Genomic DNA, 72,089 nt, shown 5'->3' on the forward strand with positions numbered 1-72,089 from the left:
CATTTTTTTTTATAATGACTTCGTTTAATCGCGATTGATCTCGTCAATTTTTGCTCTATCGATATGCTTGCCGATGAAGTTAGTATAAAAAGCTAAAAGATTATAAATCTAATTATTGTATGCATGAATCCATGCAATCATGGGTATATTTTGATTATAACAACACAATATATTAAAAAAAAAAAATGACCCATTGATACATAAATGATTCTTGTTATGCAATGGCGTTTTCAGGAATGGATTTTATCGAGTTAAGTTTCTGTTAACAGGTGTTTTAGTTAAGCGAACTAATCGGATTAAAGGAATGATATTTCAATGGACGTAATGAAATGGAACAAAGACGTATTATCATAATTATATTAATGAGGAAGTTTTCTTTAAACATGCTACAGTACAAAAAAAGTAAATATCTTATTACCATTGGCATATGTATAGTTGACGTTTAAATACAAATATAAATATAAGTATTCAAGTCTCAGAAAAGGCTTAGAGTTTAAATTCCCAAAGGCGAAGGTGACATAAACTGTAAGCCGGGAATGTCACATTATATACCCTGTCTGCAGCCTGAATTATCTCTGCCTAAATGTTTTTTTTTCAGTACCAGATATTTGTTTAATTAGTTATCAAAGGTTCCAGGATTATAATTTAGGACGCCAGACGCGCGTTTCGTCTACATAAGACTCATCAGTGAGACTCATATCGAGTATTTATAAAGCCAAACAAGTAAAAAGTTAAAAAGCAATGAGGATCCAAAATTCGAAAAAGGTGTGCCAAATACTGATAGGGTATTCTTTACCTGGGTTAAGAAAATCCTTAGTTTTTCGAAAAATTCAAAGTTTTGTAAACGGAAAATTTATTAAAATTCACCATGCAGTAAACACATTTTTCCAAACCTGAAGGATCTTGTAATTAGCTAGTAAAATCATTATATGGTGTATGCAATAATTTGTTATGAAACTGAAAGATATTAATTAATTATCTGATGTGTAAATCGGTTGATTTTATATCAAAACCGTGTTAGTGACGGGTACACGTCATGATTTTTACTATGTGACCCTCTGATGTTCTAAAAGTGTTCTGTGTCGCTTAGGACTACGTAACATAGTAATGTTCGTTATGTTAACGTTGTTGATGATCCAATAGTGGAACAAAACGTCTTTATACCCCGGAAGTTTTCTGAATATAAACTGACATCTCCGTGTTGTTATCCAATTACAAAACTCCACACATTTGTAATGCGTAATATATGTTATTCTTCCTAGGTAAATCTTACTATAATATTAAAGAATACTCTTTGCACATACCATACGATTTCTAATGAACGATTCCACCATTGTCTCTTTTGCGTGCCTACACTGAAAACTATCAACGGTCATCCAAATTTCTGATATTGCATAGACAATTTATAGAACATCAATTATTTTAAGCGCAGTGTGTTGACAGTAGAGATTTTATTGAGTGATTGCTCAGCTAAAAGAATCAGTTACGATACAATTGATGACATAACGCTATAATCAGACTGTTCATGAAGATAGATGCGCCAAGTATGTGATATTCTCAAGAAAATGTTGTGATTTATGCATTTAAAAAATGTATTATCAATACAGGTGTTTCTGTTGCCCGTAAATAGTACAATTGAAATAGAAAACACCGGAAAATAGGGTGTATTTTTCGATTTTTATTACCTCATACAATAAGCAAAAGTCTGCAATTCAGTGCAAATTAAAGACGCTTCCGACTATTGCTTTGATCGGAATAAGGTCGTACGCGAAAACGTGGGAAAATCATTGATTTTCAAAAAAACATAGAAAAATAGAAAAAGACTATCAATCCTTAAACGGCGATCAATATCTGATACATGTTAATACCATTAAAATATTTAACCAGTGTTTCAGTATCAAACAAGATACACACACTTTCATTATATTCTGCAAAAAAGTCACTGTTTTTTTAAGAATATTAAATAATTGAAATCGGATTGATAAGTTTGGTCTCTATGGAATTCATTTATACTTTTTTAATTTGTATTTATTAATAATGACTACTTTCTGATCGATTTTAACGAGATTCACATCTAAGTATTTGCCAAAACAGGAGAAAAAATATAAGTTACACAACAACCATACTTTGTTACACACACATGTCTTTAAAAGTATTACTTATGAGTAAATGTAAGAGGCCGGGAGAAGTTAAAGATTGACATCTTTTTTTAATATTAACATTTTTTTATTAATAATCACCTGTTACATCAACCCTCAGTTGCCCTGGGAAGCAACTAAGGGGGCCCCGATTTTTACAGTCTCATTTGTCGGGAGAAAAGCAAATGAGAAAAAAAACTCCCATTATAAATTATTAACATCTACCTTTATAAATATTATCTATCCTTGTACAAGTGTACATGTACATGCAATCATGATCGACCTATACATCTATGCCACACACCATATATAATTATTTGAATAAAGTATTTGTTTTATCTCTATTTATTTCTCACAAAGGCTGCCTGTATTTGTTAAGCAGTTTCAATTTTATCGTTCTTTTGTTATTTTAATTTCAATTACATAGAACATATTAGTTCATTGACTTGACATACCAACGATGCAAGGATGAGGCTTAGAAACGGGGAAATGCGAGGCTTTGCCTAGCTTTCTCCCCGTTACGAGTCGAATCCCTACATCGTTGTAATGTCAAGTCAATGCACTATCATTGTCTTTATACTGCAATCTAAAAAAAAAAGTAATGTGTTAATGTTGTTAATGTTGTTTATATTGATTTATTTTTTGATAACTCTTCCTTTGAGCGTATTCTTCAGGTAATTGTTACAACAACAAAAAAAGCTCAGAAGTTAAAGATGGAAAAGCAAAAGCTCGTACAATAAATAAGTTCTCTCTTCGATTAGTCTTCCTATAAAAATATTCGTAAGGGAAAGAAAAGCAAATAATCTACTAATATACTCAACAACCCTTTCATTTTAGGTTAATCTATAACCGATTGAAAAAGTTAAGTACATCAATCATGAGTGTTCACATGGAAGATTTCCCAAATGTCAAAATATTGTGATTTTTAAAATCCCCTCTAATTACCCTTGGCTACATCTTTAGAAATGTGCACCACTTCAGCACTGTACCACTGCCCGTTATCAAAGAACATTACAGCTAGCCTCCTAATTATATTAGAATTAACCGTAACATATTTCGGACTACATATTTATCTTATGTATCCTACTCATCACCGTAATGATTAGAGTAGAGACAACGGACAAAATTGGACTGTATCAAGATATCAAATCGTACACAATTTTCCCTCTTTTTATTTTTCAATGGTATCTACCCTGGGTCAGGATATAGACATTTATCTTTTTAATTCAGTTTGTAATAGCATACAAACGAAATCGTTAAAAGCAAATATCCCGTTTGAGGAACCTTTTTACAAATCATTGTGACAGTCCCCTATGTAAACAAAGTAATATGTAGATGAATACAAACTTTACAGATTGAAGTTGATAAACGTATCCAGTATCCTAACAATTACAACAAAGAGGATGTTTCTTTGTAAATGAACCATTGAACACAGTCATTATAGTACTGCAACTAGAGTTCATTTTTAACTTTAATGGTCCGGAAGAACACACACCTAAATTATATATCGATGGAAAGAGGAAAACGTTTACAATACGAAAAGTTGGGTCTTAAAAACATGAATAACTGTGTCATTAGAAATTAGAAAAGAAAACAAGTCGAAAAACAAAATTAAGCAGATGCATACACATCTGAACTTTTTGTTCTTTATCATTATGCATGTTAAGTGTGCAGACAGATTGCTATTGGCTATTCGATATATTTAACCTTCAACATTTAATATATTATTAGCAGAAAGTTCGATAATCAGATTTTTTAACAAAACATATTACAAATTCGAATATTGATTACCACGAGAATTGCATTGATATAATTAATAGTAAAAAAAATATCATTTGTAGCTTTTATACGTTATAGTTATTTTCGATGTTCTTACATATTAACACAAGTGTAAATCAAAATTTGTTTTTTATAGTATATACGATTATATGATGAATCAAACACATCGTATATAAACTTTGAAATGTTGAATATTGAAAAGAAATGTGCAAAGATAAAAATTGTCACGGCCTAAAGAAGTTTCCCCTTTTGTTAACTTACAAGAAAACTCTTCAAGGAAACACAGATTGATTAGCGTCCACATGTTTCTTAAACATTAATTTAAATTAAAGGCGTTATGTTCCGAAAAAAATATTTGGCAACCAAATCGGTTTTAATCATTCAATCTACATAGTCGGTATTATTTTTTTTACCAAAACACCTAAGTCGTTCGGGCCATGTTAGGTCCCCCGAGCCATAAAAACAAATGACAAATTAGAGTTACATGTTGATAAACTTTAAAATATACCAAATTTGGCAGCATAAATGCTTCAAACGTATTTACTTTTAATATTGAGATGCAGTTTAACTCTCTCTCTCTCTCTCTCTCTCTCTCTCTCTCTCTCTCTCTCTCTCTCTCTCTCTCGAATATCGAAAATAAACTATAACGTGTAAAGGCAACAAATGATTTCCGGTATGTCATTTTTCTTTTTCTTTACTATTAATTATAGATATGCAATTCTCGTGGTAATCTCTCTTCTTTGTAATGATTCCAAAATATAAATGTATCCTATTAGATGATATTTCTTTACACAAGCTGGGTTTACTTTCTAAACCTCGTTTCTTGTAGTTCTCTCCAACTTATGTTCTCGTCATATACATAATGTATAATGGAAGACAATACATATTTTGATAGAGTCCATGGACAGTTTGCTAAATTATATTGAGTGTTTACTGAAAAGTTTCCAATATGTATAATATTGTAAGGTTTAGAATCCCCCTAAAGATCTTTGACCACTTCTTTAGAAATGTGGACCACTCTAGCACTCTACGACCGGTCGTTATCAAAAACCATGATATCAATATCCATAGAATTATGCTTAGGTTAGCCGTGAAGTATGACATATTATTAATCTGTTTGATTTACTCTGCCTGGCATCGTACTGACAGAAGTATAGATAAATGTCGACTTTTAATTGTTTAAAGATATCAAATTGTACACAAATTTCCTCATTCTAATTTTCTATAGTCTATAAGTCAACAGTTAGATATACAAATATACTATAATATATCAGTTCGTAATTGCATAAAAAATGACAATTTTTAAAGCACATATCGTGTTTGAGGAACTATTTACCCATCATTGTGACTGTCCTTCATTTAAACAAAGTAATATTTAGATGCATACAAACTTTACAGATCGGAGTTGATAATCATATCCAGTATCTTTACAATTACAATAAAGATGATGCCTTTTGAAATCGAACAATGGAACCCAGACTTGTTGTGCCGTTAAAGATGCAGATGTATTAGTTAGTTTATTCTGTCAGACAGCAAACATCAAACATTCTAATGTAATCACAGAAATTAAGATATTACACAATTTTTCTATTTTGTCTTGCCTGTCATTGAAAGACAATTGACAACTGTCATTACCTGTAACAAGTCAGGAATATGACAGTTGTTGTCCATTCGTTTGATGTGTTTAATCATTTGATTTTGCCATTGGATAAAGGACTTTCCGTTCTGAATTTTTTATCGGAGTTCATTATTTTGTTGATTTTACTTATGAAGGACCCATGTTATATGAATTTAAGGCGTATTCACTACACAAGTAAGCCGCGTACCAAAACCAATAGCAGAAAGAGCTCTGTCTTCATCATTGTGAGAGTTTCAAATTAAATAATTAGTTTTTTCTCTCAAATGAATGTAAGTTTTACAGATTCAAGTTGATACACATAGTCGGTTTGAACACTATTTTGTTTAAAATAGATCCTTTTTAACTGCAATAATACAACACAAACTTTTCTACGCCTCGTATGATGCGGACGTATTAGTAACTTCTTTCTGTTTAAATTTTTTTTTTTTCAGTTCTTCTTAATAATTTTACGGGAGAAATTGTGAATAGTGTTATGATAATAATAATTACACAGAAAATATTAATACGAGACAATACATTCGTGTAGAGTTCATTTTAATGAGGAATTCATCAACACGTTTACGAGAGCTCATTGTGCTTTTATCAAGAACTCAAATTATATCATATATTAGAATGCGCAATGTTTTACCTCTGTATTGGCCTTATTTGCTAGGTTAAACAAATGGTGAAGTTGAAATCACAACTTCGTGAATTTTACGGACGCCATCACCAGTTGGTTGACCGTTATGGAACAATCGTTTCACAAATGATATCATATATGTTCCTTACGTCGTAACTACAATCTCCTGCCCTTTCATGAATGTGACATACCGGATTTGTTATCACATAGGCAACACGACGGAGGCCACATTTGGAGCAGGTTCTGCTTACCCTTCCGGAGTACCTGAGATCACCCCTAGCTTTTGGTGGGGTTCGTGTTGCTTATTCTTCATTTTTCTATGTTGTGTCATGTGTTTTATTGCTTGTCTGTTCGTCTTTTTCGTTTTTAGCAATGGTGTTGTCAGTTTATTTTCGATTTATGAGTTTGACTGCCCTCTGGTATCTTTCGTCCCTCTTTTAAAACGTACTGAATACAAAACATTCCTGTACTAGATTATATTCCTTGACATATCACTGAAAACATTTAAACTATGTCTGTATTGTTAAATCGTTGAAAAGCAAATATGGTTTCGAAACACTTAGTACCCATTATCTAGTCTGTCATCTATGTAAGCAAGTATTGTTTGAAAGAAACCATTACAATTACGTTGAACCGGATGCCTTTGGAATGGGAACAATAAACAAAATTCCTCGTGTGCGTGTAATGACGGGGAAGTATTTCTTAATTCTCTCTGTTAAACAAAATGACTTTAAATAAGAAGATGATGAATAGTATAATATGCGGGATATTGTAACAACACTTGTATTTCTAAGTTTTAAATTTTCGAATTGCTTCAAACCAAAACATAGGCTTGCAAATAAATGCACACTCGTATCAGTAAAACACAAACTGCAATAAATCTTGTGGAAACATAAAACTAATTTTACCAAAGACATGAGACAATACCCAGCTTTTTGAGTGTAAAATGCATAATTTTGTTGAAACCAACTAACACAGCACGTAGTAATTTCCTTATGTTCAATCATTAAGTATGCCATAACATGTGAATATCGTGCTTTAAAAAAAGAAATTTGATATACACTGAATTAAGTATGTACGTTCAAATGAAATAATATTCATATGCATGGATTTGAGATATAGAATAACTTAGTTTGACGTAAATTTTGTTTAAGTTTGTTTTATCTCTCAAAGATGTAAATTACGCTTTCGCCTTGAAAAAACTAAATAAAATCACTTAATATGTAAAAAAAAATATGTTTCATTTATAAATTAATTTATTTTACACCAATAAAACACAACCAGTTAATTTCAATGATAATTGAGACAATAGACGAAATTGAATAGTATCTAGATATTAAGTTGTCCACATTTTTCTTATTTCAAGATTTTATAGATCTTGGGTCAAAAGTAATGATACATATATTAACCTTATTAGAAATATGTTTTTACATACAACTAAAATTCAAGTGCATTTCGCGTTAAAAGGTTCATGTATACATCGTTGTTAAAATTCCCTATACAAAAGTATGTGTTTCAGCTAATACTTAAAAAGATTAAATGGATAAACATATTTGGTATCATTGAAATATGTTTGAAAGGATGCCTTTTGAAGAGGAACAATTGAACACCGACTTGTTTGTGACTTCGATGACGCGGACGTATTACTTAGTAAATTATGTTAAAAAACAAACATGAAAGACATTTGTTTAATTTAATTTAAAAAATGCATCGGTCGTTAATGATTTAAACAAGACTATATTTAACAATTTTAAACTAATCGCGTCATGTGTTGAAATAGTTTTTGGCAACTGAATCAATTGATATTAATTAATCTGCACGTTCGGGTTGATCTTTGTACCGAAATACACACGTTGTTCAGGTCAAGTAGGGTCACTCTAGTCGCTAATTTTAAATGACCCATTCGAGTTACTTGTTGAACAACTTTAAGCTTATACCGAATTTGGAAGATTAAAGGATTCAATCTATTTACAGACAAAATTAATTTAGTTTTATTAAAGAGTTCAGTTTAAATTGCTAAAATTCAAACTGTTATTTAGAAACCTTTTATTATAAATATTGAATCGGGTGACTTTTTCTAAGAATGCCATTTTTTTCATATCCTTTCAGAATGCGACTTTTACATGTTTTATCAATTTTACCTATAACATGATATATCTTTTTGTTACTAAATCTGGATTTACTTTCCTCAATTCATTTTCTTTCGTTTCCCTCAAGATATTGTCATCGAGTTATGTATAATGTATAATGAAAGAGAACATGGACAGTTTGGTAAGTTATAATGAGTGTTCACTGAGAAATTAAAAAAAATTCAAAATATTGTAATTTTTAGATTTGCCCCTAGCGATCTTTGACCACACCCTTAGAAATGTGCATCACTTTAGCACTCTACAACCAGCCTCGATCAAAAAGTTTTATATTAATATCTTTAACATTATGCAACAGTTAGCCATGCGGTATTTATGACTATTAATTTACGTAATTTACACTACTTGTCCACTTAATGATAGTAATAGAGACAAAATTAGATTGTATCAAGCTTTCAAATCGTTCACAATTTTGCTCATTTTTTATGTCTATAGTCTCTGGGTTAAAAGTTAGATATTAATCTATACCTTAATAAATCAGTTTGTAATAGCATACAAATGATTTTTTTAAAGTACATATTGTGTTTGAAGAAGTTTTTTACCCATCATTGTGACTGTCCCCCGTTTAAACAAAGTAATATTTAGATGAATACAAACTTTTTAGATCGGAGTTGATAAACATATCAAGTGTTCCTACAATAACAATTCAGAGGATGTCTTTAGAAAATGAACAATGGAACAAAGACTAGTTGTGCCTTTAAAGATGCGGACGTATTGGTTAGTGTATCCTGTTAAACAGCCAATCTTAAAAATTCTTATATTCACTGTCATGACTGTCAAGCAATGCTCTTCAACTTCGTACTTTTTTTTGTCCTTTTATTCGAGTGTCACTAATGAATATTTGTAGACGCAATGCTGGTGCCACATGTGGAATACAAAATTTGGATCCTGGTATTTATGATGATTTTAATTAAAACAAACAATTACGTTAAACTATGCCTTTTGGAGGGGCAATAAAACAAAACCTTGTTTGTATGTTTCATCATGCATAAGTATTAGTTTGTTCTACCTGTTTGAACAGTTATGATATATCTACAAAAAATTACTTAATTAAACTTATGTTTGTATGAAATACACTTGAAATTAAACAAACTAGATATTACGTTTGTATAACTTTATATGGATCATTGTGACAGTCCCTTTAACATTATGAGTTATTTTCAAACTAGTGCAAATTGTAAAGATAAAAGTTGATAACATATTCGGTTTAAAAAATATTTGGTATAAAATAGTTCCTTATGTTTACTGTTCAGCTGAATAATTTGACGTGATAAATTGTTTATTGTATTTACGAAGGATAGTGTTATGAATATGACGAATACACAAAAACTATTCATACAAGACATTAGACTGTTTTCCGCGAATAAATAAATGAAATCATTTTTGTAGAGTTATTCATCAATACGTTCACGAGAGCTCATCATGTTTTTTCAAAAACTCAAATTATATTTAATATTAGAATGCGTGACGTTTTACCTCTGTATTTGCCATATCTGCTAGGTTACAACGTACTGAATACAAAATATTCCAGTACTAGAGAAGATTTCGTGACATACCACTGAAAATCATTTAAACTATTTCTGTACTGGTGAATCGTTGAAAAGCAAATATTGTTCCGAAACACTTGGTACCCATTATCTAGTCTGTCATCTATCAAAGCAAGTAATGTTTGCATGAAACCAATTGTCAAAGCTTAACATTGATAGGCATATTCGATGTCGTTACAATACCGTTGAAACGGATGCCTTTGGAATGGGAATAATATAACACAAATCTTTATGTGCGTGTAATGATAGGGAAGTATTTGTAAACTCTATATAAATAAGAAGATGATGCATAGTATGATTTGTTGAGCTGTATAATTGATAACAATCATTGTTATGAAGGATAATGTAACAAAACTTGTGTTTCTAAGTTGTAAATTGGTGCTGTTTCATTTTGAATGTCCCCCTGCAGAGTATATGATTTTTTCATACAAGAAAAATAGACTTGCAAAAATCAGTGCATACCCGTATCAGTAAAACACAAACTGCAATAAATCTGGTGAAAACACAATACTAATTGTATGAGACAATACCCAGCTTTTTTTTTGCGTGTAAAATGCATAATATTGTTGAAACCAAATAACACAAGACGTAATAATTTCCTTATTTTCAATCATTCAGTATGCCATAACATTTGAATACCGTGCTTTGAAACAGAACTTTAAAATACACTGAATTAAGTGTATACGTTCAGATGAAATGATATTCATATGTATGGATATGGGAACTAGAATAACCTAGTCTGACGTAAAAAAATACGTTTATAAATCATTTATTTCTCTTTGTCTTGGGCAGATAGGAAGATTATTTCAGTCCTCACAAGTTTGTTCTATCTATCAAAGATTAAAATAACGGTTGAATATCATACTATCAATATGTACAAAATATCTTAACTGTTCACTTCAGTACACAAATCAATGTAAACAAATCCTACATTATTTATCATTGTGGGTTGTTTTGTTTTACTGATTTTTAAGATATTTTCAGATTTATATGGCAAATAACACAGTTTTTCTGTTTCTTAGACAAACATTTTTACAATGTTCAGTGTTATTTATTCTAAATATGTAAGGAACACATTCAGGCATATGCAAATTCACTAATATATATTACTAATCTTGATTAAAAGACATGGACAAAGTAAAATCACAAAAAAACTGAACTCCGAGGAAATATCAATCGGAAGTCCCTAATCACATGTCAAAATCAAATGACAAAACATATCAAACGAATGGACAACAACTTATCAAAATACGAACTGGTGCAACATAAGTATTTTAAATCCGCTCTAACCTTGGCAAACGATTTTAAACATATTTTTTAGGTTACACCAGTATTCCTTTTGTATATCCCATTGAAAAGACCAACATTTAATTGTTTTTAAATATATTATCGTATACCATTTACGTCATATACTTTTTTTCTAGTCCCATGGTCGAAAGTTATGATAAAGAAAAATACCCACATTAACATTCTTTTAAATGACATAAAGATCTCGGGAATAAATATAAATGAGCATAGCGATGCAAAACACAAATTTGAAGATTTTACGCTAACAATTGCAATTACAACAAATTTTATCAATTAACACCTTCGTAGAAACATAAGAAATAGAATGGGTATATCAATCATCAAGTTAAACCCGTGTTTCAGAATCAAACAAGATAAACGAAGTTTTATTTTTTTTCTCCAAAAAAGTCAATGTTTTTTAAAATTTTAAATAATTCCTATTTGACTATTTTAGAATGCATATAAGTGCCAAAAAAAAAGAAAAAAAGATATATAAGTTACAATTTAGCCAAACTTAGTTTAGATGCGACATGATTTTGAAACTATTTCAGCTAAACAAAGTGAGAGGAGGTGAGAAGTTAAAGATTGAAAAGTTAAAAGTTCGTACAATAAATATATATGTTTCTCGTTTCTCGTTTTCTTATTTTATATGGATTAGACCGTTGGTTTTCCCGTTTGGTTTTACACTAGTAATTTTGGGGCCCTTTATAGTTTGTTCTTCGGTGTGAGCCAAGGCTCCGTGTTGAAGGCCGTGCATTGACCTATAATGGTTTACTTTTTTTTTTATTGTTATTCGGATGGAGAGTTGTCTCATTGGCACTCACACCACATCTTCCTATATCTATATATCTTCGATTAATCTTCCTTAGAGAATCTTCATCAGGGAAAGAAAAGCAAAAAATCTACTAGAATACCCAATAACCCGTTCAGTCATGAAATGTCTATAACCGATTCGGGTATTATAATTCATCAAACGGAACTTAAACTGTATAATGTGTGGGTTATATGTCAGTAATACAGCAAAACACTGAAAATGATAAATATTAAAAACGATATAAAGGTTTATATCAACCTGGATTAGAAGAATTAAAAGACCTGTGAAACAAAACCTCTTTTAAGTTTGTTTTTAATGATTCTTTTTTTTTAAATTTAGAAGCAATCTATCATTTGAACAAACCAATATGATAGCGCTAATATTTATTTTATAGAAAAGTTATTGATAGAAAAACAAATATTTCATACAAATAAAACACCCAGAAGGCCATAGATCTATTTGGACTCCTAGAATTCAGTTTTCATGAGTGTGCACCGAGAAATCTTCCAAAATGTCAAAATACTATAATGTTCAACCCCCCTCCCCAATGACATTTGGCCACAACTTTAGAAATATGCACCACTTTAGCACTCTACAAACGTCTGATATCAAAGATCATTATAAGTATCTCTAAAAGTATACTGAAATTAGTCGTGAGGTATTTCGGACTATTGATTTATTAAAGATACCGTACTTGTACTTTTGATGGTGAATGACATAGTTTCCCGTTTCTTTAACCTAATAGAAAACTTGAACAGGAGTCATAGACATGATAGACAGAATATGGTCTGCATAGTTCGAAACGTTCATTTAGATTAATGGCGTCATGTATTAAAATAGTTATTCATGTTATTGGTCGACCAAATATATTATTCAATCTGCACGGTCAGGATGATATTTTTACCGAAACACCCACGTAGTTCGGGTCAAAATATAGCACTCAAGGTAATGTCAACGTTATATAAAATTGAGAATGGAAATGGGAATGTGTCAAAGAGACAACAACCTGACCATAAAGCAGACAACAGCCGAAGGCCAGCAATGGATCTTCAATGCAGCGAGAAACGCACGAACCAGGAGGCGTCCTTCAGCTGGCCCCTAAACAAATATGTATACTAGTTCAGTGATAATGGACGTCAACTCCGAATTATACACAAGAAACTAAAATTTAAAATCCATTAGGCCAAACCAATTCAATTCCTTGTTCGACGGACCCGCCCGCACGCATGTTTTTCAAAACGTCTAAAAAATAAAAATGGATCGCAAGAGCGTTTTATTCAACGTAAAATGCGGTCAACAAATAATGCCGTCGGATGTGATGTTCGTTATTAGAATAAAGTATGCAGAAGGATGTATTTCTCCGTTTGTATATATAACAGGTCGTTGGTTTTTCTGTTTGAATTGTTTAACATTATAGCTTGCTGTTTGGTGTGAGCAAAAGCCCCGTGTTGAAGTATTACGTTAAACTAGAATGTACACACATTAACGACCCCCCCCCCCCCCAAAAAAAAAAGGAAGACATGACCGATTTGCTAGGTATAGGTCATGTCCTGGCCTGAGAAGGAGCAAATATATCTATCACCTATCACATGGTAATTTAAAGACCAATTAAAGCATTTGAAATAATCATTCAGTTATTCAGTTCAAGATATGTTGCATCAAAAACTATATAAGAACAACCATTTCACTTCGAAATGGGAAGGGGTTATGTTTTTTTTCTAGAAAAATATTCTGATCACCAAATTGATGAAATAAAAATTCTGAATCCAGATCTTCCCTTACCTTATATTGTTAGATATTGAAAAATACAATTTGAGTGAAGAAAGCATTGAAAAACTTTGTAAAATTTACCGCGCTTGGCATGAAAAAAATCAGTCTCAGACAAAAGACCATAACCCCCAACCACCCACCACAGTTTTATACTATCTTGTTTTGATTAATATTGTCAGAACCTATGATTTTATGTTTACACAAAAAATAAATCACGTGCCTTTACTTTTCAAGTTTCACCTCAAAGATTTGTAAATTTATTCTTTTTTTTATTAAAATTTTCAACTCGCAAGCTCGCCCCTTTTTTTTTGGAAAAGTTCGTAGAACAAAAAATTAAATTGGTGTGGCCTTATATGTATATTTAAAGACACTTAGCATTTTCATATATTGCATGGACAGTTTGCTTAGTAAGAATGAGTGTTCACCGAGAAATTTTCCAAGATGTAAAAATATTGTAATTTTTAGAATTCCCACTAACGATTTTTGACAACAACTTTAAAAATGTGCACCACGTAAGCACACTTCGACCGGTCGTTATCAAAGACCGTGATATAAATATCTTTAGAATTATAATAAAGTAAGCCGTGATGTATTCCAGACTATAAATGTATTTATTTACCCTACTTGGAACCGTATTGACAGTAATATAGATAACTGTCGAAATTTGATTGTTTAAAGATATCAACCCTACTTGGTACCGTACTGACAGTAATATATTAGATAACTGTCGAAATTTGATTGTTTAAAGTTATCAAATAGTTATTTTTATAGTCTCTGGGTCAAAAGTTGGATATAGAAATACACCTTATTAAATCATTTAGTAATAGCATACAATGTATTTTTGAAGGTACATATCGCGTTTTAGAAACTGTTTACCCATCATAGTGATTGTCCCCCATTTAAACAAAGTAATATTTTGATGAATCCAAAGTTTACAGATCGGAGTTGATAAACATATCCAGTATCTTTACAATTACAATTAAGATGATGCCTTTTGAAAATGAACAATAGAATACTTGTTGTGCCTTTAACAGACGCTGACGTATTAGTTAGTATATCATGTTAAACAGCCAATCTTAAAAACTCTTATATTAACTGTCAAGCAATGCTCTTCAACTTCGTACTTTTTTTGTCTTTTTATTCGAGTGTCACTAATGCATGTTTGTAGACAAAACGCACGGCTGGTGCAACATGTGCAATACAAAATTTGAATCCGGGTATTTATGTAATTTCAATTAAAACAAACCCTTACGTTAATATATGCCTTTTGAAGGGGCAATAGAACAAAACCTTGTTTGCATGTTTAATCATGCATAAGTACTAGTTTATTTTACTATTTCTACAGAAAAATACCTTAATAAAACTTATGTTTGTACGAAATACACTTGAAATTAAACAAAATACATATCACGTTTGTATAATTCAATATGGATCATTGTGACAGTCCGCATAACATAATAAGTTATTTTCAAACTTATGCAAATTTTACAGCTTTAAGTTGATAATATATTTGGTTTCAAAAATCTTTTGTTTAAAATAGTTCCTTTTCAATTGCGACCATACAAAAACAATGTTTAAGCCTCGTATAATGCGGACGTATAAGTAAGTTCCTTTTGTTTAAAAACATTAGTTTTTACTATTCGTCTGAATAATTTGACGGGAGAAATTATATATGGAATTTACAAAGGATAGTCTTATGAATATGATGAATACACAAACAAAATTATACAAGACATTACACTGTTTTCCGCTAATATATAAATGAAATCATTCGTGTACAGTTTCTCATTTTAATTATGAATTCATCAACAAGTTCACGAGAGCTGATTATGCTTTTTTTCAAAAAAGTCAAATTATATTAAATATTAGAATGCGCGATGTGTTACTTAAGAAATAATTCATGGGGGCTTGAATATATCGTGATTTTACCACGGGTTGGCCCTTTATGACAAATATTTTAAAATATCGGCATAAAGGGACAACCCGTGGTAAAATCTAGATATATTCAAGCCCCCATGAATTATTTCGATTCTGATAGGACACATACGGCAATTCTTTTGGATCGAAGCGCTCTAGGTGTAGGCAAATATTTGCCGTTCCCATAAATAAACGCACTAATAAACTAGCGTAAAAGAACGGAGCAAACTGCATTAGTAATATGCTTAAACTATTTAAAATAATGTATTTAGACAGTTTTGGATGAATTTGAATGATAATTTATTTATATGTCTTATATGATGTACAATAAAGGGCTTTTGCCACATTTTAGCATCATTTGTGTATGTTTCCTTGTGATGATTTTCGGATTCACAAGCGTGTATTTTCCCGTAAAATGCTTACATTCTAACGTCATTGTTCTATGACGTCGGGTATCTCATTCATAAAAAAGCATATGACGTGGGAGTACAATCGGAACAGCACTGGCAATATATTCATATTTTACCACGGGTGTGTACTCAAAGCGTTTGAAGGACGTCATGTTAGAACTATGTATTTGCCATATCTGCTAGATTAAAACGGACTGAATACAAATCATTCCTTTCAGATTAGACTTCGTGACTCACCACTGAAAATCATTTAAACTATTTCTGTATTCTGAAATCGTGTGAGAAGCAAACATTGTTTCGAAAGACTTAATACCCATAATATTGTCTGTCATCTGTTTAAGCAAGTAATGTTTGAATGAAACCAATTGTCAAAGTTTATCATTGATACGCATATTCTATGTCATTGCAAGTACGTCGAAACAGATGCCTTTGGAATGGGAATATAAGAAAAAATCCTCGTGTGCATGTAATGACGGGGAAGCATTACTTAATTTTCTCTGACAAACAAAATGACTGTTAAGCTCTATATAGATAAGAAGCTAATGAATAGTGTGATTTGTTTAGCTGTATACTCAATAACAAACATAGATATGAAGGATAATATAACCATTATCATCCACTGACCTTCGAAAGCAACTTGTTTTACATTGTCTTATCGGGGCCTATTATAGCTGACTATGCGGTATGGGCTTTGCTCATTGTTGAAGGCCGTACGGTGACCTATAGATGTTAATGTTTGTGTCATTTTGGTTTTTTGTGGATAGTTGTCTCGTTGGCAATCATACCACATCTTCTTTTTTATATTGGTTGATAAATTAACATTTTTTATAAAACATACGAAATAGAAAAAGACTACCAATCCTTAAACTGCGATCAATATCTGATACATGTCTTTACCATTCAAATATCAAAACAGTGTTTCAGTATCAGACCAGATAAACATATTTTATTTATTTCTGAAAAAAAGTTTTTTTAAGAATACTTAATAATTGAAATTGAACTGATAAGTTTGTTCTCAATGGAATTCATTTAGACTTTTTTAATGTGTATTCATTATTAATGACTTCTTTGTTATCGAATTGAACGAGGTTCACATCTAAATGCTTGCAAAAACAGGAAAACAAATAGATAAGTTACAAATCAACCGGAATTTGTTTAAATGCGACATGTCTTTTGAAAAGTTAAAAATTGACGTCTTTTCCTTTAAGGATATTCTTCAGGTATTTGTTGCAGCTGAAACAAAAATCTGATAGGAGTTCAGAAGTTAGAGATTGAAAAGTAAAAGCTTGTACAATATAAAAGATATCTATTTAATTAGTCTTCCTCTGAGAATATTCGTAAGGGAAAGGAAAGAAATTAATCTTATAGTATACTCAACAACCCTTTCATTTTAGATCAGTTTATAGCCGATTCAATTATTTAAGTACATCAGCCATAAACGTTCACAGGGAAATTTTCCAAAAATGTTTAAACATTGTAATATCTAAAATCCCGTCTAATTGCCTTTGATCACATCTTTAGAATATTGCAAAACTTCAAAACACTACGACCGACCGTTATCAAAATTATATTAAAATTAATCGTAAGGTATTTCGGACTATACATTTATCTTTTATATTCTTCTTGTAACCGTAGTGGTAGGAATAGAGACAACATACGAAATTGGACTGTATTAAGATATCAAATCGTACACAACTCTCTCTTTCATTTCTTTTAATGGTCCCTGCCCTGGGACAAGATAAACACATATACCTTCATAAAACTAGTTCGTAATAGCATACACATGACACATGAAATTTTAAAAAGCAGTTGTCACGTTTGATGATTTTTTCACATATCATTGTAACAGTCCTCCATTTAGACAAAATGATATTTAGATAATTAATAACTTTACAGATCGGAGTTGATAAACATATCCAGTATCTTTACAATTACTATAAAGATGGTGTTATTTGAAAAGGAACAACGGAACAAAGACTATTTGTGCCTTTAAAGACGTGGACGTTTTAGTTTGTTGTATCATTGTATACGTGCCAAAGTTGTAGTAGACTATTGCTGCCTCATTCCAAATGTATCTATAACGAATCTATCTTTAATTGTTACAGAAACAAGATGAAAAAAGGTTTTCAAACAAAATATACATTACCGTATCAAAAGAAAAACAAAACTGAATGTGTGCAAAAAATTATACGTATTTATACAAGACAATACACGATATACATATATCTAAATAAACAGGATCACTATAACACAGTATGCTAGTTTGAAATGTGTGTTATGATGTTACAAGACAAACGGCTGTGTATTTAGTTATACATATCATAAAAAAAATAAAACAAGTCAAGCGACAAAATATAGCATATGCATACACATTATGTAAAGTTCGAAATATGCATGTTACGAGTGCAGGCAGATGCTAATTTGCTAATCGGTATATTTAACCTTCAACATTCACCATATTGCTAGCAATTGGTTCGATATGCAAATTTTCTAACTAAACACAATATAAATTCGATTATTGATTACCATGAAAAAAGTGTTTCTTTTAAAAATTATAGTACAAATGGGGAAAATACATGAATTATCCATGAGATATTTCGGACTCTCTCTTTCTCTCCCCCATTTTTCTAATTGTTTGACATTATCCAAGAATGCCATTATTTTTATATATTTTTAGGATGCGACCTTTATAAATGTTTACCTATTAAATTGTCTTTTTTTTTAAATGTTTCACCAAAATATATTTTTAATTTCGATAACTTGTTCTCCTTCATTCCCCTTAAAGGGGCACTAGCTGTCAGATCGATGGCCACCGATTTTCCTCAAATTCTCATATTTTATTTATAACAATATAAAACATTCAAAAGTCTAAAGTAAACAATTTACAGAGCATATGGTCGATTATATGTAGCCTCGCGTCGTCTGTATTTTAGACCAGACGTCATCTCAGTAACTATCGAGCTGAACTCAGATGACCATATAAGCGATGTAAACATAAATATAGATATAAATAGATTAAACCAACTCGTGCAATTGAATTGCTATACATGTAGGTATGTTTAATTTTTTTCATAGATTAAAAATATATGTTTCTCATCGTTTTTACTTGTATAACATGTATAAGAAAGGTGTTTTGTGGATTGAATCAGTCTTCTTATGATTAATCTTTGTTTCACTTTCAATTTTGACATTCTTTTCATTTAAATAACCAGTTCACGTACAATGCACGCGTTGTCTATCCCAAGCTAAGGGTTTAAATTGAAGCTCACGTGAATACGGATTTAATGAGGTCGAATTATGCACTTTATTATAAATGTTATTTAAGCTAATTTGACAAAATTTAACCAATTTGGCTGCTAAAAGCGAATTATTATTTCACTATTTCACTCTCATTATTAATTGAACAAAACAAATCATACTTTAGATTTTTTTTTATATATTTCGTAGCTAGTGCCCCTTTAAGCATATGTTATCGAACTATGTATATTGTTTAACGAATAACAATTAGCCATTTTCGTAGACAATTTGCTCAGTTATAATGAGTGTTAATCGATAATTTTCCAAAATGATGAAAACAAATATTTTAATTTTCAAATTCCCCCTAATTACCGTTCAACATCATTTTAAAACTTTGCAATACTTTTAAGAACACAACGAAAGGCCGTTATCAAGGCATTTTTTTTAAATATCTTTAAGATTGTGCTAAAGTTAGTTTAACCATGTTAACTATTCATTTATTAAATTTACCCTAATTGGCAGCATACTAATAGTAAAAGAGACAACAGTCGACATTAGATTGATCAAGCTATCAAATCGTGCATATTTTTTCTTATATTATTTATTAAAGTCATTTGGTCAAAATGTAGGCACATATATACCTAAATAAAGCAAGTGCATAATAGCATACAAATGCAAATTTCAAAAAGTACATATCACGTATGAGGAATTTTTTACCCATCATTGTGACCGTCCCCCATTTAAACAAAGTAATATTTAGATGAATACAAACTTTTAGATCGGTGTTGATAAACATATCAAGTGTTCCTACATTTACAATTCAGAGGATGCCTTTTGAAAATGAACAATGGAACAAAGACTTGTTGTGCCTTGAAAGACGCGGACGTATTGGTTAGTGTATCCTATTAAACAGCCAATCTTAAAAACTCGTATATTCACTGTCAAGCTAGATAATTTAAAAAAAGACATTCCATATTGTATTTACGATGGATGGTGTTTCTATGTATGCGTGCGAAAGTTTTAAACTATTGTGGTCTTATTTTGAATGTCTCGTCTGTTTAACGAAGTAAATATTATTGAAACACACATTATATTAAAACTATGTTTTCGAACAAAATTTGCAATACCGTATCACTAGAAAATACAACCGAATTCGTTGTAAAAATAATACGTATTTATACAAGACAATACATGGTTTTCAACGTACATAATGTATGGAATCAATCCTGTCCTGGTTATTCGTTCTAACGATGAAAGCACGGAATAAACACGAACACAATAGCACAGTACAAATAAGTGAAAAGATATATAGTCAAAAACTGTTGTGTATTAGATTGTAAATGTTTAGCTTTTCTCTAACCAGAGAAATCAAGATATTACAAAATTTCCTTCATCTTATTTTGTCTCTCTTTTAATAGAACGAAATAATTTAAACATTATTCCTGTACTTTAAAATATTGATAACGTCTTTAATTTAAAGGACAGAAGATGTTTTTGAGTCCAAAAGGAATTTCTGAATAAAACCAGGATCCTTAATTTTAAAAGAGGGACGAACGATATCATAGGGAAATTCAAACAAACTCATAGATCGAAAACAACTGACAATGCCTTGGCCAAAAAGAGAAGAACAAAAAACAGTACCTGCTGCACATGTGGCACCCGTCGTGTTGCCAATATTATTACATACCCGTCAACTAGTTTAATTCGGTATGTCACATTTATTAAAAGGGAACAGGATTGTAGTTATAGGGGAAATATTAGATATCAGTTGGCATCCATTCTGATTGTCAACTAACTCAAAGTTCACGATGTATAAATATTTACAAACTGGAAGTACAGTATGACATAAAGGGACAATTTAAAAAAGAACAATAAAAGCACTTGCAACTCGATTTTAAATCGTTTTTTGTTTGTTTTCAAAATGATTTGAATGTGTATTATAATGATGAACACATGAAGTTTTCAGATTGTATAACATTTAAGATCGTTGACCATGTTTAATATCTTTTAAAATTGTTTATAGGGGCTCGATTAAAAAAAGAGTGACACACGATTCTTAAAAGCTATTATAATTCATAAGTCAAAAACAAACTGATTGTCCCATTTCAGAACAAAAACGAAAAATAATAAAACGACAAGTATCAGTAACCGAAACACTACTACTGATCGCGCAACACGAACCCTACACCCAAAATAAGTACTATCACAAGATTTAATATTATGACATATTACTGAAAATTCTAAAATTGCATTAAAACATTGAAATAGTTTTGAATTACAATAACGTTTTACAATACTTACCAGTCGTTCAGTTTGTCCTCCATTCAAACAAAAATGTATTTAAATGTATAGAACTATGCTAGACGTTTGTTAACATATTCGGTTTGAGTTATCTGGATGCATTGTGAAAATTGTCAAGCGAACAAAGAATTTAAATGCTCTATTGACCTGATTAATAAGCTAATTCTTCCTGTTAGATGTTTTTTGTTTTGTTTTTTCTTTATACTTATGCAAGTTAAGATTGCATATAGGTGGTTATTGGCTTTTTGATATATTCAACCTTTAACTTCCAACATGTTGCTAGCAGTCGGTTCGATATCAGATTTTCTTATAAAAAAAAATCAAATACAAATTCGATATTGATATTGATTACAATGAAAATGGTATTTCTATTATATAAAAAAAAAAGGAAAATGATATACAAGCAATCATCTCTGGCCCATATACGTCATATAGCTTATGTTCTTGCATATTGACGCAAGTGTAAATCAACATTTGCTTTTGATAGTTTAAAGTGTTTATGAATAAAAAACATTGTATCTGTACTTTTTAAACTTAACAAACATATCAATTGTTAATCAGTAACATTGCTTTTTTGACATGGTCTTAAAAGTGTTCCAGTTGTGACAACACGTACCCATTGTATGGCAATGCTTTGGGCTCACAGCGGGTAAATGTCTTGAAAGGTTTCATCGTCATTGCAATGTCTAAAGTTGTTTTTGTCTCGCCTAGACATAGGAATTACAGTCAGTCGGCGTTGAAAGCGATGGAGATGGCGTAAGCTTTTTTTTTTTTTTTTTTTATAAAAATGCATATTTCAGATGTTAAAGTACCTGAATGCTCCATACTCTGTATGCAAAAGTCTAATTTCGTCTACCATGTGTCCTTTGTCGTGTACCTTATTATCATGGCTCATAGATTGCTTGATAAAACCCTGTATACTAACATTCCCTATGTGAAATTTAATTTTGAAAATACTTTGTACGATAAAACGTATTTTATATTGACGTTTACCTTCTGATGCCAAGCACTCGACTCTTATCAACGAATGTGGTTGATCAATTTGGGAGATGCTTTTTGTACTTCTTAAAAATGTTTGATTTTGTTGTTATTGAGATTGTGACACAGTGATGAATGCTGCACCCCTATTTTGACATTTTAACATATTTTGTCTGTTTTGTTCACGCATCGTTGTAAATATAATGGAATTTGATGCGACTGTCATACAACAAAGAGGTTTAGCGCGATAAAACTAGATTCAATGCACCATTTTCTACATGGGAAAATGCCTGTACCAAGTAAGGAATATGACAGTATTTAACGACTTTTACGAAAACAAATAACATATTTTTATACGCGTACGCCATGTCCGCGCCCTAGAGTCTTCCACTGACCTTGGCATAATAACTTAGATAATAAATTAACATTTAAAAAACAACAACATACGAAATAGAAACAGACTATCAATCCTTAAACTGCGATCATTATATGATACAGGTTTATACCATTAAAATATTAAACCAGTGTTTAGTATCAAACAAGTTACACACATTTTCATTATTTTCCCGAAAAAAGTCAATGTTTGTTTAAGAATACTAAATAATTGAAATTGGATTGATAAGTTTGTTCTCAATGGAATTCATATATATTTTTTTAATGTTTATTTATTAATGAGAAAATTGAATAATGTGTCAAAGAGTCAACAACCCGACCATGCATGGAACAGAAAACAGCAGAAGGACACCAACAGGTCTTCAATGGAGCGAGAAACTCCCGCACCCGGAGGCGTCCTTCAGCTGGCCCCTAAACAAATATATATATATATATATATATATAGTGATAATGAACGCCATACTAAACTCCAAATTGTACATAAGAAACTAAAATTAAAAAAAAATACAAGACTAACAAAGGCCAGAGGCTCCTGACTTGGGACAGGCGCAAATATGCTGCGGGGTTAAACATATTTATGAGATCTCAACCCTCCCGCTATACCTCTTGCCAATGTAGAAAAGTAAACGCATAACAATACGCACATTAAAACTTAGTTCAAGAGAAGTCCGAGTCTGATGTCAGAAGATGTGACTACTTTGTGATCGAATTTAACTAGGTTCGCGTCTAAATATTTGCCAAAACATGAAAAAAATATAAGTGACAAATCAACCATACTTTAAGAAAAGTAACAGCTCGTACAATAAATAAGTCCTCTCTTCGACTAGTCATTCTCTGAAAATATTAGTAAGGTAAAAGAAAGCAAATAATCTACTAAATAAAACTGAGAATGGAAATGGGGAATGTGTCAAAGAGACAACAACCCGACCAAATAAAAAACAACAGCAGAGGGTCACCAACAGGTCTTCAATGTAGCGAGAAATTCCCGCACCCGGAGGCGTCCTTCAGCTGGCCCCTAAACAAATATATACTAGTCCAGTGATAATGAACGCCATACTAATTTCCAAATTGTACACAAGAAACTAAAATTAAAATAATACAAGACTAACAAAGGCCAGAGGCTCCTGACTTGGGACAGGCGCACAAATGCGGCGGGGTTAAACATGTTTGTGAGATCTCAACCCTCCCCCTATACCTCTAACCAATGTAGTAAAGTAAACGCATAACAATACGCAAATTAAAATTAGTATACTCAACAACCCTTTTATTTTAGATTGGTCTATAACCGATTGAAGTAAATAAGTACATCAATTATGAATGCAAATTTTCCCAAATGTCAACATATTGTGATTGTTTTAATCCCCTCTAGTTACCATTGACCACATCTTTAGAAATGTTCATCACTTTAGCATTCTACGACCGACCGTTATTAAAGAACATTATAACTATCCTCAAAATTATATCAAAATTAACCGTGAGGTATTTTGAACTATAAATTTATCTTATTTATCCTAGATGTAACCGTAGTGATAGGAATAGAGACAACAGAAGAAATTGGACTGTATCAAGATATCAAATCGTACACAACTCTCTACCTCATTTATTTTAATGGTCCCTGCCCTGGGTCAGGATATAGGCATATACCTTTTAAATTATTTAGTTCGTATTAGCATACACATGATTCTTTTAAAAGGAAATATCACGTTTGAAGAACTTTTTACCACTCATTGTGACATTCACCTATTTAAACAAAGTAATCTCTAGATAAATACAAACTTTACAGATTGAAGTTGATAAACGTATCCAGTATCCTTACAATTACAACAAAGAGGATGTTTCTTTGTAAATGAACAATGGAACACAGTCATTAAAGACGCGGACATAGTAGTTAGTTTATCCATTTTAAATCAGCAAACCTTAAAAATTATTATACTCACCATCACAATGGATAATGTTAAGAAGGATATGTCATTGCGAAGGACGATGTATCATGTATGTGACAGAGTTGTAAATCATTGCTGTCTCTTTTGTGAACATCTTATCATTGTTACAAACACAAAATGAAAAACAAGAAAATACGATTAACTGTATCATTAGAAAAGATAACAAGTCGAAAGACAAAATTAAGCAGATGCATACAAAATTTGTAAAGTTCCAAATCGTTACGAATAAAAATATATAATAATGTTATTATATTTGAAAAAAGACAACAAGGAAAGATCTGCTATCAAAACGTAATCCTCTCAATAATGTAACAGTAAAGGAGAAATACTCAATATTAAATAGGAATGTTTACAGAACAAGATAGTTAACGAACTAAACACATAGATTCAATTTTCTTTATCTTCCAAGAAAACTTTTCCAGAAGCCAAAGACTGAATCTACACCGCATATTTCTCAAACTTTCATTTAAACTTATGACATCATTTGTTAAAATAATTTTTGCGCAACTGAATAGATTGTTATCATTTGACCCACACGATCGGGTTGGCCTTTAAACAGAAATAACACATGTCTTCCGTAAAGACGGGTCACCCAAGCCGTCCAGATTGAATGCCACGAATATATTTAACATATACCAAGTTTGAAAGCCTAACTGTTTCATATCTCTTTATTTTTAATATTGAGATGCATTGTAATGAAGTATCTCACTCTCTCTCTGTTTTTCTCTCTCATGATGTTTGAAAGCTGTCTTGTCTCTATTTGCCCGCAACATCAATTTAGCTTTATTGAAGTGTTCAGTTTGAATTGCCAAGCATCAAACTACTATTCAGAAAACTTTTATTATTAATACTGATTTGTTGACATTTTACAAAAATCCTATTAACTTTGATCCTTTATATCTTGCGACCTTTATAACTTTTACCTATCAAATGATCTGTTTGACAAAATGTCTTATAAAAATCTTGGTTTTACTTTTTAAAATTCGTTCTCCTCTTTACCTCTCAAGTTAATATAATCGTTATACGTATAAAGAATAATGAAAGACAATAACACTTAACTATTATTACATAGACAATCTGTTCATTAATAATGAATGTTTACCGATAATTTTCCAAAAATGTCAAAGTATTGTGATTTTTGAAATTTCCCCATTATTACTTTTTGCTCATTTCACCATACCCTTAGAAATCTGCTGCACTCTTTGACCGGTCCGTATTAAATATCGTTATAACTATCTTTAACATTATACTAAAATTAACTGAGGTATTTTGGACTATTAATTTATCGAATTGATTGTCCTGAAAAACGTACTGATAGTAACAGAGACAACACACGAAATTTGATTGTATCAATATACAATACCAAACTGTAAACAATGTACCTCATTGCAGAGTCCTTTGGTCAAACGTTAAGATAAATAAATTTACTTTTTATAAGTAGTTCGTTATAGCAAACAAATGAAATTTGAAAATGTAGAACTCGCGTTTGAAGAATGTTGTACCCATCATCGTGACAGTCCCGCATTGAAACAAGGGAATATGTAGATGAATACAAACTTAACAGATCGGAGTTGGTAAATATATCAAGTATACTTGCAATAACAATTAATGGGATGTCCTTTGAAAGTAAACAATGAAACAAAGACGTTGTGTGCTTTTAAAGACGCGGACGTATTAGTTTGTGTATCCTGTTAAACAGTTTACCTTAAAAATGATAATACTCACTGTCAAGCGTTATAATTAAGTATAAGTATATAGAATATTGTATTAACTAAGTATAATGCATTACCGTTTCATTAGAGAATAAAACAAAATTTGTTGAAAATTAATTCGTATATATATACCACTAAGCTTGTTTTCAGCGTATACAATGAATAAAATCAATGATGCCCTTAATATTCCTTCTTAATGATACCACGGCTCTGTGTTGAAGATCGTATTTTGACCTATAATTGTTTACGCGACCAAATTGTCTCATTGGCACCCATACCACATATTCGTATATCTAATTAATGATGAATGCAAACAGTTCGACATAAACACGATAACAATACAAATTAAATAATTTATACTATGAACATGAGATTTCTATTATAAATAGTCAAAAAAGGAAAAAATGATATACAAGAACTATACACGTTATATAGTTTATGTTCGATGTTCTTGCATATTGACGTAAGTGTAAATCAAAAAAAAAAATTTAAAGTTTATAGGATTTTATGAAGAAGAAAAAAACAATAATTTTTATACTTTTTAATTTTTAATATTGAAAAGAAGTGTCTAAAGAACAAAATCTTTCACAGCCGAAAGGAGTTTCCCCTTTCGTTAACTTACGAGCAACTTTTCCAGGAAACACAGACTGATAATCGTCCGCATGTTTCTTAAACATTCATTTAAATTAAAGGCATCCAAATCGGTTATTATACTTTAATCTACATGGTCGGGAGTATCTTTTTACCAAAACACCCACGTCGTTCGGGTCATATAGGGGCCCCGAGCAATCAAAAACATATGACACATAAGAGTTACATGTTGATAAACTTCAACATATACAAAATTTGGAAGCATAAATGCTTTAAACTTCTTTACTTTTATTATTGAGATGCAATTCAACTCTCTCTCTCTTTATCTCTCTCTCTCTCTCTCTCCCTCTCTCTCTCTCTCTCTCTCTCTCTGTAATGATTCCAAAATGTATCAACGATCATTATAACAATCTAGCCGTGAGGTGTTTCGGACTATCTCTCTCTATTGAATTGTTTGACACTTTATAAAAATGCCAGTTTTTTTCATAACCTTTTAGGATGCGACTTTTATACATTTTACCTATTAGATGATTTTATTTTGTTTACACTATCAGGCTTTACTTTCTAAAATTTGTTCTACATCAGCTCTCTCCAGCTTATGTCCTCGACATATACATCATGTATAATAAAGGACAATAAACATGTCTATAGAGTCAAAGTTTGCTTAGTTATAATGAGTGTTCATTGAGAAATTTTTCAACTTGTAAAAATATTGTAATTTTTAAAATTCCCCCTAACGATCTTTGACCACTTCTTTAGAAATGTGGACCACTCTAGTACACTACCACTGGTCGTAATAAAAAACCATGATATCAATATCCTTAGAATTATGTGTAGGTTAGCCGTGATGTATTACATATCATTAATCTGTTTGATTTACTCTGCTTGGCATCGTAATGACAGAAGTATAGATAAATTTCGACATTTAATTGTTTAAAGATATCAAACTGTACACAAATTTCCTCATTTTAATTTTCTATAGTCTATTAAACAACAGTTAGAAATAAAAATATACCATAATATATCAGTTCGTAAAAGCAAACAAATGACAATTTTTAAAGCAGATATCGTCTTTGATGAACTATTTACCCATCATTGTGACTGTCTCCCATTTAAACAAAATAATATTTAAATGCATACAAACTTTACAGATTGGAGTTGATAATCATATCCAGTATCATTACAATTACAATAAAGAGGATGCCTTTTGAAATTGAACAATGGAACCAAAAACTTGTTGTGCTGTTAAAGATGCAGATGTATTGGTTAGTTTATTCTGTCAAACAGCAAACATAAACATTCTAATGTAATCACAGAAATTAAGATATTACACAATTTTCCTATTTTATCTTGACTGTCATTGAAAGACAATCTTAATTCATTACCTGTAACAAGTCAGGAATATGACAGTTGTCCATTCGTTTCACGTGTTTAATCATTTGATTTTGCCATAAGATAAAGGACTTTCCGTTCTGAATTTTTTATCGGAGTTCAGTATTTTGGTTATTTTACTTATGAATGACCAAACGTATAGACATACTATTTATGTTAGATGAATTTAAGGCGTAATAACTACACAAGTAAGCCGCGTACCAAAACCATAGCAAAAAGAGCTCTGTCTTCATCATTGTGTTTCAAATTAAATAATTAATGTTTTTCTCAAATGAATGTAAGTTTTACAGATTCAAGTTGATAAACATATTCGGTTTGAAAAATATTTTGTTTAAAATAGATCCTTTTCAAGTGCAATAATACAACAAAAACTTGTTTACGCCTCGTATGATGCGGACGTATTAGTAACTTCTTTCTGTTTAAAATTTTTTTTTTTACTGTTCTTCTAAATAATTTTACGGGAGAAATTGTAAATAGTGTAATGATAATAATAATTACACAGAAAATATTAATACGAGACAATTACACTTTTTTCCACAAATAAATAAATGAAATCATTCGTGTGGAGGTATTCATTGTAATAAGGAATTCATCAACCCGTTCACGAGAGGTCAATGTGCTTTAATCAAGAACTCAAATTATATCAAACATTAGAATGCGCGATGTTTTACCTCTGGTATTGCAATGTCTGCTAGGTTAAACAAATGATGAAGTTGAAATCACCATTTCGTAAATTTTACGGACGCCATCAAGAGTTGGTTGACCGTTATGGAACAATCAATTCACAAATGATATCATATATATTCCTTACGTCGTAACTACAATCCCTTTCCCTTTCATGAATGTGACATACCGAATTAGACTTTTCACCGAATTTATTATAACATGAGCAACACGACGGAGGCCACATTTGGAGCAGGTTCTGCTTACCCTTCCGGAGTACCTGAGATCTCCCCCTAGTTGTTGGTGGGGTTCGTGTTGCTTATTCTTTATTTTTCTATGTTGTGTCATGTGTTTTATTGTTTGTCTGTTTGTCTTTTTCGTTTTTAGCAAGGCGTTGTCAGTTTATTTTCGATTTATGAGTTTGACTGCCCTCTGGTATCTTTCGTCCCTCTTTTAAAAGGTACTGAATACAAAACATTCCTGTACTAGATTATATTCCGTGACATATCACTGAAAACATGTCTGTATTGTTAAATCGTTGAAAAGCAAATATGGCTTCGAAACACTGAGAACCCATTATCTAGTCTGTCATCTATGTAAGCAAGTGATGTTTGAAAGAAACCATTACAATTACGTTGAACCGGATGCCTTTGGAATGGAAACAATAAACAAAATTCCTCGTGTGTGTGTAATGACGGGGAAGTATTTCTTAATTTTCTCTGTTAAACAAAATGACTTTAAATATGAAGATGATGAATAGTATGATATGCGGAATAATGCAACAACACTTGTATTTCTAAGTTTTAAATTAGTGCTGTTTCATTTCGAATTGCTTCAAACAAAAAAATAGACTTGCAAATAAATGCACACTCGTATCAGTGAAACACAAACTGCAATAAATCTTGTGGAAACATAAAACTAATTTTACCAAAGACATGAGACAATACCCAGCTTTTTAAGTGTAAAATGCATAATTTTGTTGAAACAAACTAACACAACACGTAATAATTTCCTTATGTTCAATCATTAAGTATGCCATAACATGTGAATATCGTGCTTTAAAAAAAGAAATTTGAAATACACTGAATTAAGTATGTACGTTTAAATGAAATAATATTCATATGTATGGATTTGCGAAATAGAATAACTTAGTTTGACGTAAATCAAAGATGTTCATAAATCGTTTATTTCCCTTAGACCTAAACAGATAGGAAGATTATTTTAGTCTTCATAAGTTTGTTTTATCTCTCAAAGATAAAAATTACGGTTTCTCCTTTATAAAGACTAAATAAAATCACTTAATATGTAAAAAAAATATGTTTCATTTATAAATTAATTTATTTTACACCAATAAAACACAACCAGTTAATTTCAATGATAATTGAGACAACAGACTAAATTGAATAGTATCTAGATATTAAGTTGTCCACATTTTTTCTCATTTCAAAATTTTATAGATCTTGGGTCAAAAGTAATGATACATATATTAACCTTATTAGAAATATGTTTTACATACAACTAAAACTCAAGTGCACATCTCGTTAAAAGGTTCATGTATACATTGTTGTTAAAATTCCCTATACAAAAGTATTTGTTTCAGCTAATACTTAAAAAGATTAAATGAAACATTAAAAAAAACATATTTGGTATCATTGAAATATGTTTGAAAGGATGCCTTTTGAAGAGGAACAATTGAACACCGACTTGTTTGTTACTTCGATGACGTGGACGTATTACTTAGTTAATTATGTTAAAAAACAAACATGAAAGACATTTGTTTAATTTAAATTTAAAAATGCATCGGTCGTTAATGATTTAAACAAGACTATATTTAGCAATTTTAAACTTATCGTGTCATGTGTTGAAATAGTTTTTGGCAACTGATTTAATTGATTTTAATTAATCTGCACGTTCGGGTTGATCTTTGTACCGAAATACACACGTTGTTCAGGTCAAGTAGGGTCACCCTAGTCGCTAATTTTAAATGACCCATTCGAGTTACTTGTTGAACAACTTTAAGCTTATACCGAATTTAGAAGATTAAAGGATTCAATCTTCTTTATTTCTAATATTGTAATGCAGTTCAACGAGTTCTCTCTCTCTATCTATCCCTCTCTCTCGCTCTATCTCTCTCTCTCTCTCTCTCTCTCTCTCTCTCTCGCATGATGTTTGAAAGTTTTCATGTCTCTATTTACAGACAAAATTAATTTAGTTTTATTGAAGAGTTTAGTTTAAATTGCTAAAAATCAAACTAATATTTAGAAACCTTTTATTATAAATATTGAATCGGGTGACATTTTCTAAGAATGCCATTTTTGTGTATGGAAAAATCATTTCACTTTTGATAATGTTACTTATTTTATAAAGAAGAACCTTACTTTTACATTCTATTTTTTAAAAGATAATAGAATGAAAATGTTTAGATGGAAATTACTGCATACTATTACAGCAATTAATCATAATTTGCATCGTTGGAAAATATCTGATAATCCAAATTGTGTGATTTGTTCCAAATGTGATAACTATAATTATTTTTTCTTTGAATGTAAATGGGTAAAATATTATTGGTCTATAATTAATGACATATTTATGTATTTTAATATAGATCAACATGTCTTCTGTCTTAAAATTCTTGTACTTGGATATAAAATTGAAGATATTGAATATAATCCAATTAATCATGTCATAACAATGATTTGTTTTGTGATTTAGAAAAGAGAACTAAATTTGTGAACATGTTGTCAGTTCTAAAAAATGAAATTGAAACACAAATGTTATATCATCCAGAAAGTCTATTTTTGAGAAAATTTCAGAGGAAAATATCAAAACTTTGATTACATTTTTTTTAATGAGAATTAGACCTTATATAAATACTACAGTATTTAAATAACAAAGAATCAATCAATTAATAATTTACAAATCAATCAAGATCAGGGGTCAATAGCTCCTTCTTTGATCTCTTCAATATATTTCATTCTTACTTACCTGAAATATTCGATTATTATAAGTTTAAAATTCTACACATTTGATAAGTGACTTGATCACGGTAATAAATTACTCACCATTCCATTAAATTATTTGTCAAGCCATGAGGTCAACCATGCTTGATCATTCATGATCATTCTACTTTTGGTTAAACTAGTTTTATATAATCAAAACAAATGACGGGCAAAAATCCGGTTATTTTGTGTTCTTTTTTCTTATTACTTTCCTAAATGAGTGTTTATATCAGAGACATATATACACATGCGTATATGTCTCTGTTTATATATAGGATCACTGAATAATATATATGTATTGTGTGCTCGTATGAATACTTTGTAAAATGTAACTAACACAAGATATAAATATAAGATATTTTGCTAATCAATTCCCCTGGTTTCATTAGCAATTAACAACACAGGGAAGAACCTTAGCGTCATTGTTGTAGCGCTAAGGGACATTGTTCACAACCAGTAGTGAAATAAAATATCTAAAGTTGAAGAAAAAAAAAAAAAAAAGAATGCCATTTTTTTCATATCCTTTCAGAATGCGACTTTTATATGTTTTATCAATTTTACCTATAACATGATATATCTTTTTGTTACTAAATCTGGTTTTACTTTCTTTAATTTATTTTCTTTCGTTTCCCTCAAGATATTGTCATCGATTTATGTATAATGTATAATGAAAGAGAACATGGACAGTTTGGTTAGTTATAATGAGTGTTCACTGAGAAATTTTCAAAAATTAAAAATATTGTAATTTTTAGATTTGCCCCTAACGATCTTTGACCACACCCTTAGAAATGTGCACCACTTTAGCACTCTACAGCCGGCCTCGATCAAAGAGCTTTATATGACTACCTTTAACATTATGCTACAGTTAGCCGTGAGATATTTCTGACTACTAATTTACATAATTTACACTACTTGTCCACGTAATGATAGTATACAATTATAGCCTTTGTATGAGGTCGATACGAGGTTGTATCGACCTAAGAGAAGCATATTGACTGAGGACGAAGTCCGAGGTCGATATGCTTCTCTAGGTCGATATAACATCGTATTGACCACAACCAAAGGCTACAATTGTTATATTATTAATCAACAACTATTGCATGAACAATGTAAAATTGGGGATTTCTAGAATGTATTTTTAGTAACATGCTGTATGCCCTGTGCAATATGCTGTTTTTGACCTACGAAAAGCATAATACTTTTATCAAGATCTCAAATCATATCAAAATATTAGAATGCACGATTTTTAACCTCAGTTTTTTTTTTAATATCAGCTAGATTACAACGTACTTAATACAAAACATTCCTGTACTAGATTATATTTCGTGACATACCACTTTCAAAACATTTAAACTATTTCTGTACTGGTTAATCATTGTAAAGCAAATGTTTTTTTTAAAATGTAACCATTATCTACACTGTCATCTTTTTGAGCGATTGATGTTGAATGAAACCAAATGTCAAAGCTCAAAATTGATACGCATATTCGATGGCATTGCAAATACGTTGAACGGGAAATTTTTTGAAAGGGAACAATACTATAAATTCCTCATGTGCGTGTAACGACGGGGAAGTATTTCTTAATACTCCCTGTTAAACAAAACGACTTTAAAGCTCTAAATAAATAAGAAGATGATGAATAGTATGATTTGTTTAGCTGTATAATTGATAACAATCATAGATATGAAGGATAATGTAAAAATAACTTGTGTTTCTAAGTTTTAAATTACTGCTGTTTCATTTCGAATTGCTTCAAACAAGAAACTAGGCTTGTAAAAAAAAAAATGCACACCCGTATCGGTGAAACACATACTGCAATAAATATTGTTAAAACACAATACTAAGTCTACCAAAGATATGAGTCAATACCAAGCTTTTTGAGTGTAAAATGCATAATATTGTTGAAACCAAATAACACAACACGTAGTAATTGTCTTATTTTCAATCATTTAGAATGCCATAATTTGTGAATATCGTGCTTTAAAAAAAGATCTTGGGAATCACATGACGTTGTTTATCATTTCTTGTAAATTGCGAAACTTAAAGTAAGGACATATTCTTTATTCATTCGTTGAAAATGACTGTTTAAAAGAAAAACCGAAAACTGTCAAGGGGAGGCTTTACACTAAATTTTCTTCGTAATTGAAAGATAAACGGTAGTAACCAAACATTTTTCCAAATAACGTATGCACAAACAAAACATTAATTCATCCGTGTCTGAGGTCAAATTTATCCAAACTTCCCGAAGAAAAAAAGACCGTAATTGTGTTATTCCATATTCCGATATAGTTTGAGAAAAATGTATGTAATGACAACCATTTACCAAAACCAATTGTACATTACACAATTTTAACATAATTATACACGTAAAAGCACGCGATTTTTGCGCAGTGAACATACTTTTTCCGCAGTTGAATATGCTTATAATTCAGATCCCGTTTAAATAGAAAACAAGTACTAAAGTTATGTCAATATGCCAATAATGCTATATATTTATTTGAAAGATATATTAAATATTAATAGCTGTGTACAGAGGCAGACGTAAAGCCGAGCGTAGATAACATCTTTGTAAAAGCAAAATATTAAACCAGTGTTTCAGAATCAAACAAGATAAACGAAGTACTGGCATGAAAATACGGATTTTTTGTGTTATCGAAATTTGCTATTACAAAATATTAGAAATTATTATAAATTAAGGAATGTATCTCCCTCATGCAAAGCTCTGATTCCTTTCAGGAATTTGGTTATACTTTTTGGACCTTTTGGATTATAGCTCTTCATCTTTTATATATGCTTTGGATTTCAAATATTTTGGCCACGATCATCACTGAAGAGACATGTATTGTCGAAATGCGCATCTGGTGCAATAAAATTGGTACCGTTGATTTTATTTTATTACTTTTTCCAAAAAAGTCATTTTTTTATAAAATATTAAATAATTGAAATCTGATTAATAAATGTGTTTTCAATGTAATTTATTCAAATTTTTTTTTTCAATCTTGATTCTTTCTAATTGATTGTATTAGAGTTGAATATAATGGAGTAATTATTTAAATATGTGCCCCCCCCCCCCCCCCTAAAAAAAAGTGTTAAAGATCAAACAGATTCCGGATAGATGCGATAAGTATTACAGTTGAACAAAAGTGAAAGGAGCCGAAAAGTAAAAGATTGAGAGGTAAACAGCTTGCACAATAAATAACATATCTCTTCGATTATTTTTTCTCTCAAAGATTCGGTAGGGGAAAAAAAGATCAAATCTGGCAACAGGTACGTAAACAAAACAAAATATCCATGAATATTATATATATCCTAAAAAAGAAGCACGATTTGTAAAACAGCTGCATTTACAAAGTGCAACGCACACAATCCTTGATTAAACAAAAACCGATTCGTCCTTTTTTTGCACACACTAATTTAAATAAATGGTTCTTATCATTATAACCCACTACAAACTGCTCAGAGTCTGAATTGACCAGTGTATGTGCTTGACCAGTAAAATCGAGCACACATTTTACTCGACTAGTCTCGACATTGTCTTGACTGTACATAACTGTACTTAAGTGTACTCGACTAGGTCTCGACTTTACTAACTTACTGAATCCCAGGTCATTTTGTTTTTTGTTGTATTGCTGTCAAATTTTAAAATTAAAGTAATCTTGGTAAAAAAAGCCAGGATTTGCAATTCGGACAAAATAGAGATATTTTTTATATCATTTTCAAATAAACTTGGATTCAGAAAGCTTAATATATATCTAAGATGCTGCATAGTTTGATGAAAATCCAAGTTGATTTGAAAAAGTTATGAAAAAAAATTAAAGATGCCAATTTGAATTTATATAATAATTTTTATTTTTACCTGAAATTAAATTCTTTCATTTCACAGCAATAAATCAAACTACCAAATAAGCTTGATTTTTTTAAGATCAATGTTTAATTTAGTTAGATGGGCTGATTTACACCAGTCAAAACAAAATTCGAAGGTCAAGACTAGTCGAGACAGGTGAAGACTAGTCGAGACAGGTCAAGACTAGTCGAGACAGGTCAAGAGTGTCAAGGGAGGTCGAAACAGGTCGAGCCTTGGTCAAGACCATTTCAGACTACACAAACATCATCAAGTACTGAATCAGACTTATTAAGTAAAGTCGAGACCTAGTCGAGTACACTTATTTACAGTTAAGTACAGTCAAGACAATGTTTAGAGTAAAATATGTGCTCGATTTTACTGGTCGAGCACAACAACTGGTCAATTCATCAGTTTGTAGTGACCTGTATCAGTAAGTTTGTATTAACAGTTTAAACATATGCATGATGTAATGAATTTAACAAACTTGGTCTTGTACGACTATATTGGACTTCACCTAGAGCACTTCAATCCAAACTAATTTTTGTCTTTTATAAGAGAAATAATAAATAGTGCTTTGCATTTATTTTGAAAGGACCACGGTTGTTCTAATTAGATGATAGTTTACCTCTCTCTATCACTGGTGATACGCTATTGATAAAGGGGTGATACCGATTTTATTATATTTAAAATATAAAGCCTAGTAAATCATTTCTTTAGTATACAAAAAAAATGTTAATACTTTGTACAATAAGACAGTTTGTCAGTATCAGTAATGGCAGCACATACTTCATATCTTACTAATCACGGAAAAACAAATATAATATATATTATAGTAATATGGTTAAACATTTACTGTACAATACTCCATGATTAATAAGATAGTCATACTATTATAGCAGGTTTAACTAGCTTTAAAACCGGGTTTAATCAACAATTCTACATAAGAAAATGTCGTACCAAGTAAGGAATATGATAGTTGTTATACATTCGTATGATGTGTTTGAGCTTTTGATTTTGCCATTGATAAGGGACTCTCCATTTTGAATTTACCTAGGGGTTCGTTTTTTTTTGTTATTTCACCTGATTAATAAGTTTTTATTTAATGTAAAATGCTGAAAGAAGTTAAACGTTATATAACTAGCATTTGTTTTAAAAAAATATGATTCAAAGGAAGATTTTTGTTTTTTTTATGGAAAGGTCAATATCAACGACAAGCTCGAATATTTTTAACAGTATCGTTAACATGGGCGGAAGAAAAGTTGTTGTGTATTTGTTAAATTTTTAGCTTATATCAAATCTTTAAAAGTTATAAAGATCATATGTCGCCCATCTATGTCTATGTGCATCTTTAATCATGAAGAGTCTTTATTAGTGCAAACAAGAATATCTATCATGTATCACTAAAATTTGATTGTTTGTTTGTTGAACCTGTATTGTTGATAATTTCATTGACCTCATCTTCTTTATTCAAAACAGAATTCAATCTTCAATTAGGGTCAACAACTTCTATAAGACGAGAACTGACAATTTCATCTACAAGTTAGCTGATCCTTTTACAATATGTTATTGCTGCTATTTTTGTCCTATTTCAAGTTGAAATATAATAAATTAAATATCACCATTTAAGGGTGATGACTCCCATGAGAAGCCAACTTATGATTTCAGCAGTCTGATATATTTGTAGATCTTGAATGATCATTTTTAACTTTTAAGAACAAATTGAAAATTAAAATTGGGTATGTGTCACAGAGTCAACCTGACCGAATAGCAGAAAACAGATGTAGGCCACTAATGTTTCTTCAACATAGCGAGAAAATCCCTACCCTGAGGTGGGTTTTAGCTGGCAACAAAGCCAAAACGTGTGCTAGTCTACTGAAAATGGACACTGTACTAAACTCCAAACCATATAAATGAACTAAGATTAAGATTCATACTTGACTAACAAATCACAGAGGTTCCTGGATTAGGGAAGGTGCAAATATGCGAAAATAGGTAACAAAACAAAAATATCAACGATACATATATTAAAGGACTACTAGCAGTTACTGACATGCCAACTTTAGACCTGGGGTAAACTGTTAGGGATTAAGTATTATACCATCAGAAAATATATGAGTAGAACATAGTCATCAATCATGCCAACAACTGGTTTTATAATACATGTGTTTATTTACGGTGCGTAAATTCTATGATTGTATTGATATTATTATCAAACCATACCATCATTAATGAGCTGACAGCAGTGTAGTACCTATACAATTTTTGTATATCTTCTTTATAAGTCTGGTTTGGGAAGATTTTGATTTGAATGTCGACATTTTTGTGCTTTGTAAAGGATCTTACTATAATACATTGGATGCGAAGTACCAGAACGTATAAGATGTATGCATGTCGATTGATATAAACGTATGATGCCCTTCTACCGATGCTACAATTAAGTAATTGTTTTTACTAGTTTGCATCTAAATCCATTAAAAAAAAATTAAATTAAAAAATGTTAAAATGAGTAGTTTTAGAGCTATTACGCCTATATGTCTGACGGTTTTGATGATTAGGATAACGGACATAGATATTTTGACACTTTAGAACGCTGTACTAAAACAAATTAGAAAATGTAGGTATAATTACCAATGAAACAACATTTCATCATAAACCATATGACAGAGAAAGTTGCCAACCAAAGGAAACCGTACGTTCTTCAACAATTAGCAAAAGCCATACCCAATAGGCAGCTATAACAGGCCCTGACATAACAAATGTTAAAAAAAAAAAAAAAAAAAAAAAAAAAAAAAAAAAAATGACCTGATTGAGGTCCAAAAACATAAGAACGAAAAACAAACTATCATATACAGCAACAAACGATACCTACTAAATTATAGACTTCCGATGACTTGTACAAGGTATATAACAATTATCCATTCGACAAACTTAATTTTTAATAAAGTTTAAGAAAAACTTAGGTTTTATCAACATATTCGGTTTCATAAATTTCAGATATGCATATTTTAAGGTGATAAGTGTGAACAATTATGTTGTGTCTTTCTTCGTGCAGTAACAGTAATATTTGTATTGTGTGTGAATACACATTTCTAAAGTTTATATCTTGATTCGTTCTAATGATGAAAGCACAAAATAAACACGAACACAATAGCATTGTACGCTGTTTGAAATAAGGGAAATGATCTATAGTCATAAACTGTTGTGTATTAGATTGTAAATGTTTAGCTTTTCTTTAACCAGAGAAATCAAGATATTACAAAATTTCCTTCATGTTATTTTGTCTCTCTTTTCATAGAACGAAATAATTTTAACATTATTCCTGTACTTTAAAATATTGATAACGTCTTTATTTTAAAGGACAGAAGAAGTCTGTGAGTCCACAAGGAATTTCTAAATAAACTCCAGGATCCCTTATTTTAAAAGAGGGACGAACGATATCATAGGGAAATTCAAACAAACTCATAGATCGAAAAGAACTGACAACGCCTTGCTTAAAAATAGAAAAAGACAAACAGACCCTGCTTCACATGTGGCACCTGTCATGTTGCCAATATAATTAAATACCCGTCAACTAGTTTATACGGTTTGTCATATTTGTTAAAAGGGAACATGATTGTAGTTATATGAAAAATATCAGATATCAGCTAGCATCCATACTGATTGTCAACTAACTCAAAGTTCACGATGTATACATATTTACATACTGGAAGTACAGTATGACATAAAGGGACAATTTAAAAAAGAATAACAAAAGCACTTGCAACTCTACACTTTAGTTTTTTAAAACTTCCAAATTTATCCACGAAAAGTTTCGATTTTAAATTGTTTTTTTGTTTGTTTTCAAAATGATTTGAATATGTATTATAAAGATGAACACATGAAGTTATCAGATTGTATAAAATTTAAGATCGTTGACCATGTGTTATATCTTTTAAAATTGTTTATAGGGGCTCGATTAAAAAAAGAGTGACACACGATTCTTAAAAGCTATTATAATTCATAAGTCAAAAACAAACTGAATGTCCCATTTCAGAACAAAAACGAAAAATAATAAAACGACAAGTATCAGTAACCGAAACACTACTACGGACCGCGCAACACGAACCCTACACCCAAAATAAGTACTATCACAAGATTCAATATTATGACATATTACTGAAAATTCTAAAATTGCATTAAAACATTGAAATAGTTTTGAATTACAATAACGTTTTAAAATACTTACCAGTCGTTCAGTTTGTCCTCCATTTAAACAAAAATGTATTTAAATGTATAGAACTATGCTAGACGTTTGTTAACATATTCGGTTTGAGTTATCTGGATGCATTGTGAAAATTTTCAAGCGAACAAAGAATTTAAATGCTCTATTGACCTGATTAATAAGCTAATTCTTCCTGTTGAATATTTTTTGTTTTGTTTTTTCTTTATACTTATGCAAGTTAAGATTTCATATAGATGGTTATTGGCTATTTGATATATTCAACCTTTAACTTCCAACATGTTGCTAGCAGTCGGTTCGATATCAGATTTTCTAATTAAAAAAAAACAAATACAAATTCGATATTGATACTGATTACAATGAAAATGGTATTTCTATTATAAAAAGGAAAAAAAGGAAAATGATATACAAACAATCATTTTGTGGCCCATACACGTTGTATAGCTTACGTTCTTGAATATTAACGCAAATGTAAATCAGCAGTTGCTTATGATAGTTTAAAGTTTTTATGAACAAGAAACGTGGTATCTGTACTTTTAAAACTTAACAAACATAATTGAACATTATCAGTAAAATTGCATTTTTGGCATGGTCTTAAACGTGTTCTAGTTGTGACAACACTTTCTCATTGTATGACAATGTTTGGGGCTCACAGCGGGTAATTGTCTTGAAAGGTTTCACCGTCATTGTAATGTCAGAAGTTGTGTTTGTCTCGCCTTGACATAGGAAGTACAGTCATTCAACGTTGGAAGCGATGGAGATGGCGTAAGCTTTTTGTATAAAAATGCATATTTCAGATGTTAAAGTACCTGAATGCTTCATACTCTGTAGATATCTTATTTCGTCTACCATGTGTCCTTTGTCATTTACATTATTATCATGGTTCAGCGATTGCTTGATAAAAAAATTTATAGTGTTTTGTTATGTAAAGTTTTCACTTGTTATAAGTAATGTGTTTTTCTCACCATGATAGCTCAAGGATTTAGTGTTGAACAATTTTAAGTTCTTGGTTTATTTCTCAGGTACTATAAGAACTATGGATATTTTATCTGGTGTAAGAAATGATCTGTCTATCACATGCCTTTGACTTTTATTACTAAGTTCATTATTTTTCACGGTTTTGCAAGAACATCAAGTACATTAAGCTATAGGTCAACCACATGTTGTATTACATGTTTTTAAAGCAAGTAGACTATCTGACAGGGTTCAATAGTAATTGACCTTTATCTCATCATTATTATCAATTATGATTAAAAAATAGGATCGGGAGACATCTCAGAGGGTGTCTGCTTGTTTTCAAAATCGTTCCAATATTAAACTGGTACTTTGGCCTCTTTGTACTTATTAAAGACACACATTTTAATGTATTCCCTTTGATACCATTGAAGTGTAAATGGTCTTACTCCATGCCTCATCGAATAAACATTGACATATCATGAAGTTTGCCAACACCCTTGTTCTTTTATCCCGTGTTTAAACCTATATTTACTAGAACAATTGAACTGTATTCCCCTACATATACAATGATGCATATGGAAGACAGAATGAACTGGGATTTTTTAAGATTTTGATTTGTGTATGTACCAATTTCAAACCAAATTTTATTTATATTGAAGCACCAGGAAGGTAGAATAATCTTTTTGTGTGGTCTTCTGTAGTTTATACAATATGTTTCGAATATCCGAATATCAAGCGGACACTTTGATGATTTCTGTACACATTAAAAACAAAACAATCAATACAAGTCACATGACTGGTTCTTCGACTAGATGTTTTCTAATTGTAGGTCTATCTTAGATTGATAACATTAGAAGAAAAGAAAATCTGGCAAACTTCCAAAACTTATTTACTGTTGATTTTTCGTTAGTTGATAATAAAAGATTGACACTTTACTTTTTATTTTTCGTTTGTTATCGTATTTAAAATTTTCTTTAATACTTTTGGTCGTTTAGGTTTTCGTTGATAAACTTATCCACAAATAATATTTTTGTTCAGAAAGGCCTTATCTGATCTTGATTCTACTTCTAAAAAGACTTGTGTCAATTTGAAAAATTACTGATTCTTTTTTAAATAGCAAAATGATTTCTTACTAAATGCAAGGATAACAGAGTTATTGAATGAATCAAACCTTGACCAAACTTTACAAATGTGGCGAATACAGGAAAAGCGTCATTTATATTGGTAAAATAGAGAATGGAAATTTGAAATGTGTCAAATAGACAACGATCAGACCAAAGAGTGAAAAAAAACGCCAAGTCAAAACTGTTTATTTTATCCGAATTATCACAGGGAAAAATATTAACATAACTGATTCGGAGACCTTGACCGGTTGTATTATAAGACCGTTTGATCTAAACATAAGGCAATCTGATAAGCTAGATTCAGTAAACTTTAGATATGGTTCAAAATATATCTTCTAAAAATCCGAAATTTGGACAGTCAATTTGTAATTGCTGTTTTGGCCTTAAACCGTACACTATCTGAAATGGTCATTTTAACAAATTAATGAAAAGTAAAATCACAAAACTACTAAACATTATATTGAAAATGTTGCTTAAACAAAACAAACAGACACAATAGGTAAAAAAGTCATAAATAGGGTACAGAGGTCAACATCGTGTTATTATCTTAATCACTATAAAGAAACAAACAACTGTAACAAAGAAGCACAAAAAAGTTTACATACATTTTAACATCCTCATTTTGGCCCTTTTAGCAAATTAACAACCAACTAAGGATGGCACTTTCTAATATGTGTTTTGTGCTTTCTGTTGATCTGCTATATCGTAAACTTTTCAAAATTTATATTTAAGTTGGGTTTTGTTCATTGTTTAAGGCGTCAAAGTGACCCATAGTTAATTTATTCATACTTCAGAAGTAGTTTAAGGATTTCAGATAATGGAGGTAGAACGTTATCGTCCAATATGGTAGAATATGGTAGAAATAGTGCTGAGTGAATAGATATTTTGTTTTACCATCTTGTGCAAAACAAAAGATTTTTTTTATCTATATCAAAAACCCCATTCCAATCTGCTCTGTATTTTATTCAGAAAATAATAAAAAACAATTGATTAGATACATGAAACAGGTTATCCACTTTAACTGGTCTTGACCTACATATGCGCATTTGGTCTCTCGTGCTTGATGATTTCTTTGACAATCATGCATTTTCTTATTTTGATTTGACAATGGTTATGCGCTTCACCCTAGCTTGGGCTCATTGTGGGAGGTTGACTAGCACACATCATGGTAGATTTGCTTGGTCACCAGACAGTTAGTCGAGGTTTGGTCTGTTTATCATCGAATATACAGCAACAAACACATGTTCCATTTTATATGTTAATTATTTCGACTTACAATACATATTTCATTCTATATGTTAATTATTTCAACTTCCAAATATAAACATATGTACGATCCATGAAACAATTACAATTCTTTTCAAGGTAACCATTACATGTACCTGAGTGTGCAGTTCCTATACCTTTATCTGAATCATCATCATAAGGAGATTCGCCCCTCTGTTTTAAGGTAACCAGTTTTTAAAAGACTGTTATAATTTGATAGTTTATAGAAAACGGAACTTTAAAGACAGAATATTACTTTCATAATCAAAAAAATTTCTTTTTGTTCTATTCAGTCACGAAACTTTATAATGTGATCGTGTCATGTAGATAGCGAGTAATACATAAACACATTATACATACCTACATCACCATACCGTATCATACCATACCATACCGTACCGTATCGTTCTATCCGTATCGTTACCGTACCATACCGTTACCTTACCATATCGTATCGTGCTTCACCATACCATACCAGTATCCTAACCGTACCATGATTTACCATACCATACCCGGACCATAACCCATACCATTGCATACCTACCTACAGTGTTCTTATTCTTTGCCAGTTGTACACAAAGAAACTAAATAAATGATGATTCTAGAATTATTTTCCTTTTGTACTGCGACTCTGTTCAGCCCTAAAACTTTATAATGTGATTGTTCTATTTAGTTGAAAAGAATAACAAACGATTGAGACCGGAAATTTGGTACGATAAGATTGAAGAGTCATATAACAATGCCGTATCATTCCATACCGCAACCTATAACGTACCATACCGTACCTTACCGCTTTTATCCGTACCGTGACCGACCGTTACCATGCCGTACCGCTAGCATGCCGTATCGAACCGTGCTTCACCATTCCATACCCGTATACTTACCGATCCGTACCGTACCGTGTTTTACTATACCATACCCGTATACTTACCCGTGCCTGTATTCGTACCTATCTACATATATACTCTGGGACACTTCAAACTTGATTAGAATCTTTCAATATTTCAATTGTTAAATCAGGACGATACATACAAGCAGAAAATATGGTGCTGACAAATATTTAATTCAAAAAGATTGAATTACATGTACATACATGATGAAATTTACTATATAAAGCCGACAGTAACTTTTTTTCACTGTTAGTTCATTTATTACACGAATACGAAATCGATTTATTTTAAGGGGGAGTACTTGAAATTTAGTAAGTGTATTTCGCTTCCAATTGATTACGCTTTAACGTTTGTTTTACTAACGGTGCGTAGACACGGTAATATTTCCAATTCAATTTAATACCTTCTCCTTGGCCCAGGTATATCGTACAGCGTTATCTTCATTAGACTAGACTATTTCACATTCAGTTTATCAAACGAAATCCAACTTAAGTGTTCACACGTAGTTTTTTTTTTGGCAGACACGAAAAAACAGATAAACACATCGGATTGCAATCGGATGGAAAATCCTACCTTGTCAATTCTATCCTTTGATTCAGAAAGGGAGCCTCCTCAGACTTAAATGTGTGTGTATTTCCTGTGTCAATTTAGTGAGTAAAGAAAGGAAAACTAAACGTTTATCTCTCCAAAATAGCGGCAATGGGAATAACTCAAACTCAAATTATTTCATTCGAAACCTATCTATAGTATTGTGTATATTGTGAAAAGATAATATTTTAGTCAGTTTAATTGAGACTTGGAGCTGCTGATAGTCCTTTGTTAATTTGTGTTAAGTATTGTCATTGTGATTAGTTTCTTCTGTTACTTATTCTAACATCGTTCTCGAACTTCTTATAAATTGAGTTTTACTGTGCGTATTGCTGTTTATTTGTGTATTCAAAAATCTGAGCATCACAACGGACAAACTTCCATACATGGACCACGCAGTGCAAACAGTACAAAATATATCATTCTGAATCTAAAATTCAGTATATGAATTGTTGCTGTGTGTATTTGGCTACGACATAATTGCGGAGACCTTGACCGGTTGTAATATAAGACCTTTTGATCTAAAAATAAAGCATTCTTCTTCATGGAATTACGGTTTATCAAGCTATATTTAGTAAACTTTAGGCATAGTTCAAAATAAATCATCTAAAAAACCCGAAATTTGCATAGCCAATTTGAAATTTATCAAGATCTTAAAATCAATTAGGCTGTATCTCTTCCTATGGTAAGTATAATGAACCGATATGTCCTAATTTCAGTATGTCAGTTGTGACTTTGACCTTTGGTTACAAGTTTGTAATGGTGTAAATCACCATGGCTCAATATTGTGCCAGGAAATGAAAATGCTGAAGAAAGATTCATGATAAATTAAGCCGAATTAGATTTCATGCAATCTTCCATCATAGCAGATTTTGTCTGATAATAATTGAAAGGTGTAATTGCAAAGGCTGCGTACAGTGGTAATTCAGATAAATGATGAATGATATGTACCAATTTGCCATGTATTTCCAAGCCATATTGTTCAAACACACTAGTCCAAAGATGGCACTATCTAAAACGATTCTTTTCACAGATAAATAAATCAACCAAAGAGAACACTATATGAAATGGTTCTTTTTAACAAATGAATAAAACAACTAAAAATGACACTATACTCAATGGTCCTTTTACCAAATTGCAAAATCAATCAGGGATGACATTATCTGATATGTTGTTTCTTTTGCTTTGAGTCGATTTCTTATGTCAGAACCTTTTAAAATTTCTATACGGTTGGGATTTACCTCATTTTTGAAAGTCTCGTAGTTAAGTAAACCATATTATGTCAGGGCAGATCGAGGGTTGGATGAAAGGGAGACAGAGCGTAATCGCCAAAAAAGGGTAGAAATACACAAATGTAGCGACGAGTAAAGAGAGAAGCGACTTTTTTTTATCATTTTATTAAAAAAAAGGTAGTGTTCCAATCAAAGCCCTCCCGTCTAATCCGGCACTATATTTTATTCAGAAAATAACTGAAATTGATTTTATAGCAGATTCTCCTCTCTTATTGACATACAGTTGCGAACATCTAGTGGTTGTCGTTGGTTCATTTCTGTCATATCTGTATTTTATAAATTGTTTTGTTATTAATAAAGCCAGTAGTTTTCTTAATTGCATTGATTCATATTTTTCTTGTCAGGGCCTTTAAAGCCGACTTAACAGTATGGGTTTTCTCAATGTTGAATGCCTTAAGGTGGCCTATAATTGCTTATATCCACTAATTTATAACTTTGGTAGATAGTGGTCTTATTGGCAACCAAACCACATCTCCTCGTGTGAATATCTATATTTAAGTAATTTGGTCTCTCGTGGTTAAATATCTCATCTGTAATTTACCTACAGTTGCGAACATCTATGTCAGTTGATCTCTGGTTGAAAATGGTCTCATTGCAAACATACCACATCTTTTTATGTTGATATCCACACTTGCAAACACCTAATTCATTTGGAATCTGTTGGTTAATTGTCTCTTTTGCAATATAACAACATCTTATTTTGATTTGACAATGGTGAAGTGCACATTGGTATGCACTCCAATCCTCAGCACTGGGTTCACTTTGGGGTTTGACTAGCTGACACATGGTAGAGTTGGCTAGTGGCTGGTTGGTCAAGATTGGGCATGGCAATGTTTTTTCATCAAATATATCACAACAAACACATGTTCCATTGTAAATGTTAATTATTTCAACATTTAAATATATACTGATATACTTTGCATCAGAACTAAACACATTTACTAATTATAAACCAGTTGTTTGCATGACACGGGTTATCTTCTTCTCATATATGTTATGATAATATGATACTAAACCCCTCACGGGGAGGATTGTGCCTGATATTCATATGATGAAGACATAATTTTCTAATGAGTTTAATTGAAGACATTTTGTTTAATTTCTTTGGTTACATCTTCTGACATCAGACTCAGACTTCTCTTGAACTGAATGTTAATGTGCGTATTGTTATGCGTTTACTTTTCTGCATTGGCTACAGGTATAGGGGGAGGGTTGAGATCTCACAAACATGTTAAACCCCGCCGCATTTTTTGCGCCTGTCCCAAGTCAGGAGCCTATGGCCTTTGTTAGTCTTGTATTATTTTAACTTTTAGTTTCTTGTGTACAATTTGGAGTTTAGTATGGCGTTCATTATCACTGAAATAGTACATATTTGTTTAGGGGCCAGCTGAAGGACGCCTCCGGTGCGGGAATTACTCGTTGCATTGAAGACCTGTTGGTGACTTTCTGCTATTGTCTGCTCTATTGTCGGGATGTTGTCTCTTTGGCACATTCCCCATTTCCATTCTCAATTTTATATGTACTATCCATGAACACAACTACAGTTCTTTAACTACTAGTTTAACTACGTAACCATTATGCTAATTTACAGTTCCTTAACTAATATCTAAATAATCAAAATAACAATGCCTAAGTTTCACATTGTATCTTACTGATAATTTTTTTTTTATATTGATTTACCTGAAAATCATGAAATAAATTACTGCTCAATCAGATTTAGGCCTTCATCAATAAAGGTTGGACTTTTATTTTTTTTTAATCCAACTATTGACAAAATAAAATCTTGTTGGTTACACATTTATTTCAAACATAATTAATACATTCTTACATAATATACAAAGAAAATACCAGTTTTAAAAACAGTGGTTATTCGGCTTTCCTATCAAGTAGTTTAAAAGTTATTGCAAACGACCAAAACTTTAAGAAAAATTTAAAAAAAATGATACCTTTATCTGCAATCAAAAATTAAATCTTGACATGTTGCAAAACAGAGTAAAAACTTTCACAAAAATTTCATTCCTGCTTATTTAAAAAAAAAACAGACTAAATCTGATTTAGAATTTTTTTTAATATCTTAAACTTTTAGCATGAAAATAGATATGAATTTTTACAAGGGATATAATCATTATAAAAACATCGCCAGTAACTGCTTTATATTGACACTAATTATTTTTTTATAGCTTCATAATTCCAAAAGGACTAAGGCTGTCATCTAAAAAAAAAAGACAAACCAAGTAAGTCATAATTAATCAAAGCATTAAGTTAAAGATGTTCACTGTTTCATGTGGTTCCATTAGAAATTTTGCCTGCTGACCCCTATTTTTCTTTTCATCATTCAAATAAATATAGTTAAAAAAAGTCATTTTTTTAAACTTGATGAAATTTTTTTTCTTCACTTGCTTATATCTCAAAAACAAGCGTTCTTTTTTAGTTTATTTTATATACTTTCAATTTATAACAGGATTTCAAAAAGCTGATTTGTTATTTTGAACAAGGGGAACAACCATTTGTAATTCACATGAATATAGAGGCGAAAGATACTAGAGAGACATTCAGACTCATAAGTCGAAATTAAACTGGCAACGCCATGTCTAAAAAAGAAAAAGACCTACAAACAAACAAAAGTACACAAAACGCAGCATAGAAAACTAAAGACTTTGCAACACGGACTGTTTGTGATAGACAAAATATGCAGTGTACCTAAAGTCATTGCAAAAACGTCTTCATATAAGTAGCATATACAGTTCTTAGAATATTTAACATATCAATACAATTACATCTTTTAAAAATTCCTCCTATTCTGTAAATCTAAGAAACAAATCATATAAAAATCAATTGTATAACAGTCTTTTAAATAAGCATGTGTTTTTAAACAGAAGAGCGAACATCCTTTATACACCTTAATATGACTTTTTTGTGATAGACAAAGTATATAAAGTCGTCACAAATATATACAAATAACATAATTTTTTATATAGTTCTGTAGAACTTTTCAAATATCAATATAACTAATTTTTTTTTAATATTTCTCCAATTCTTCAAATATAAGACACAAATCACAGTATACATTTTTTTATTGATATTTAAATTTCGAACTTTAGTTTACTTATTGAACTAGTACTTTCTTTAAAAACAAGGACACGGACATTCTATGTTTTTTCTGCCTTTTTAGTTCCATTAAATATATACTATCAATTAATAACAATTTATAATAGTTTTTTTTTAATTTTTAAACATAGAAGCGAACATCCTTAATACACATTAATTAATGCTTTGTGATCAACAAATTATGTAGTTTTTCTACAAGTAGCATATACAGTTCCGTAGAATTTTTAGCATATCAATATAATTGTATCTCTAAAATATTCCACCAATTCTACCAATCAAAGACACGTATCACATAATGCTTATTTTTTTTTTATCGAATCTTTAGTTTTACTAATGGAACTAGTACTTTCTTTATAACAGCATAGTCCTTAAACATAATTAACATGAGTAGTATGTACAAAATGTAGAGTAGAAAAACAGGGATCAACATTGTTAAAATATAATATCAATTCAAAAAATGACAATACAAAAAAAAAAGGCCTACCACACGCTCCGTTTAGTAAATAATCCAACATCACAAGTAATGATAGCATAATCTGTAAACTTGGTTGATATGAGAATTATGTACAAAATATAGAAAAGAAAAAAAACATTTATGGCAAAAAAAAAGGACACTATGAAAACAGACTCCAACCGCACGTTCCATGTAGACAGTAACCCAACAGCACATCACATAAACATTAACTAACATAACAATAAACAGAAAATAAAAGCTCATAAATATGTACAGTGTAATCACATCTGAATATATTAAGTAAAATATGGAAGATTTAGAATGAAATTCAAAATACACTTAAACCAGTTTTAAGAGACCAACAAAATAATAGACTAATAAGACAGGTGTTTTTAATAATACAAGTTTAATGAAATGCACTACAGAAGGAAATGCAATTTATGGTATTATACCACAGATTTTTGCTGAATACAAGTGTTGTCTGAAGCATGTGTGACTGTAAGACAAAAAATTATCAGACTACACACAAAAAATAATATTACTTAGTAATTATATTTTACTTGAACTAAGTATTTTTTTTTATTACTCATTACTAGGAATTACTTACCAATTACTCCTTATTACTAGCTATTACTTATATTTTACTAGATATGAAAATAGTTACTTGAAACAACTAATTGTTTGACTGAAAAAGTGTGTCTATCAAAAAAATTACTTAAATTAAAACAAATACTAATAATAATTTTACTCACTTGAGTAAATGAGTTACTTAATCCATATTTAGGTAATAACATACCCGTACTTTTTTCAGTAGAAATAAATAAATAGATTAAGTCATATATTTAAGAACTACATATTTTTTTTAATTTATACTAAAAAGCTGTATGAAAGTTACTGGAATTACTTCTGAAAACATGGATATAAAATTTGTTATTACTAAGTAGGTTAAGGCACTATATCATGTTGTTTCCTTGCATAAGGCTTATTATATATAATATTAAATGCTTCCTATGAAATTTGACTCCATAATTTAACAATTTCAACAATATGTAGGTTTAAGTCTGAAATTACATAATTTTGGATAACAATTTTCTTTAAACAGGCAATTATTCCAACTTGGAAATATTTTTAATTACATGGAATTTGCATAATTTCCTGTGCTTGAAATTTTTTATAAAGTTAATGTATATTCTGTATTTTAATCTTTGTGTACTAATTCAATTACATGAAAATGTAATACAAAGAGTTGCTGGGAGGTAGCCCATGTTAACATACAACAAACAAGAGAAATGGATTATAACAAATAATATAGTATATGATCATTCTTTAAAAAGGTATGTTGCTATTTCAAATTATATGCATTTATAATAAAACAGTATAGAATTTTTATTTTAATCTATAAATATATTATAAATATATATATGATTTATGTTTAAAAGAAATACTCAATAAATATTAATAGAATTACTTACTTTTTATTAATACAAATAATCAATATGTATTAAAAGAATTACTTACTATCATTAAAAGAAATACTTAATGTGTATTAAACAAATTACTTACTTTGATGAAAAGAAATACTTACTTTTATTAAAAGAATTACTTACTTTTAATAAAAGAATTAGTTACTATAATTAAAAGAAATACTTAAGGTGTATTAAAATGAATTACTTTCTATAATAAAAAGAATTACTTAATATATAGGAAAGAAATTCCTTACGTATTCATTAAAATAATTACTTAAGATACATTGAAAAATTCTTAAATGTAATTACTAGGTAATTACTTACAATAACTTGGCATTATTAGGAATTACTCATTTTTTGACAAACATTTTCACTTGTTTTTTTACTTCATTTGAGTAAATTAAATACTTGTTTTAAGTAAATTCAAGTAATTATTTTTTTGGAGTGTACACTAGTCCAATAGAAATACATCTGACTTTATAAAACAATGAAGTAATTAAAATCAACTAAGTAATGATAGAACTACAAAGAGTAAGTATGGTACAATTTGTCTCTCCTGTTTATAATAATAAAATCAAGTTAAAAGCAATAGGACTTTAGAAAACAATGACGAAACTACAACCAACTAAGTAATGATAAAATTACACCATTTTCTGAGTGTGTTACACATAAACAAAAAGATGATGTGGTATGATTGCCAATGAGACAATTCTCCATCAGGGACCAAACGATGTACAATGTAAGCATCAATTGGTCACCATCAACAATGAAGAAAACCCATACCGCATTAAAAGCTATAAAAAGCCCCAAATGCCAAATGAAAAATTCAAGCAAGAAAACTTTGGGTATGATTAATTAACAAAACAACAAAGGAAAAAAAAACAAATTTGATGTACGACAACCGCTGATTTACATTGGCATCAACAAAATGGTTAACTCCACATCAAATCTTCTGTTCCTGGTAATGAAATCCAGACCAAAGAAATGTGACGTTAGAAAACAACGAAGAAATTAAAAACAACTAAGTAGGAGTAGAATTATAATGTTTTACTCCACATCAAACTCTATTCAAATATGTATCATCTGTTCCTGATGATAGAAGCAAGCCAAAATAAATGTTCATTAAAAAGGGAGGTAATATGCACATGATTATAACTATTGTTAAATAAGAGAAAAAAGTAATTGGATGAATAGCAGTCGACATCATAAAGTCAAAGAAGGAATTGGATGCACATTTGTAGATAACAAACAGAGAGAGAAGTAATTGGATAAATAGCAATACATATCAAACAGGGAAAGTAGTAAAGTAGTAATGGGATGAACAAGAGTAGATATCACAAAGAGACAGAAGTAATGGAATGAATAGTAGTAGATATCAAACACAGAAAGAAGTAATGGAATCAAAAACTGTCGACATCAAACTGAGACAGGAGTAATGGAATGAATAAAGTGGTTATTCCATATTCCGAAAAAAAATAAGTAGGTTTTTCTATATGAATGGGATTTTGAACAAATAAGCATATTAGCGCAAAATGTTGCGTGCTGTTACGTGCATAATTTTGGTAAACAAAAACAACGTTTGATGTACAATTGGTTTTGGTAAATAATTGCCATTACATACAAAAAATAAAAAAAAATGAAAATGAAAAAAAAATACTGCCTTTTGTTTCGGTAAATATGTTGTTTGATTGACTTTTGAAAACACTGATTTTCACCCCGGCCATTGGCCTCAGTGAATATCAGCTTTTTTAAAGTCAATAAAACCACATATGTACCTCATCAAAAGACAGTAATTGTATAAAAGCTACAGAGACAGAAGTAATGGGATGAATAACAGTAGACATCAAACAGCGACAGAAGTAATGGGATGAATAACAGTAGACACACAACATAGACAGAAGAAATGGAATGAATAACAGTTGACACCAAACAGAGACAGAAGTAATGGAAAGAATAACTGTGGACACCAAACAGAGACGGAAGTAATGGAATGAATAGCAGTGGACACCAAACAGAGACAGAAGTAATGAAATGAATAACAGTGGACACCAAACAGAGACAGAAGTAATTGAATAAATATCAGCGACACCAAACAGAGACAGAAGTAATGGAATGAATGACATCGGACACCAAACAGAGACAGAAGTAATGGGATGAATAAAAGTGGACACCAAACATAGACAAAGTAATGAAATGAATAACATTGGACATCAAACAGAGACAGAAGTAATGGAATTAATAACAGTGAAATCAAACAAAAACCAAACAACAAAATATATTAAAAAGACCATCATCACATAGATCAACATTGTGATTCTCAACTGACAATAACCTTACTATATCAGTATGTCCGTTCTGACTTGCAATGTTCAGAGGACTACATCCGTTATTGTCACATAGATCAACATTAGGATTTCGCTCTAATAGTAAACTTACTATATCAGTATGTCCTTCCCGACTTGCAATGAACAGAGAACTACATCCTTTATTGTCACAAAGATGAATGTTAGCATTCCTCTCTAACAACAGCTTTACAATTTCAGTATGTCCAAACTTACTTGCCTGTCTCAGTGGACTCCAGCCATCATTGTCACATAGATCAATGTTTGGATTCCTCTCTAACAACAACTTAACTATATCAGTATGTCCGTTCTGACTAGACTCATACAGAGGACTACAGCCATATACATTGTCACATAGATTAATATTAGGATTCCTCTGTAACAAGAACTTTACTATATCAATGTGTCCTTCCTGACCTGCCATTTTCAGAGGACTACATCCATCATTGTCACATAGATCTACGTTAGGATTCCTCGTTAACAACAACCTTACTACAGCAGTATGTCCGTTCTGACATGCCTTGTACAGAGGACTACATCCATATATATTGTCACATATATCAATATTAGGATTCCTTTCTAACAACAACTTTACTATATCAGTGTGTCCTTCCTGACTTGCCATGTACAGTGGACTACAGCCATCATTGTTACATAGATCAATGTTAGGATTACTCTCTAACAACAACTTAACTATCTCAGTATGTCCTTCCTGACTTGCCATGTACAGTGGACTACAGCCATCATTGTTACATAGATCAATGTTAGGATTACTCTCTAACAACAACTTAACTATCTCAGTATGTCCTTCCTGACTTGCCATGTACAGTGGACTACAGCCATCATTGTTACATAGATCAATGTTAGGATTACTCTCTAACAACAACTTAACTATCTCAGTATGTCCTTCCTGACTTGCCATGTTTAGAGGACTGCAGCCATCATTTTTACAGAGATCAACATTAGGATTTCTCTCCAACAACAACTTTACTATATCAGTATGTCCTTGCTGACTTGCTATGTACAGAGGACTACAACCATTAGCGTTAAATACATCAACTTTAGGATTTCTCTCTAACAGCAATCTAACTATAGCAATATGTCCGTTTTGAATTGCCATGTACAGTCCAGTGATTCCATTATCTCTACATTGATTCACATCCACATCATTATGTAACATCCACTGTACCATATCAGTATAACCATAGCAACAGGCCCCTATCAGTGGAGTACTACCTGATCCATGGTGCTCTTTTGGTAATACTGTATCATGGGTTCTGGCTAATGTTTTTTGCTCTGATGTATCCAGTTGTTTTAAGTGCTGTAATAGCTTTAGTCTAAATAATGGTATTTCCATATTATTATTTTCGAATATAACTCTCACTTTTCCTGCTGACCAGTCCTTTATAAATCTTTCTAAATATGATTCAAAATAATCATCTGGTATTTCAATAATAAAGTCTATGTTACTGTTCTTTTCATCTGGTGATTGTCTCCAAATAAAACGTTCATGTATTAAATCACTATCACCATGGTCTATTAAACATTCAATCATCTTGTTACCAAAATAGTGAACAAGGAAATCAAACAGTTTATCATGTACAGTTCTATATATACCGCTCTGTTTATGCACAAATGTACCTTCTAGAGTGAGAAGGGCTTCTTTAAGATTTGCCTTGGAAGTACCTCTATTCAATCCACAAGCATCACATGTAGCTTTGATAAGATGTCGTTGCTCACGTGTTACTGTACCCTGAATCCATTTGTCTTTCAGCTGATTATTAAAGAGAACTAATAAAGCTAGACCGCATATTTTATAGTTCCCCTCATCCCCATGCCTACTCAAAAAGTCTAGTTCATTTTGATAGACGAAAAAAGGATTTTTGAAAAATGCCTTAACATCTCCATGTTTTTTCCTAAGATATAAAGAGCATAAAAGAGGAAAGAATTCACTATTTTGTGATAGTTTATCAATATTGTCTAAACTTGAATCAATATACATACTGGCCATAATATCTTTTTCTTTAGCTGTAAGGCATAAGTTATCTGACATTAAATTACATTCACAGGACTTAAATGGTTTTAATATATTGAACTTATCATCTTTATATACTTGTAACCTACAAGATACAATAATCTTACAACATTTTTCTGCAATAATTGTTTCAATCACAGTTAACAATTGTTGCCAGTTTTCAATTTGCTGTTGGTTGGCAGTAAAATTTCCACAAATATCATCTATGATGAAGACTGTCTGTTTACCAGGTTGATAATAATCTCTGATATCATCCTGTTTTCTTACTGGTATTATTTTGTACCCTTCCTTTTGTAAAACTAGTGCTGTGTGTCTTGCAATAAAAGATTTACCTACTCCTGATGGTGCAGTTAAAGTCAAACAACTGTTGTCTTGTAAACACTCAAGTACGTGCTCACTTGCTCTTGTAGACACAAACATATTATCCTTTATTTCCCATTCTGTTATTTCGTTTTCTATTTGGTCTGAAAAATATTATAAAGTGTAGCTAATTAGAGATAAAATAATGACAATTTATATTAATTTAACTATATCATAATAATCAGGCAATTAATAGTGGATTACGTATGTTGTGTAAGTTGTTTCATATTTTGACATTATCGTCTTATCGTTGAAGGCTAGATGACGACATGAAGTGTAATACGGGGTTGACTTTGTTGGCATCATTTGCTTCTTATTTTGATAGCATTATAATTGAAACTACCCAAGACAATGATATTTTCTTTTAAGACACAAGGATATTGTCTTGTCTAACCATGGGAAGGTACTATAAGATATAGCTTATTGTAAAATCATTGAAAAAAACATATAAATACATGGTTTATACTAAATTTAAAAAAAAAGCATACATACAAATGTTCCATATTAACATCAATTTATTTAAACATATGGTCAAAAGTAAATGACAAAAAGGTTATAATAATATACAATACCGTAAAAAGATACAACCTTCATACCGAATGTCGTAAATCTAAAGTAAAAAAAAAGAAGGTTTGTGGACGATGATGTATCGTTGGTCTACTGCGATGACTATATCCAAATATAAAAAAAAAGATGTGGTATGATTGCCAATGAGACAACCGTTTACAATTGACCAAAATGACAGACATAATAACAACTATATGTCACCGTACGGCCTTCAACAATGACCAAAGCCCTTACCGCATAGTCAGCTATAAGAGGCCCCGATATGACAATGTAGAAAAATTTAAAACAAGAAAACTAACGGCCTCATTTATATAAAAAATGAACGAAAAACAAATATGTAACACATAAACAAACGACAACCACTGAATTACAGGCTCCTGACTTGGGACAGACACATACATAAATAATGTGGCGGGGTTAAACATGCATATATATGTCAAATGTCCTTAACATGTGATCTAATTTATACTTTTTGCACCTGACTTTTGATTGTTTTTTTTTTATCTTCTTTTTAACAAAAATAAAAGCAAAAAAAAACAACAGTGATCTCTGGCCTTCATTGTGATGTCATCTATTTTAGTTTATTTAACAGTTTTCGAAACTTTATTTATCATTTAATTAAAACTACTAGTTCTTTTAAATATTTTTACCACAGTCCTCTGTTGTCAAGTTATAAAGTTTCAAAGCATATAAACTGATAATATACCTCTGATATTCTTTGGTATAACTTCGTCCTGCTCAGTTTCCATTTTCATTATTTTCTCTTTAAGATAAGAATGTTCTTCTTTTTCTACAATAAGGACAGCATTCAGATCCATTTGATTAAATCACCACGGAAACTGCAGTACCAAAATTTTTATGGCAGTGACATGTTAAAAAAAATAAGATGATGTGACATGATTGCTAAAAGGCGAGTCTCACCAGAGATTATGAGGTATAAGTAAGCAGCTATAGGTCATCGAATAGCCTTCATACATGAGCATAACTAAGACCACATTGAAAGCTTCAAAAGGCATTGACATACAAACTTTGAATGTAAAAAAATCAAAGGAGAAACAAATATAGCCGGCCAACCCTACAACTAACATGGAAAAGTGATTTAACAGCAAAATACTAAAACAAGAGGACTCACTCATCGAATCGACAAACATTATATCAAAACAACTAACGAAAAGACATAAGCCATAGCATACCGATATTATTTGAGGGAACTTGTAGTTATGTGTACTGACAGGTCTTAATTCAATAACAACTAATGACATAATTAGCTGTGAGTCAATATAACACCGTTAAAGTGCTTATTGAAATTTTTTCAAGTATAAGGTTGGATATTTATAAGCCATTAAATCAGATGCAGAAAAAAATGCACGAGAATACCCTTTGGTGTATTGATATTGAATTTTAAATAACTGTTAAATGTCCTAAAATCTTGAATGACAAACCACACATTTTTTCTAGGTTCAAAAGTGAGTTCAAATTCACACAAAAAAAAAACCCACCAACAAATGATAAAAGCATACACGAGATAGTACATGGCACTTAAAAATAAATTTGAGAACGACTTATATTTTTCTATGTTAAACTAAGTATGAAATATAAAAATGAAGATGTAGTATGATTGGCAATGAGACAACTGTCCACAAGAGACCAAAATGACACAGACATTAACAAATATTGTTCACCGTACGACCTTGAACAATGAGCAAAGCCCATAAGGTCTATTTCCTGACTGTCTATTTCGTATAACTCTTGGATACAGTTATCAAAGGTACCAGGATTATAATTAAGTACGCCAGACGCGCGTTTCGTCTACATAAGACTCATCAGTGATGCTCATACCAAAATGTTTACAAAGCCAAACAAGAACATAGTTGAAGAGCATTGAGGATTCAAAATTCCAAAAAGTTGTGTCAAATACGGCTAAGGCAATCTCTGCCAGGAATAAGAAAATCCTTAGTTTTTCGAAAATTTCAAAGTTTTATAAACAGGAAATTTATTAAAATGACCACATTATTGATATTCATGTCAACACCGAAAGGTTGACTACTGGACTGGTGATACCCTTGGGGACGAAACGTCCACCAGCAGTGGCATCGACCCAGTGTTTATTTTATAATGTAATGCTTGAGGAAACTAATTAAGGCATACTAGGGATAATGCAAATTAAAGGAAAAGTTAAGTCAATCATAATGTTGATTGAGAATTGATTTCATCAAATGTTGGTTAAAATTGGCAGACGGACCCTGGGACGGAGAAATAGATGTTTCTATAAATAGAAAGAAAATTGACTAGATGAACAAATAACTGTAATATATCTAAGACTAAAATTTCAATCAGTACATACCCAGCGGATTTATTGTGATGACACCATCAATAGTAAAAGAAAACATTGATTGCGTGCATTGACAACATGTAGTCATGTACCGAATGTATGACTATATATGTTTAAAGCTGTATATAGCGATGTTTTTTTTTGTTTCTTTTATTGATAACAAAATAAATAAAACAATAATCAAAGTTATGTAAATATTTATACTCTTAATATCAATGTCTATCCAAGAAGTTATTTGAATCTGGATTTATTTTAAATACTTGAAAATTGATAAGAAATGTATCACACTTTAACTAAGTAGTATTGGAATGTGGAAAATTATGAATTAGTAAGTTAAGGTGGTACATATCACTACAGGAAGATACCTATGTTGAATCAGTTAAACTTTATACCACCTTTACACTAAAATATATAAAAGTGAAAGTAACATTAATCATAGGCGGAGAGTTTACCGTATGAAATTGGATTAGTTTTCATCATACAAATTTTTTAGAATCTAAAATAATTCCAGATTAGAATGTTTATTGTTTTTATTCATTCAGTGCATTGTAATTGCTTAGTATAGCTTATTATTATAGTAAACACGAGAAATCTAAAGAGATTTCAAGCTGACTGTCTGAACACATGCCACTGAATGTACTGAGAAAAATAAAGAGTCGTACACACAGATCGTTCTTTTTCTAATAAAATATTACCTTTTTCCATATTTTCAACAGCTGATTCTAGCTTCTTCATTTTTGAACTTTGCACCGCTAGTTCATTACCATAGACATTTAATCTTTCCAGAATACGTCGAATACTAAATGTAACATTTACAAGTTCGTTAAGTGCGTTGTAGTCCAGAAATTTAGATTTTGCATCACTTGCATCTTTAACATCTTGCTGATTTCACAAACCATGAATCGCCTAAAAAATGAAAACATAAAAATCAAATAGTGTAATAATCAGTTTCATTTAATCTTTCATGCAGATAATTCTTAAATAAGGAGATGAGAAATGATTGCCAATGAGACAACTACCTACCAAAAGGTTACGGGAAATAGATGTAAGCAATTATATATTATGCAGTTGTTTTAAGTGAAGTCGTTTCTGGTCCCTCAGAAAGAGTCTGTTAAACCAAATGTTGATTGAATTGTCACTGGCAATTTAATTCAAACCTATTTGGGATATCATAAGACGAATTTCTAGTGATCTCCTTCAATCATGACATTCATCTCCTGTTAGTTCCGGTATTTAAAAAAAAAAAAAAAATGAGTTGACCAAAATAAAGAAGACGAACACAACTCTAACAGAAAAAATATGTCAATGTCTCATCATTTAGTACTGACAAGTGTGATTTTATCCAGATATATGTATGCATGCCATGTTATAGGGTTATATAACATTTTGTCAATATCTTTATATAAATAAGATCAACATTGATGACTTATACATTGTATAATGCCTACTCATGGTAAATGAGCGAAGACTAATCTATATTGATTCTGATAAGAATGCTTGGTAGGAATAAAACAGGTTAGATTTTTTTTTCTCACTCAGCCCTTGAAAATTGAACCTCCTTCCATTTTAAAATGAACCCTATATATACTAGTTAATGTTATTGTAATGCATTAATAAATGCTTGGAAGGAATCAAATATCTTAGATATTTGTTAAACTATTATACTGAGCAATAGAAAATTGAGTCCCTTACTATAAAGACCTGAACCCCCATTTAGACCTCATGTGTTAAATTGGTCATAGTTGTTCCTTTTTTGATATATAGTAATAAAGCATTGACATTATTAGTAAGTACTATTGAAGGATCAAGTATGTTATAACATAGTTTAAATATCTTTACTCAGGCATGGTAAATTCAACCTATACCCTGGAAAAATGGGCACTCTTCAGATATCAGTTTTTCAGACTGTCATAGCTTTTCCAGCTAGTTATTATGCATTTATAAGTACATAGGAGCTCAAATTTCCGTAAAGGGAAGGGGACATCTTCCAGAGAGATGAAGGGGAGGGGGGTAATTTCGCGCTATAGAACATTTCGTAAACAATTAGAAAATAACCCCCAGAATCAATCCCAGCCTTCCTTTTGTAGTGTGATACCCTTTAATACAAATTCATGGAGATCAATGCACTTGCACTCAATGTATTCTTAGTACATCAAATATCTTCGGATGACGACGCACAGTTTTTGCAGTCCTATAAAAAACAATAATATTTATACCATTTCCAAATCGATCCATATTCTGTTGCAAACTGGATCTGATAGTTTTCCATCTTTTGAATGCGAAACTATGAAATTCTTATAGTACTTTATCCGTGCTATGTGCGCACCGTGAGACAAATCATTTGACAGTGGTAAAACATCAAATCCAGAAGCTGGTGGTGAAACATATGGTGGTAAATTTCGTAGAAGACAAACCATCAACGTAACATCTAAATCGGCAGATGATACTACAGGTGATCCTATAAAAAGGATTAACAATTTTATATGTGTTCTTTCATTCATTTTTATCTCATGAACTGCTATGTGTCGAACTCTAAATTCACTCACAGTTTTAGCACTGATTCATTGTTAAGTGTACCTACCAGTCAAAGGGCTTTCCTTATTGTAGCCATATGCAAGGACAGTAATGCTTTTTAACGATTTCTAATTGCCAAAAACTTTATCTTTTATGAAACCTTTCCATCGTTCATGGTTATTTCTATTTTTGCTTTACATACATATATTGATTAATTTGTAAACTAGTTTGGTAAGTGTTGTCCGTCTCTAATTGTAACTATGTACATTCTTTTTCCAAACTGATCAACCTGAACAAAATGCATACCTTTGCAATTCATCAATATGTTGTAAAATATACCTGGTTGCAAATACTGTTAATTGTGATATACATGTATCATCGAACACTCAATGTGTGTGTTATAAAAAAAGAAACGTAACAATAACAACAAATTTCATGAATTACTGCAATGGTTACTCGTTCAATAAATGTAAGTTTTATTAACACCTTTTTACCAACATGGACAGTTTTTAACCATAAGCCATCTGTTTATAGTGATGATCTTTTTACAACACTCTCGTTCAATATCTCATGACTGCAGAGTAAAAAAGTGAAGTCATTTCTTATTACAACAAGACCACGAAATTTAGCAAAAAAAGTAAACGGTCACGATACATATTCAAATTAATTTCTGAATGGTAAAATGAAAGTACTTCAGTAAACTGTGAATGTAGAATTTTTCGCAGTGTTAGAAAGTGGTGAAAATTCTAAAAAGGCTATCATTATCCCTTATGGGCCAGGAAATACTACCATGCCACCTAAACCACACCTGCAAAATTTGTTCGGACTCGATGGTATCTAACATCCGGCACAATGACGGAACATTAATAGACAGAAGAAAGCTAGGTTTCTCCTTATTTTCTTATTTTCTTTATGATATCGAAAAATATATATACATATATAATTATTTTCTATTGTGATATGCAATATTTTCTACAACCGTTCAATATTAACGAAGAATTAAGTAAAAATGCACGTCAAAATGACGAATTGAGGGAACCTTACCTCGAAAATGTTTAATTTCTCGTTAAATTGTTCACATTGTTTTGAAAGAAAAGTACAGGAAGATAGATACTGACACGGAGATTGCAGAACTAGTCATAATGAGCATCTTAGTTCTTGTATTTCTGTGTATGGAACGAAAGAAATGGGTCATGTCAAATAAAAATACACCGGTTTCGTCATTGTTGTTTACTAACAATCACCCGGTTTCGTCTATATATATCACCCGGTTTTTTTATATTTTTTTCAAAACCAACAATTTATGAAAAGCAACGTTAACACGGATCTGAACATTGTCTTTCGAAAGAATTTAAATATATATTTATCATAACGAAAACTTGGCGTGTTTACATTTATTTACATAGTTAATTATACTACACATTTTCCTAATGAAAGACGTATCCGTTATTTCACTGATCTTCAAACTAATTTTAAATGGAATATAAATAATCAATAGCAAACACTGATATCTAAATATTTTTTTAACAGTAACATTATGATTTTTTTTATATAGGTTTTGAGATACATCGCAATATGTGACCCCCCCCCTTTTTTTTATTTTACAAAAAACCTAAATAACGCTTAATAAACAAAATTTAAAACATCACCAAAAAGTATGCAGAAGTTAAGATTTATATTACTAAGAAGTGTGTAAAGTTTGATGCAATAATGATAAATCGTTTTGAGATATGGCGCGACATGTTAAAAAAACCACACTCCTGTTTCACTTACAAAGTTCTGTAACTCAAAAAGATTTCATTTGATTTCCACTTAAAGGTTTACAGATCGTTTGACTATTTCAAGAAATAACTCTATTAAGTTTCATGAAAACTAGATAAGCTGTTCTCAAGTTACGGTGCGACATGTTTACGCTGGACGGAAGGATATACGGATAGATAGACGGACGGACGGACGGACAGAATGACTGATAGATGGAGAAACGGCAGGATGAAAGAAAGGACAGACGGACGGACGGGTGTATACAATAATAATACGACCTTTCAAAATTTTGACGGGCGTGTAAAAACGCAATGAAATGAAAAAAAAAAACACTCTTAATTAACGGTCAAAAGTTTTATTAGGATATCGGCCAAGTCGATTTATTTGTATATCTTCTTGACTTTCTAAGTCATTTTTGCTATATGACTTTTATATATATGTTTGAAAATAATAGATAGAAATTGATAAAAAGAATTTCAAATTCGTCATTTAAGGGCAATGCAATAACTCCTTTAAGAACTAATGTGAGAACTTTATAAATAGTAGAGCTCAAGATTTTGAAGATAATCCTCTGGCCCTTTCGAATTGTCTATGTTTACGGCTGTTTTTAAATAATTAATATCATGCACTTGCATACCCCTCTTTGTTTATTTCTTATCCATGAAGGCCATCTTGGTTGACAAGCGGGATCACAGTAAACTTTTTAAAACTAGATACCCTAATTATAATTAAAAAGACATATGTTTTCAAATAAGGTTTGTTAAATGCAGCCTTGTAATTTTAGATGTGAACATTTATGAAAAAATTGTATTCAAAGATAATAAACGACGGTCGACCGGTGAAAATTTCAAATTTCACGAACCGGATGGGATATAGCAAACAACTTCACTGGTTTTTTTTTCAATAAAAAAAATAAGACATATTATTTATATTTAAGTGTACGCACTGACATGTCACACATGCTTAAATGGTCGCAATTCAATTTATGGTGAAGGTCTGTGGCAGAAGGAAAAATAATATAGAAATGAGGTCAAGGGCAGTGGACATATGGCAAATAGGAAAACAAATCGTTAAATCTGTGTTCCATTCTTGTATATGTTACAGTCAAACCTTCTAACTTTTGGCATATGCAGCTTTATATAAATACATGTAGTTCAAAACGCTATGAATTCGAATCACTTAGTGTCGCTTGTTTAAAAATATCAATTAGAATGTTTATAATAAACATAATCAGGAATTTTTCGCTACATTGAAGACCTGTTGGTGACCTTCTGCTGTTGTTTTTTCTATGGTCGGGTTGTTGTCTCTTTGACACATTCCCCATTTCCATTCTCAATTTTATAATCAGACTCACATAATCCGATTTCGCGGGGGTCCCTGTTTTCTTATTTCTTACAATATTTTGATTCGATATACACCTTATAATATAATTGGCGAATCTAGAAGACGTATAGATTGCACCCCCCCCCCCCCCCCCGCCATCCTTTTCTTCCTATAAACATTCATTTTTCCATGTCGATTATGCATGCATATATACATTTGTCTTATCATCAACGTTTATCCTTAAGAAGATTTACTTTTAACGATCATAGAAAAGATTACATAGTTACATAGAATGATTAGATTACTTATAAAGGTGTCTATCCTTTTATACGAAAAAATAACAAAATATCAATTGTGTGTTTCGATTTTTTCAGACCATCTTTATTCCTTTTTGGTGCAACTGTCTTGCTAGTAGATGCTTTGCTGTTATTGTTCTTTTTTCCAGATTGTTTTTTAGCAGGTGGTATTGTAGGAACTTCTATTTCAGTGTGATCTACATTTTCATCCTGATCTGTGTTGTCAACAGATGCAATATTGTCATTATCAGGTTGCTGTCTAGATTCATCATGATCATGTTCATCAACAGTTTAAAAATTTTGTGGGCAATCTAACATTTTGTGACCGCTTTCCTTACATGTTTTGCATACCCAGTCATTGGGACATTGGAATAGCATATGGCCAGGTTTAAGACATTTGTGACATGTTCTCTCTTCTCTTTCACCATTGTTGTTATTTTGGAATTCAGGTTGACCAGCATGAAAAATTCTCCCAAAATATCTTCCAATAGGCAGATTTCTGGGGATTGGTTTGTTTAGAGTCATGCTAATAACAAGCCTATCTCCTGTTTCACAAGCTGTCATCTTACCATTTATTCTCAGATACTCTCGAAATAAACCTTGTATTTCACAGTCTTGAAGGGTTAGGACTCGGTGTATTTGCCCATCATCCGCAGAAAGGGGGATGTTTTTCACCTTATGCGTATTGTGTCCTTTTGTAGCGTTGATGGGTTGTGAGGGTTTTCGTGAGTTAAGGGGTACTTGCCTGCCACGTAAGTTTAACCCCTATACCAACAAAGACAGTCTGTCACCCTCATTGTCCATATAGATTCGCCACATCTCTCTGATTCTCTGTACTCCTTTTATACACTGCTTAGGGACTTTGGCACTAATAGATTTGAAGATTTCAACATTAGTTAGCCATTGCGCCCGAGGAGGTTTTTTCGAGCCATGCACATCTTGATCTTTTAGAAAAATTGGCTTAACACGATCACTAGGGTCACTTGATTCCCTTGGTTTACTATATTGACTGCTTTTTTCAATGTTAGTTTGTTCAGATAGTGTGTTAACTTGACTTAAATGTGTATCTGAAATTACTTTGGCGTTGGTCGCCTGTGTTTACATTTTGATGAGCTGTCGCTTCTTTGTTATCTATAAACGGTTCTATACCTTGTAGACCTTCTAAAAGCCTCAGAAAGCGATCCTGGGTCATTTTCTTACACAATGCTTCAACTTCTGCGTTCATCATGCTCATTTTAAGTTTCGAAACAACGAATTTTATCACTTTTTGACGGAGTGTTGTGCGATACGTCTTGACATATCAGGGGACAGCACTCCGCTATAGTTGTTAATGTCTGTGTCATTTTGGTCTCTTGCGGACAGTTGTCCTTTCGGCAATCATACCACGTCTTCTTTTTTATGTTCGTAGATATATATATCTCCAAGTTACTCGTTACGGTCCCCCCTCGGTACATTTAAACATTTTAAAGTGGTTTAGTACATGTATCTTCAAAGAACTTGACACAAACATCTCGAAGTGACTTGGTACAGGCGTCTTGAAGCGACTCAGTACAGGCATTTTAACAGTAAAACAAATTTCATTGAAGAAGGGTCTAAATACAGCACAAACAACGTTTTACAAAAGACCAAAAAAGTGAAAAAGTATATTTTAACTAAACGCAGTTGACTAATATGTCAAATATATATATGTTTAGACGAGTTGTATATACATTATGTACACAGCCATGTATCACCATCATTGATGGCGATCAGATGGATACATCTGTTGTAGGGTTGTCACTGACTCAGAACTACTTATAAATATAATCATTTTCTGTGACTGTATCTTACATTAATTTGTAGGATCCTTTACTATAGATAATTTAGCTGATCTTTAACACTAACATCTTCATGCCTTATATATCATATACTGTAGTACACCGCTAGATTAAAACTGACGTGGAAAGGTAACACATGCCCACCGAAAGCTCTTTTTTTGAGAGCCCAGGTGGTCGTGTGGTCTAGCGGGACGGCTGCAGTGCAGGCGATTTTGTGTCACGATATCACAGTAGCATAGGTTCGAATCCCGGCGAGGGAAGAACCAAAAATTTGCGAAAGCAAATTTACAGATCTAACATTGTTGGGTTTATGTTTAGACGAGTTGTATATATATATATATATATATATACGAGTCTTAATTGAAAACTACGTTCAAACCTATGATTGCGTTGGATAATCAAAGCGCGAAAGCGCTGTAAAGGCAGTTAATTACAGGTTATGTGTATTTCTAGTCCAGTTATATCATTATCTTCCATAGAACAGAGGTGGTTTGTAGTATTTAAGATTTAGAGTTCTTTTGTACCTAGTTCACCTATATCTATAGTCTACTGTTAACAGTATATTTTATGTGCCTCGCCATGAAATGCATTTTTAGCCATGGCCTTGTCAGTTTGCTTTACATTTATGAGTTTGACTGTCCCTTTGGTGTCTTCCGTCCCTCTTTTTTTAGACATATAAGAACTTTTCCTTTTCAATATAAATAGACTATTTTTAATTATTGACTGTATACGCATATTCTATGACTCCAATAAAAATAGTTCACAAAGATTGACTAGTCTCTGTACTGTGTGTATAGCAAGAACATCAAGTAACATAATGGTAAATGAACATAGTAACATGTTAACTTTTTTGATGACCATACCTGCCAACTGTCAGTATTTGCAGAGTATTTCCCCCATCGAGCTCGAGGCTCCCAAATGGAAATTTTGTCGACTATTTTAAAGAAAACAATTAATTCAACAATGGCTATGAGCTTGTTATTGCACGAAGAAGCCAAAAACCACATTTGAATATATTTGAAGGGAATCCATGACAAATCGCCCCACTTTAAAAAAAAAAAAACGCCCCAACCTGGATTACCAAATCGCCCCACTTGTGAAATGTGTTAAATCCCGTTAATATTACTCCGGCCAACTTGCCCCACCTAATAGAAAATGATAATATCTAGATAAATATATTATTAACCAGGAAGAATTTAGTAATGCCAACTCGCCCCACTTATGGAAAAAGATGTTATCCCGTTGAATACAAGTTAAATTCCTTATATTGCATTATGATACAATTAACAGGTTTCTTTTCAATTGTTATGCAAATAACTAAGTTTCATAACTTACAGTTATTCTTCAACAATACATTTTTTTTTAGAATTATAATTTCAGTATTGAGTATATCAATAATAGTAATTAAATAAATTGTTGATTTGTTTGTATTCTGTGTAGATTAGTTTTCATTAAAGTGGTGCTAGTTTTTATTTTTAATTATATATATATATTAATCTAAATATTTAATTATTACTGTTTTTTATAAGTAGGGCGAGTTGGCAGTAGTAATCTTAAACATGATTTAACCAATTTCACATGTGGGGCGATTTGATAAATCAGTTTGTGGCCGCTTTTTTTAAAAGTGGGGTGATTAGCCAGTGGGGCGACTTGTCCTGCTTCCATTTGAAGGCCCCCTTAAAGGTTTTGTATGACTATATGAACCATCTTTCACGTAAAACCCCCATGTGCATTTTGAAAAGTTGGCAGATATGTTTCTAACTCCAGGCAAAATCTACCAGTATGAATGAAAAAGAAGTTTTCAATTGAGGCTCTGTGGCCATAACAGCTGTCTCATTAGCATTTTAACCACTTCCCATATTTGCAATTAAAACAATAGAAGAAAATTATTCAACGCAAAAACAAAACTTACTTGTAAATATGAAATTCTCTTTACGGTATGAGTTTTTCTCATTGTTTGAATTTGTACAGTAGTACCTGTAACTGCTTATACCTATTTCTTATTCACTTTTGCTTGATAAACTCACTAAATATCATGTATATACATTGTACCACATCTCCTTATTTTTATATGCATTCCAATAACATGAACAATTGTAATTCAATTCTATATACCAAAGCAAAATGAACTGCACCACTTTCATTCACTAGTATGCATCTTTTGGCAAGATAGCAAGTTCTTAAATGACACAATATATATTTATTGATAAAAAAATAAAATTTAGTATACAACTCTTTGACAGGTATAAAAAAGCACAGCTGTGTCATAACTTGTGAAATCTGTGTTGAAAACATAGACATTGATGGTATTTGAGTAATTCCATATGTGAAGCTCAACATTAGCTCGTCAGTTGGTGGTGGATAGTTATAGTTCCTTTCTGCAGGCTAGGATGCATGACTTTTCAGGAAAACCAATTTCACAAATCAAAACTTTACTTTAGATTTCTCCTACAATATTCATCCAGGTTAGTTCTTTTGGTTTAATGGGACACCGTCCTGATTTTTAATTTTGCAAACCATTCAGTCTCTTGCTTGCAAATGGTGCATGAAAATAGGATGGGAATGGCAGTAGACAAGTCTCTTTAAAGTGGGTTTGTGCCCTGAAAAAAGTTTTATAACTTAAGTTTTTTTGAAACTTGTGCAACATACATACCTAAATAACTATAACATAGAAGAGAGCATCATTCGTGTCAATGTTTTGTTCCTGTTTACATTGTCATTGATATTTTTCAGAAAGCCTGAGGCATAGCTCATGAATTCCTGTCATTACATCCTAAATTAACATAATTACTGCTAGAATAATTATCAGTATGATATACGTACACTATCATTGTACAGCCCAAGTCTTCAGTATATATAATTGTTGCATTGATTCATTTTCGATTCATTCACTCCTGTGTTCAGTCGTTCAAAATATTTAAACATCAACAAATGAACTTTCATATTAATAAGGACAAGAAAACACTAGAAAAGATACGTACATACAACCCGTGTTTAAGTGTATTTGAAAGAGAAATATATCTGGTTAAGCGATGTATAAAGGGGAAATATATCTGGTTAAACGATGTATAAAGGAGGAAAAAATTGTAGATATTGTATTACGATGCTTTCTACCTAATAGCACTTGGATATGTTTACATATTTAGACTTGACCCAGTATGACCCGTACCGTGTAGGTCACCGCCGTCGTTTAAACACTAAACTAGAGTCGTGTATAAGATAATAAAATGCTTAAGCCTGTACTATTTGTGTGAAGTAAATGTGTTTGTTCTGTACATTTAAATTGTTTTACCTAATAGCAAGGACGTATATCTATCCGTTTCCTTCTCAATTCACATTGTCAAATTCTTCAAGCTTCTTCAAAACATACGTATTACTGCGCCCGGAAGTGAAAAAAATATGAGAAATCCTCGTAAAATAATGCTATTTTCAATTTTTCAAAACTTAAGCAATATTTTCACTACTTGTCAAAAACACAGAGTTAACATATTTTTTGAAATTTTCCGTGTCCCGTTTTATTTTATTCTCGTTTTCACGACACAATCATTGGACTTTCACGTGTCGCGCTTACAAAAAAATCGGCTTACCCCAACGCGACCCACTATTCTACTCTTTTCTGACTCATATTAAGCCCATTATAAATATATTAAAAACGTTTGATTTTTATCCCTTTTTATCCCGTCTCGTTTTGGTTTGAGCCACAGATAGATAAAATGTCATATGTGACAATGAGAAAACTCTCCATCCGAGTCACAATTTATCAAAGTATACCTTTATAATACGTCAAAATACGGTCTTCAACATGGGGTTTTGGCTCACACCGAACAGCAAGTTATAAAGGGCCCTAGTGTAAAACCTTTTAAAGAGGAAAACCAAGAATTCAATCTATATCAAGATGTACGTAATTAGTGGTGAAGTTTCATGGAAATGGATAAAAAACAAGGATATGGAAATGGATAAAAAAAACAAGGATATGGAAATGGATAAAAGAAAACAAGGATAAAGATCCCTATACGATTTATGAGTTGAATTTATTTAGAGAGTTTTAAAACCAAACTTTCCTCCGTAAGTTAAATTTTATCAAATCCGTCTCTAACTCTATCTATTGTTTGAGCAAGTCTGCTAAATTAAGGCTTTACAGCTAGTTTCATAATGCTTGTACAGCAAAACTTTGGTTGACTTGCTTGCTTAGTTTGTATAATTGTTTATACAAACTTTGTAAATAAGATTGACATCTTTAAACAATATGTATCGGCATAGTTTAACCTGTATTTATATAATTATTATATTTGAATTAAATTGAGTGTTATCATAATGATTGTAAAAAAAAACCCAACAAAGCAAGCACGCTAACTAAAGTCTTGCTTTACATGCTTAAAAAAATACGCTGTAATAGATAAAAAAAATAAATATATCAGACAGTGAAAATGCGCCGCATATACAATAATAATGAATCGCTCTACAGTGAAAATGAAAGAATAGTATCATTATTCGACATTAAACATGACTCGCATAAAGAAAGCATCATAGTGGAATTCAGTTCAATATGAAGAAATCGAATGACAAAACCTATTCTACGTTATACAACTTTCATAATTGTGTTGAAATGAATATTTTTTCTGCAACAACATATAACCTGTTAGTTAATAAAACACCTGCATGATCTGTTCGTGAAATGTCCTAAATATTCACCTATTTTGGTATATATTTCACAGCTATTAGTTTTTCTTCCAGTTAACATTACATACAGTCTGCAGTTAAAATTTTAAAAATATTTATTTGACTCATAAACTATCCTGAAATTTTTACCAAACTTGGACAGAAGCTTCTTACAATCAAAAGATAGTATGAAGAGGAATATTTTTATTGATTGTTTTCCTCATTTTTGTTGAGCCTGGGAGTTACAGTAAAAGAAGGCGAGACACTGGGTTCCGCAGAACCCTTACGAATTTTTTAATTTATATGTTAAACCCAATATGAATTATATCTGGGAAAAACATAATGACACAGTTGCTGCAGAGATCTTTTTATTAACCTAATTCAGTTTTCTGCATGTCAAGAATCTTTGCAAGGTCATATTTAATCAAAATTGGTTCATAAGATTTCGCATAATAACCCAACCTATTTGAGATCGACCAACTTCTGTGATGTTCTTAACCTTTGACATTATAACCTCAGAATCTGAAAGTTCAATCGTGTGCAAACATCATTAACATGAAAAAAACTGTCCAAATTTCAGTTGATCAGTTATTGCTGTA

General features: G+C 31.3%; 1 protein-coding gene across 1 annotated transcript; it reads right to left on the reverse strand.

Moving 5' to 3' along the window:
• Positions 1-31,326: 31,326 nt before the first annotated feature.
• On the reverse strand, positions 31,327-60,005 carry LOC139494069 (uncharacterized). Its single transcript, XM_071282239.1, has 4 exons — positions 59,816-60,005; positions 57,495-57,578; positions 53,822-56,325; positions 31,327-31,464 (listed from the first exon to the last, which is right to left on the reverse strand). The coding sequence occupies exons 1-4, from the start codon at positions 59,853-59,855 to the stop codon at positions 31,327-31,329; spliced, it is 2,766 nt and encodes a 921-aa protein (XP_071138340.1). The 5' UTR covers positions 59,856-60,005.
• Between the last annotated feature and the right edge of the window lie 12,084 nt (positions 60,006-72,089).

Source organism: Mytilus edulis, chromosome 11 (assembly GCF_963676685.1).
Source record: "Mytilus edulis chromosome 11, xbMytEdul2.2, whole genome shotgun sequence".
NCBI classification, from domain to species: domain Eukaryota; kingdom Metazoa; phylum Mollusca; class Bivalvia; order Mytilida; family Mytilidae; genus Mytilus; species Mytilus edulis.

Bases quoted from the DNA above. Each gene is read 5' to 3' on its own strand.
- LOC139494069 (XM_071282239.1), bottom strand. From the start codon at position 59,855: ATGAAGAAGCTAGAATCAGCTGTTGAAAATATGGAAAAAG. The intron at 57,579-59,815 runs GTAATATTTTAT...TCCTTATTGTAG, and splicing joins TGTTGAAAATATGGAAAAAG to AAAAAGAAGAACATTCTTAT. The intron at 31,465-53,821 runs GTAAGGTTATTG...GTCTGTAAATAG, and splicing joins AGAACGGACATACTGATATA to AGACATGAAAACTTTCAAAC.